This window comes from Gadus chalcogrammus, chromosome 2 (genome assembly GCF_026213295.1).
Source record: "Gadus chalcogrammus isolate NIFS_2021 chromosome 2, NIFS_Gcha_1.0, whole genome shotgun sequence".
Lineage (NCBI taxonomy): Eukaryota > Metazoa > Chordata > Actinopteri > Gadiformes > Gadidae > Gadus > Gadus chalcogrammus.
This window is the reverse complement of record NC_079413.1, coordinates 16,208,092-16,280,180: the sequence shown is the minus strand read 5'-3', so window position 1 is coordinate 16,280,180 and position 72,089 is coordinate 16,208,092. Positions and strand designations below refer to the sequence as shown.

General features: G+C 46.2%; 2 protein-coding genes and 1 long non-coding RNA gene across 7 annotated transcripts in view; 2 read left to right on the top strand and 1 right to left on the bottom strand.

Moving 5' to 3' along the window:
- Positions 1 to 12,803, bottom strand: part of luc7l3 (LUC7-like 3 pre-mRNA splicing factor) — a 20,684-nt gene extending 7,881 nt beyond the window's left edge. The window contains exons 1-8 of one of the 4 annotated variants that reach the window (XM_056583152.1): positions 12,458 to 12,803; positions 11,600 to 11,666; positions 11,472 to 11,511; positions 11,115 to 11,259; positions 10,599 to 10,673; positions 9,929 to 10,033; positions 9,643 to 9,804; positions 7,018 to 7,373 (exon numbers count right to left, since the gene is read on the bottom strand). In XM_056583152.1, coding sequence (XP_056439127.1) covers positions 7,018 to 7,373; positions 9,643 to 9,804; positions 9,929 to 10,033; positions 10,599 to 10,673; positions 11,115 to 11,259; positions 11,472 to 11,511; positions 11,600 to 11,666; positions 12,458 to 12,556 — 1,049 coding nt within the window. In that variant the 5' untranslated portion in view covers positions 12,557 to 12,803. The remainder of the gene's footprint in view (positions 1 to 7,017; positions 7,374 to 9,642; positions 9,805 to 9,928; positions 10,034 to 10,598; positions 10,674 to 11,114; positions 11,260 to 11,471; positions 11,512 to 11,599; positions 11,667 to 12,457) is intronic. The other 3 variants (XM_056583161.1, XM_056583146.1, XM_056583169.1) reach the window with 3 other exon arrangements.
- A 21,930-nt stretch (positions 12,804 to 34,733) lies between these two features.
- ankrd40 (ankyrin repeat domain 40) lies at positions 34,734 to 49,544 on the top strand. 2 transcript variants are annotated; one of them, XM_056583089.1, is made up of 5 exons: positions 34,734 to 36,111; positions 38,435 to 38,583; positions 38,667 to 39,305; positions 40,098 to 40,279; positions 48,208 to 49,544. In XM_056583089.1, the coding sequence occupies exons 1-5, from the start codon at positions 35,969 to 35,971 to the stop codon at positions 48,349 to 48,351; spliced, it is 1,257 nt and encodes a 418-aa protein (XP_056439064.1). In that variant the 5' UTR covers positions 34,734 to 35,968; the 3' UTR covers positions 48,352 to 49,544. The 2 variants fall into 2 exon arrangements, with proteins under 2 accessions (XP_056439064.1, XP_056439072.1); XM_056583097.1 differs by having other exon boundaries at positions 40,098 to 40,322; positions 48,208 to 48,266.
- Positions 49,545 to 68,975: 19,431 nt separating this feature from the next.
- LOC130375945 (uncharacterized) lies at positions 68,976 to 70,125 on the top strand. Its single transcript, XR_008893924.1, has 3 exons — positions 68,976 to 69,076; positions 69,759 to 69,816; positions 70,087 to 70,125. It is a non-coding gene; the product is annotated as an uncharacterized LOC130375945 (long non-coding RNA).
- The last annotated feature ends 1,964 nt before the right edge of the window (positions 70,126 to 72,089 follow it).

The window sequence follows — 72,089 nt, the reverse complement described above, 5'->3', positions numbered from 1 at the left end:
TTCCAGTCAAATTGTCTGTTGTGAAAAATGCATTAAACTGTCATCAGAAAACGCGGTTATATGCTATAGACCCTATAGTATCTTTGGTATAAAGGCTGGGACGAATTTCCAATTATAAATATGTACTGAAACGAACAACGCTCTCTGGCTCATAGCTGAGCGGACTAGAATACCTTCCGTTGCTAAGGTCGTCCCAGCCTTTATACCAAAGATACTCTAGGGTCTATAGCATATAACCACGTTGTCTGATTACCGTTTAATTCATTTTTCACAATTTACCAGCTCTCATTTCGAAGAATAATCACCGCGCCATTCGTTTCAATGGGAATCGCGACGGTCTATACTTTCAAAATGGAAGTGTTCATATTTATAATATGAAATTTGTCCCAGCCCTCATACCACAGATACTAGGGTCTATAGCAGGGTTCCCCAATTAGTTTTTCCAGAGGGCCAAATTTGGTCAAACATGCCATGCCAAGGGCCGAAATGTCGTTTCATTTTTCTAATTCGCCATTTTTATGTGCAAATTTAGCTTTAATTATAATTACTGTTTTAGCGATAATGCAGGAGGGCTCGATCAATTAGGTTTAAATAGCATCCAGCTTCGACTGGAGGGCTTCAATCGCTTCGTACATGTCAGCAACAGTGTGGTTCTTGCCTTGTAGCTGCAGGTTAAGGTGATTCAGATGAGACATGATGTCACAAAAAATTAACATCTGCCAACACCTTGGCGTCAGCCCGCCAGAAATTCACGGGCTTTTGGGCTCTGCAGGCTGGATAAAAATGACACACGTTCATCACGCAGGTCGCACACCCTCTCCAACACACGGCCTTTACTCAGCCAGCGAACATCGTTGTGCAGCAACAGATCTTTGTGTTCAGCTGACATTTCCTCGGCACCTGCTTTCATAGCTCCACAACCTTTGTTTAGATTTTTTCCTCTTGATTTAAGATTTCACCAGCCATGTGAATTGCACATTGTTTAATGAACTCTGCATCAGCAAAGGGCTTCTTAGCTTTATCAAGCGTCCAGGAAACATGCAATGAAGCAGCTGTTGCGCTCTCTTGTGCCGATGCCGTTTTGCATATGGTTAAAACTGACCGCTTGTATGATGTCAACATGCTTGCAATCTTTGGTTTGCGTTGCTCAGATTTTTCTGGGAAACTTCCATTAAAGCTGGCAGCATGCAAACAGTTTGTGTCAGGTTGTCCGATTTAATGACAGCCACCCTCTGCTTGCATATTAAGCATGTCGGCTTTGCGTTGGCATGGTCCGGTAAAGAAAAGCAATACTCATCGGTCCATTCAGTTTTAAACTGGCGGTTCTCCTGGTTGACCTTCCTTTTCATGGCAAATGACATGTTTCTTTCATCAATTTTCAATCCGTTGATTTTTGACAAAGTTGTAATTCCCTGGGATGACAGACGGATAGCGGGAAAGTGACGCACGAAGCACGTTATTACGTCAGCACGCAGTAACGTCAACGGTCAAGTGGATGGTGTGGGCTGAGGGGAAAATATAGCAGGCCGCGCAAATAAAAAAGAAAAAACATTTTTTTTTTTGTTTTGGAGGTGACATGTGGGTCTGCGCGGGCCGGACATTTTGCTCTTGCGGGCCGGATCTGGCCCGCGGGCCGCTAATTGGGGTTCACTGGTCTATAGCATATAACCGCGTTTTCTGATTACAGTTCAGTGTTACCCATACATAGAGCAATGTGTGGCGCAGCGCCACAGAATCAACACCGAGCGCCATAATTCATTTTTTTTTTGTAAGCGATTTTGAAATATAAATACAATTATGTTCATTCATCTCCGCATAGCACTCTTTCTCCCTGTCATTCTCAGTCACACACGCACAGAGACAAGCACGCATACATGCCAATGGTGCGCGGGTACACTACCACTTATTGGATAAACCCGCGTATCATACATGCACACTTACTGACCGCTCCTCCTCAACGCGCCTACAAAGGCAAACCCGAAGCAGTGGGATATGTAAGGGATAATGTATAGAACACCGGTCATTATAGGGAAAATAAGCCCCGACAGTGCGAACAGGACACCGACGCACAGCGGAGACGTCTTGCTTCGCCCTAAAGGGGCTTATTTTCGATAATGACCGGCGATGTTTTATACATTATCTTGCTTATTATGCTACTTGCCAAAAAGAAAAAATAACTTCATATGGTGTTTCTTTTTAAAAATGTATTTGTTCAGCATTCAGTGTTGATCAGCAGAGAAATAGACTGCCAAAGACGTTGAAGTCGCTTGTCAACCGAAGACGCTGGGGTTGACAAGTTACTGGTACTTGCGTAGTGACACCAAAGGCGTCATTAGATAAAAAAAAAAAATACCGTAATTTTCGGACTATGAGCCGCACCTTTTGCCCCATTTTTCGAGTCTCCGGCTTATATAACGGTGCGGCTAATCTATGGATTTTTACAGCTAACGGCATCTAGGGGACCTCCTAAATCTATGGATTTTACAGGTTACAGTCCACCGACTTTAACTCTATGGGCTCTATGACCGGTCCGCACCCCCCCACCTGTAAGTGGCGGGCTACAGCAGGAAACGCTGGAGGCCGGAAAAGCCTCAGGTAGGGCGCAAAAGTAAAAGTGGAACCGATAGTGGTAAGCTAAGAAAGACAGAACGAGAACGAGAGCAAGACAAATATTACGAAAGCTTTCATGCACAAACCCTCATTATGGAAAACAAATGTAGAAATGCATTAGGGGTGTAACGATACATCGATGTAGATCGATACATCGATTGATTGGAACGATCCAACTGCATCGATGCAACGGCCAAACATCGATGCATATCGCAGTATTACACCCTTTTATTATTATATATCTCCTTTCGCGGGTGTTTGTGAAACTATTTCTGCGCAAAGCGCCAAGCCGCTCGTATCCATTCACCGGTTAAACGAGGCAACAGCGAGCACATGTGTGAGCGCGAGGATGTCTAGTTTCGGTTTGTGTTGCCAGATTGGGCATATGTCCAGTTTTTCCAGCCTAACGTGATTAAAAGTAGCCAAATCGGGCTGAAAAGGTGCCCAATCTGGCAACACGGACGGCTTATCTTAACAGCCAAGATGATTCCGAGGGATGTTTTGTTTTTAGAAGAAAACTATCCACAGATAGGTTGGGAATGGTCTACGTTCAAAATGAAAGATCATTACAGGCCCTTTAATTTAAGCCATAAAAAACCTTTGGCACTTAAATGCAATTATGTGGCACTTTACTATTTGTATTAAAAATGGATTTTTTTGTTTTAAATATCCAGAAGAGCAAAGAAATAAAATGATGAAATTATAATTAAGTTGATGTGAGTTGATGTGATTGTAAGAGGTTGTGTTAAATGGGCATATTATATCGTCTCATATCGATCGCATGCCCCTGAATCGAAATCGTATCGCGGCAGACTTTTGATATCGGCAAATATCGTATCGTTGTCCAATGAATCGATATAATATCGTATCGTGATGAAACGATGCATATGATGCAGCTTTTAAGTTAAAGGCAGTCAATCTGTCTGTAAAAGAAGGAAATAGAGCTGCTGCACGTGGCCTTGGCATCAATGAGTCAATGATGAGACGAAACGCCAGCGGGAAGAACTGTCTCAATGCAAGAAGTCAAAAAAAGCTTTCAGAGGTAATAAAAGCAGATGGCCTGAACTTGAAGACTTTCTTGGAAGATTGGGTGAACACACAGAGAGCAGACGGCCGAGGTGTTTCCACCGTGCAGATCGCCACCGAAATGAGGTGGACCATCCTGGTGTTTCAGATTTATGAGACGAAAGGGACTGTCCATCAGGGCGCGGACGACTGTGTTGTAGTCGGGAGCAACTCCCTCCCGACTACAAGGAAAAAATAACAAACTTTGGCGAATTCACACAAAGAAAGATAGAGGAATATTCCATCAGACCGGACCAGATCATAAATATGGATGAAGTGCCTTTGACGTTTGATCTCCCTCTCACTAGGACTGTTAACAAGAAAGGTGAATCATCCATCACGTTGAGAACCACTGGCCACGAGAGAACGAATTTCACTTGTGTTCTTGTCTGGAGTAAAGCTTCCGCCAATGGTGATTTTTAAGCGGATTACAATGCCAAAAGAAAAGATCCCGAACGGCATCTCCTTTAAATTCAACAAGAAAGGGTGGATGATGGAAAGCGTGATGAAGGAGTGGCTGAATGAGTGCTACGTCAAGCGCCCTGGAGGATTCTTTCGCCAAAAAAAAAGCTTTGCTCGTTTTGGAAAGCATGAGGGCCCATATAACGGATAATGTGAAGGCAGCCATCAAGAGCACAAACTAGATTCCAGCTGTGATTCGGTGGGGCACAACGAAGGATCTGCAGCCACTCGACATCGGTGTCAATCGTGCGTTCAAAGTGGCACTACGCGTTCAGTGGGAGGCGTGTATGACTAGTGGCGACAAATCATTCACCAAAATTGGTCGCATTCGAAAAGCAACTTTCGCTCAAGTTTGCGAGTGGGTCCTGATGGCGTGGAGAAGTGTCAAAACATCCACGATCATTAACGGGTTCCGAAAGGCTGGACTACTGCGTGATGAAGAAGAGGACGCCGCCACAGCTGAGGCCCCTCAGAGGCTGTTCGATTCCGACAGTTACGAAGAGGAGTTCGTTGGTTTTGACAGCGACAACGAAGGAGATAGGAGAGTGGCAGACGAAGCCACCCTGAGCCTGTTAGTTTCCGACACTGAAGATGAGGACTGTGGTGGTTTTTAGGGCTGTCACTTTTTCCAAAAATGAAATTCGAACGAATTTCGAATGTCCATAATTAATTCGAATACATTCGAATACATTCGACCCCCCCCCCCCATAGAACACGACAACAGTCTTGATCTTTGACGTATACCTACTGAATTCATAACAGCACAGGATAAAAACACATCTTTGATAACACATTTGTAAACACAACAAGAGGAAGCTCCGACACACAAGTGCGGCTGTCTTTTACACATTAACAATAACTGCTCGGAGCGCGATATGCGGAGCGCATGTCGTCCATGCGGACACAGCCTATATAAACGAACAATCTGTGAGGCCGAACTCCAACACGGCATGCTGCTCTTTTTATTCCTTACGGAAAGAAAATTACAAGTAGTCTCGCAGCTCTCCGTTACCGTTGCAGCTGCTTCTGTCAGCCGTGCTGTATAAGTCGGGCGCCCATCGCGCCCAGCGCAGCAGCGGACTTTTCTCCCCGTCGTGTGCGATCAGTGTCGGTCTCCGTTTCAGTGCGCTCGTGTGAGAGGCTTTCAGTCACGAGATGTTTCTGTGCAGGGGAAAGGTGGACTAACCGGGAGAAGCGGGGATCCAGGAGGGCCGCTTTATTGAGGAGATGCCACTCGCCGCTGTCTTCTTCATAGCGCATTTTTACAGTTCGAATGGAGAATTACACTTCGAATTCGAACTTTTCACCCCACCTTCGAACGAATATTCGAACTTCGAATAAAAAGTGACAGCCCTAGTGGTTTTAGTACGCAGGAAGAAGACGGAGATGAGGATTAATGACTTGACTTTTCTAGTTACAGCCGTGTACTGCACCTTAGCCTAAAAGATGAAGACGAGGATTAATGACCTTTCTGGTAGGCTGATTACCGTATATTTTAAGCAGCCTCGTTGCTGCAACTTTAGGCTTACGCACTTACTGTCATGTTACAGGCACTTTATTTAGCACTGTTAAAAAAACACATTTAATTTAGCCAGATATTGCCTCGTCAAGCACTGTAAGCTTTGTTTTTTGTTATGGTACTACTGTAGGCTATAATGTAGATAAATGTTCAAAGACACTTTTTCAAGGTTTTTCCAAAATGGCCAAAGTTAAGTGGTTAAATGTTTGTGACGCTATTACGGTAACTAATTTTGCTGGGGAACCCCCATGCAGTCCCTCAAGGACCACTGATTGAAAACCACTGCTGTGTAGATCACTGCCGGTATGTGCGCTGGGAGCGCACCGTTTAAGTTTGAAAGTTGAAAAGTTTGTGTGTCTGATACGCTATGTGATACAGTACCGTTTACACAGCACAGTATAACACTTGAATACGTTATGCAAATATGGAATTCGTTTGTTGAAATGTTAATAAATGGAAGCTTCCTCAAGCAGCCATCTCTTTCCCGACAATCCCCTCTGTGCACGAAACCTTGCATATGGTAATTAAACATTAAAACACCGGCGGCTTATAGTCCACTGCGGCTTATATATGTACACATCATTCAATTTAGCTGCTGTGGCTTATACTCCGGTGTGCCTTAAAGTGCGGAAAATACGGTACTTTGTTTTCCTTGACAGGGTCAATTATACTCGTGATTATACTTAGCAACAGTGAATTATCAAATATTATTCACCACCGGAAGTTGTGAAGGGCCAGTTATAGTTTACATATATGACGGTGTTTGACCCCCAGACCGTTCTGCCGGCGATTTTAATTCGCTCTGCAGCAGAGGCTGGAGATCTGGAAGATCGGGATGTCTTTGTCCAGCCCTACCCCCCACGGTCCAAATGTTAAAAATCGATTTGGACCCTCGGGAACGAATAATCGAATAATCGAATATTCCCTCAAGGACCACTGATTGAAAACCACTGCTGTGTAGATCACTGCCGGTATGTGCGCACAAAGCCAACGTTGAGTTCCAGACGAAAGGCGTCTACACGTTGACATTGTATGGAGTCGCGCCGTCCCGTCGCTTTTGGTGTGAACGCGCTTTCAAATCTTGGTTAGTGTCAGATAACGCGAACGCAAACCAGATTTTCTTTTCTTTTTGCAGACGCGTCGTTACGCCGGAAATCCGTTTGGGCACCTGAAAGCTATCAGGCATGTGAACTGAACTGTTAGAGTATAAACAATGTTGTGTCCAGGTCCCTGAAAGTGTCGCATTTGTGCCACCAATGCCCCCATGATGACCAAGTCAAACCAAGAGCCATCGAGTGGTTCCTTCTGATATGGTGTGTCTGTGGTGTGCGTGTCAGAGCAGTGTGGGGGCGGAGCAGCACCTGCTCCGTCTGCGATCGCGGTCCCTGCTGCGGGACCGCCTCCTCTCCCGGGATCGGCTCCGCTTGCGGTCCGAGGCACGACTGGAGTGGCGGCTGTTGGAGGCGCTGCGCCTCACTCGTCTCTCCCGCTCCCGCTCCCTCTCGCGCTCCCGGTCTCTCTCGCGCTCCTTCTCTTTCTCCTTTTCGCGCTCCCGCTCCTTCTCCCTCTCGCGCTCTTTCTCCTTTTCCTTTTCCTTCTCCTCCTCCTCCTTCCTCCTCTTCTCCCGCTCCTCCCTCTCCCGCTCCCATGCCTCGCGGTCCTTCTTGACGGGCGAGGCGTCTCCGGCAGGCTCCTCCGAGCGGCGCCGGAGCTTCTCCTGCAGATGGAACAGTACTCTATGAACAGGACTCAATGAAGTGTCATGAACCAGGGGTTAATCTAAACCGTGAAAGAGGGGCGCTGCGCCTCCTTGTTTCAACCCAGCGCCTCCTTGTCGAAAGTTTTAAATTACTTAAAATCTCCCGGAATGGAGAGCGAGCGAGCAAGACCGCGCACAGGAGAGACGTGCTCCTAACCGCGTTCGCATCTGTGTAGCGAGCGCGCAGCACAACAGAGAGGGATCTAGAAACTGTGCATGAGGCAGTGTGCACGTGAGCCTCAGGCGCCTCCTGATTGGCCTGGATCGGTAAGTCAACCAATCAGTTTACAGTGTAGGCGGGCTTTTATCTCTTCTCCCGAACCAAATGTATCAGTTCAATGAATCTGAGAGTGTCTGAGAAGAAAGAAAATATAGCGTTTGGTGACTTAGTTTACAGTGTTTTTAAAATGTCGTGCCGCGGGGTGAAGAAAAGCAAGGATTGTCTTGCAAATTTTCAAAAGCTCCACACCGCGGAAGGGGGGGGAACCAGTGGTGTAGTCTACGTGATACGCAGGTATACGCCGTATACCCACTAGGAACGCACCAGGATTTGCATACACCCACTTAAAAATGTGCACGGATACGTATCAATCGTCTTGTGACAGATCTTTCACTTCTGTGTTTATTTTTCGGAAATATCGGTTGGGTATAACTGCAATAAAATACTTTAAGCAGGGGAAGTTATCTCCTACATTCACCATTCATAAAATTCCCGCTGCGCGCTCGCGCTCTGCCCTGTCTCTGTTACGAAGCGCGAAGCTGCCCCTGCATCTCTGCACGTTAGTTGGCGGGCCGAGCCCCTCCTTCTCACGTGTGTGTGCGTGTATGTGTGTCCAGTCCTCCCATATTAATGTATAAACCACATAATAAGTAGTCAATAGAAGACAAATGTTTTAATCCCACTTTATATCTCCTTGTTACTTTTAGATGAGAACCCCTGGCCAGCCTTTCAGACTGGGTGTCAGGCTAGGGAATTTAAAAACAGGCATTCTTGGTTAGAGTGGAGGGAAAAAAAGTTATAGGTAAATGTCAGCCAACATACAGTTGGTATACACAATTGAAATTCATAATGTTAATCACTATGCAAATGAGAGTATAGCTAATTCATGGTCATTTTTAAGGTGCAGTAATTTCACACTTTTACACAATTCAATTACTGGTATGTTAGATAACAACAGTAAGAGCTCAAATTAGAGCAATTGAAAGAGTGAAACATTAGTCTCCTGTCATCTCCTTCTCATGCACTGGTTAGCCATGGATGTAAACAGTTCATTAAATTATTTTGAGTAGATTTTGTCCTTGTTTAGCATGTGCTATTGCTACTATAGATATACAAAGGACAACTTGTAATTTTTGTGTTCTATTTGTTCATACTGTTATTAAAACTGATAAACCTACTCAGCTTTCCATGATTGTTGATAATCGTTATACTCTTAAATCAGCGGGTTGTAGATCCCTGCGTTGGTGAGTGTGGTGCGACACCCCATAAGCGCCACACACGTACACGTACACGTACCGGTCGGACGGGTTTGTACGAGGCTGGGAGGGAATCATCACAGTATACCCACTACAATAAAATAGACTACACCACTGGGAACCCCCCCTTCCCCCCCGCTCGGTCGCTTTGCTCCCTCGCCATTGATGTTTTCCCCCTTGTGAATTTTTTCTAGAAATACCCCTGATGAACCGTAACAGGACTAACGTCAGAATCATCATCCCCACATGACACTAGCGACTCCAACGTCAGAATCATCATCCCCTCATTACTAACGTCAGAATCATCATACCCTCATGACTGCCGTCAGAATCATCATCCACACGTGAATAAAGACACAGGGTGTGGCATTGTACTACAAGGGTCCGAGACGGGCTTCTCCGACATGAGGAGCACACCTAACTGGGCTGCAGGGACTGGTGAAAACATAGTACTTGTTTGATTCCTTTGGTCTAAAAAAACGCATAAACGATATGCAGAAACATGACTCATTCTGCACAATGATTCATTCTGCACATTTATCAAATAATATTTCAGTAAATATAATCATCGACGAGATGTTAACTATTTAGTCATTGCTTGTATTCCAAAGCTACTTGAAGTTCCCTATTATGAATCAGTGAGCAGGTTCGGGGTCAGGCATCTTGCTCTAGCTAGAGGACGTTGGACCTTAGTGGTCTGGAGGTCCCAGCCGTAACGACTCTATGGGATCGGTGCAGTTGTCAAGGTTACCTTGAGTTCTTCCACAGTGGTCTTGATCTTAGCGTAGCCCATGTGCTGCTTTCCCATCAGATGGTCGTCCACCCTGGACTGGGCGTCGCCCACGATGAGGAAGGCACCGCATACCTCGCACACCTCCATCTGCTTCTCCTGAGCAGCGAAGCTCTCGATGGTCTGCTCAAAACAAACGCCCCATTGTTACAATGTTGCCTCTTCCATTCGGGGTCGTAAGTGGTCCTAACATTTAAAATACAAGAAGGTGAATGCTGAACATGCGGTCCACGAGGGGCAGACCCACCGAGGGGTTGGCGCTAATCATCTCTCGCTCCTCCTTCAGCTGCTCCACCAGCTTCATCATGCCCTGCGCCTCCTCCACCCGGCCCTCCGAGCCCAGCTCCTCGATCTGGACACACGGACACATAGTGAGGAAGGGACTACAGCCATGGGGATACAGTAGTGAACGCAGGCCTACCGGGCCCAGGGCTCAACGCGTTTTCTCTGCACTGGATGGAAACAGGTATCCATTGATACGCTCTACGTGTCTATTTTAAGTCTTGGCACGCTGGTAGAGTGAGGCTGCTGAGATCTGCTGAGAATATATTTTTTTCCTGTGACAGACCATTATCCAACTCTGTAGCTGACCCTTTTACTTTTTAAAAATGTAAAAGGTTTCAGTTTCAGCCAGAATTGAATACAGGCTGAAAAAAACGAACTACCTGAAAAGTAACAGACGTTGCGGTAACAACAACGCAACAGATGCCGAATTGAAGTGAGATAAAAACCCACAGCCTCTGGTGAGGCCATCTGAAAGCACGCCAGGGCCAATAGGGCTACCTCCAGTCGCTACCACGCACTGCCCGGAGCCACTTTTTTCAGCCCAGACACGGGGAACTTCTGGGTTGTTTTATACAAATCGGTTAACCACACATTGAGACAGAGGAAGATGTGTAAACTGCAGAGCAACAGACCTGAAGAACAAGGTCCTCGATTTTCTCCGTCAGGACCGTCGACTTCTCGTCGTTCTTCCCAGCAGGACCAGGACCCTTAAAAGAGACCAACGCTGGGTTAGGATGAGGAGGGGATTGTCCCAGGAGGGACAAACGCTACAGAGGGAACGCCATCCGGCGTGGTAGGATGAGGTTGTGTTATCTCTAGGGCTATGACCTAATTATATCTATCTATATGTGTATGGGTCGTACAAGACATTCATTGTCTTACTTAAGTCATCGTAAATAGGGAGTGGCTTTAAATCAACAACAACAAAAGAAAAAGTGCGTGAATGATGTTCTATAAATAAATGTGTATATCTTCTCACTAACTGTAGGGAATGGGATTGTGTGCAGATGTTCAGCCAGCCCCTATTTTAGATGCCTGGACACCGCCATAAACCATTTAGCTGATGCAGGTCTAACATCAACAGTGTTCTTTTGTTCTCATAGGTATTTTAGAAGTGTGAAGCTCCGACCCCTGATGCTACCACCCACCCCTGCGTTCTGCTGGGCCTGGGACAGGGCCAGCCGCGCGTGGCCCCTCCGGATCCGCCGCTCCACCTCCGCCAGCAGGGACTGCAGGTAGCGCAGGAAGTCTCGCTCGTACCCCTCCTTCATGAAGCGGGAGCTCTTCTCGTACCTGGAGCCGCACAGGGTAGGAGATTTAACATGGGGACTGTGGTGATGGAGTGGGTTTGTCTGCCGGAGAACTTGGTTATTTAACTCCAGGCTGCAAAACGTCAAACTACACTTATGAAAAGTATCTTAATCCCTGCAAGACGCTTTGGATAAAAAACATCTGAATTATTAAAATCTAATTAAACAGTGAATATTAAACATATCAAAGCTTACGTTTTCCGTAAATTTTCATCGTGGATTTTCTCACAAGGTCCTGAAAGAGAAGAGAAAATCAATGAGAAACAGCCCATCCTGTGTTCACCACCCTTCACCCCAAATGTGTTAATGTGTTCAGGTCTTACCCAGGTCTGACCGTGTGTTGGTGAAGAGCTCCGCTGGACAGAAGCCACAGAGGTAGTACCGACACACCTTGGGAGGAGACAGCATGAACACATTAATACTGGTGTTTACATGAAAGTATTCAGATAACATGAGACAAACACGTTAGTACGGGTGTTTACATGAAGGATCATTAGATACCACGACATGGACATGTTAGTATGGTGCTTACATGAATGTTCATTAGATGCCCCCACATGAACACGTTACTACTGGTGTTTACATGAATGCATTCAGATACTATCACATGAACACGTAACTATGGTGTGTTAACATGAATGTATTCAGATACCATCACATGAACACGTAACTGGTGCTTAAATTGAATGCATTCAGATACCACCGCATGAACACGTAACTACTGGTGTTTACATGAAGGTTCATTAGATACCACCACATGAATACGTTACTATTGGTGTTTACATGAACAGAATGGTGTGCTAACGTGTTGTACTCTAGGACCGGTGTTTATGTTCAACATGGATCTGGCTCAGATGGAGGTTCTCTCAGCTGAACAATTATTACAGACTTATCACCACTTCATTATTAAAGACGAATCCACCTCATATCTGATTAACAGGCAAACCGTGCCCTCACGCTGCCGTTACTAGGCGCGCTAGCGTTAGCTGTCACTTAATAGCCTTTGTGCTAGCTCACTAGGCTACATCAGCTAGCCACGACCAGCGCTCCGGGCCGCCGCTGTACTGGCCCGGGATTAGCTCGGCACCAGCCCGGTCTGGGGGAAAGTAGTCCGGGGGTTTACGGTGTAACATTACGCTAAATCAGACCGGGGGGTCCGTGGTGGTGGGAATGGGGCTTACGGTCTCGTGGTCCCAGCGGACGTTGCATCGCTTTTCGTCGGGCGCCAGGTTCCGGTCGCGGCCCATCAACTCGTCGAGCAGCTGCGCAGCGGACAGCATCTTTCCGCTGAAACCGTCCTTCTTCCCGATGAAACCGTCCTCCTTCTCGCTGAATCCGTCCTCCTTCCCGCTTAGAGCGTCCTCTGTTGGGTGTGTGTGTTTGTGTGAGTGGAGCTCCCCTCGGCGCTTCTCTCCCAAACCGTTGAGATCAAAATGGCAGCCCTCCTCCTCGCGCTACACAACAGCGCTCCGCCAGGGTCTGTGTCAACCGGAAATTGAAGTTTAGGCGGTGTAGCAAACGGAAGTGTAACCATACGCCCCCTGAAACATCATAGCTTTATATATATAAAACGTGCCAATTGTGCCCAATAAATACCGTTGATATCATACAAGTATATAAATTAAACCGCATGTCCTTTTTTGTTAATGTTTAATGAGGTTAGGACTCCATGTCAGTTTGACTCCATAAATAAGGCGTATAAAGACTACAAAAATGGACGACCATAAAAGCCGGCTCGACACTGGCCGTTGATGCTGCTATCCATTTGGATGTACGAAGTGGTAAAGTCGCCAATCTCCCAGCTTTCTTGCGGCATTTCACTGAGGCACGCCCCCTTTCGGTCGTAGTATCTCGTCGCTTTCAAAGTAGAGCGAGCAGATCTGTACAACTAGCAAACAAGATGGCTGCGCCCATAGTCAATGGGGATTGAGCTGTATTTTCTTTGTATTTGTACCACGTTGGGGGTTATAATGTCAATTTTAAATCCTCTTACACACTTGATTTCATTGCTGCTTTAATCCGGTCACCAATTTATGGTCTTGCTTTGCGTGAAATTCAATGTAAAGTTGTGTTTTCAAGCTGGTTTGCCAAAGAGGCTATGTTGCTAATGATGACTAGCCCGCTACTACCCCTCGTGGCTCGACAGAAACACGACAGCACTTGTTGAAATAAAAATTGGCGAAAATGGCAAAATATTATTGCAATGTAAAAGGCTTGCAATGTTAATGTTTCTGTAAAGGCTGGCAACCATTAAACACTTGATTATTTATTTTTTCCAAAATAGTTTTCTTCTTAAACTCGTCGGACACAAATAGCAAACTGGAAGGCTGGAGCAAGGGAAATACGTCACGTTCTCGCTGAAGCTGGTCGTTCGTACCAGCCTACCATCAAAATGGATAGCACTTGTGCGTGCTCGTGTGCTCGTGGACTCGTGAAACGTCATCAGTCGTTGCCCGAGCACTGTTCCAATTCGAAGCACGCACAGAGAGCCCGGCTGTTTCCCAAAGTGAAGGCTGCAGCCTTGCTAGGACGCGTCCTTGCTAGTCGCGTCCTATGGAGATGAGACTAGAGTGCTAGCTCGAGTGCTTCCTAGCGTTTGTAACGTCTGACTTTGGGAACGACTTGGTAGTGTGGAAGCGCTTCCGCTTTTTAATACTGCGTGTCCGCTTGTAAACACATGTGCGCTTATGAATAAATATCGATCAGCAATCAAGCTGATCGATATTTATTTGACTTTTGTCTGTTATGAATGCGGTCATGTCTCCTTCGCATGGAGCCTCTTTGGGGAAGTCACAAAAGCTTTGTTGTGGTTGATCGAATTGTCTTTATCAAAAGGAAAATCCATTCAATTTTTATAAAACTAAGTGAAATTGTCTGAGAACTTAATTCATGCATCACATTTACAGTACGGTTGATTACTATTATGCAGGGGGAAAAAGACAAAGAAAGAGATGATAAACGTGTATTTATTTGGATATATGATAATAATAATAATAATAATACATTTCAAGCGCCTTTCATGACACCCAAGGTCGCTTCACAAACAATCATCTCATTACAATTACAATAATCTCATAGAAATAAATAGAAATAAGAAAAATAAAAGTCAGTCAGTCAGTCCATAAGCTATCTTGAAGAAATTAGTTTTAAGTCTGCTTTTAAAGTCAGTAATTGAGTCACAGTGTCTGATGTAGTCTGGCAGTGAATTCCACAACTTGGGGGCGATGTAGCTGAAAGCCCTCTCTCCCAGGGTGCTGAGGTTCGCCTTAGGGACATGCAGTAGGCCTGCTGTGGAGGATCTCAGTGAGCGGGCAGGAGTGTAGGATTCCAGGAGGTCAGAGAGGTAGGTGGGGGTATTGTTGTGTAGGGACTTGTAGGTCAGGAGCAGGACTTTAAATTGAATTCGGTAGGCTACTGGAAGCCAGTGCAGTTGGATAAGCAATGGTGTTACATGGCTGGTGGATTTAGAGCGTGTTACAATCCTTGCTGCAGAATTCTGGATGAGTTGGAGCCGGTGGAGTAGCTTATTTGGGATTCCAGACAAGATGGAATTACAGTAGTCGAGGCGGGATGTCACATATGCATTCACAAGGACTTCTGCATTCTGCTGGGTGAGCGCTGGGCGAAGCCGTGCAATGTTCCTTAGATGGTAAAAGGCACTTCTTGACATACTGTTTATGTGTGCACTGAATGATAGTGTATTGTCCAGTATGACACCAAGGCTCTTGACCTGGTTGGAGCAAGGGATGGTGCTGCCATCTACACATATGGTGAAAGGTTCCATCTTAGCAAGAGCTGATTTGGAGCCAACCACTAGCAGCTCAGTCTTACTGCTATTAAGTTGGAGGTAATTTTGTGTCATCCATAAATTGATGTCATGGAGGCAGGCAGTAAGTACAGCCGGCGGTAGTGTAGCAGTGGGCTTTGTTGAAAGGTAGAGCTGGGTGTCGTCAGCATAGCAGTGGAATTGAACACCATGTTGCCTGAGGATAGTGCCAAGTGGGAGGAGGTAGATGATGAACAACAGAGGGCCTAACACAGACCCCTGGGGCACCCCTCTTGTCACAGCAGTACTCTCAGACTTGCAATTCAGCATTTGTACGTACTGTGTCCTTCCAGAGAGATAGGAGGTGAACCACTGGTGAGCACTGCCACACACTCCGATATTAGCTAGACGTTCCAGCAGAAGATGGTGAGAGATAGTGTCGAAGGCTGCACTGAGATCAAGGAGAATCAGAATGGAGATAAGTCCATCATCAGCTGCACAGAGGAGATCATTAGTAATCTTGATCATGGCCGTTTCAGTACTATGCATAGGACGGAATCCAGATTGGAATGGCTCAAAGAGATCATTGGCCTTCAGGTGATCCTGGAGTTGAGTTGCCACTATCTTCTCAAGAACTTTGGAGAGAAAAGGCAAGTTGGAAATAGGCCTGTAGTTGTTGAAGTTGTCAGAGTCCAGTCCAGGTTTTTTCAGCATTGGTCTGACAATAGCAGTTTTAAATGATGATGGTACAGTGCCAGAGAGGAGAGAGGTGGTGAGTATTGATGTAATCAACGGAGCAATGGATGGCAGGCAGCTCTTAACCAGGCTTGTTGGAAGAGGGTCCAGATGACAGGTGGAGGAGTTGCACTTTTTTATGAGGCCACAGATGGTACTTTGAGCAGGGAGACTGAATTCACAGAGTTCATTGTTGTGAGATCCCAGAGTGTTCATCAAGCATGGTTGTTTCAGCTGAGTAATTGAACATTCCAATTGCTGGTGGATAGCCTCAATTTTTCTATGGAAAAAGTTCAGGAAGGCTGAGCAGCGTTCAACAGAGACACTCTGATGGATGGTACAATCAGGTGGTTTGAGGAGGCCATTCACAGTGGAAAAGAGAGCCCTGGTGTTTCCGTTTCCCTCATTAATGACCCTTGCATAGTGTGAGCTCTTTGCAGAAGAGAGTGCTTTTTTGTATTGAAGTATATGCTCCGAGTACATCCCTTGGTGGACAGCAAGACCAGTCTTTTTTGAAAGCCGTTCCAGACGTCGACCCATGGACTTCATTTGGCGTAGCTCAGGAGTGAACCAAGGTGCAGAGTGCACAAATGAAACAGTCCGTGTCTTTAAGGGGGCAAGACTGTCAAGAGCTGTAGACAGGCAGTTGTTGTAGTGGTCAACCAGATCCGCTGCTGAAGCATTGGAAGAAGGGCAAGGATAGGAGGCAACTAGTGAAGTAAATGCCTCTGGCTCTACCTTTTTGATGTTGCGGTAAGACATGGCACGCTGAACTTTTGCTTTTCTAATGGACAGACAGGTGTCAAATAGCACAGCTTTGTGGTCTGAGATGGGTAGTTCAGCAGTACTGAAATTGGCAGGTGTTATACCAGAACAACAGACCAGATCTAAAATATGACCTTTGTTGTGCGTTGGAAAATCAACATATTGGGTGATGTCAAAACAATCAAGCATGTCCATAAGGTCTTTAGTGCATGTTTTAGAAGACTTATCCATGTGTATATTAAAATCACCCACCAAAATAATGTTGGGAGACATTGCATTCAGTTCAGTGAGGACAGTTGACAGTTCAGCAATAAACACACTTGATGGTTTTGGAGGTCTGTATAATACCGCAATAATGGTGGGTGTAGCTCCTTGAAGTTCGACAGCCAGCATTTCAAACGAGGATTGATCAGGCAGAGTGAGCGGTGTTAGCTTGATGTTCTCGCGATAGAGCAGGGCGAGACCACCCCCTCTCCCGGAGGTGCGAGGCTTGCAGATGTAAACAAATCCAGACGGGACAGCCTGATTAAGATGGAAGAAGTCATTGCTTTGCTGCCACGTCTCAGTGAGACACAAAAAGTCAATTTCATGGTCTGTAATAAACTCGTTGATCAAAGGGGCTTTGTTGGAGATGGATCTGATGTTGTAAAGTCCAACCTTTCGTCGGTTGAAGTGAGTGTGCACATTTGACCTGGGCAAGGAGGCTAGTACACGGTGATCAACTCCTCGATCAGGCTTCACTTCAAAGCGGTTAGCAGACCAGAGAGAGGGAATCGCCTTGTTGGTAATCTTGTTACAACGGGATCCGCGGTGAATATACTTCCGACGTCGGAGAATGTCACGTTGGAAAAGGAGCTCTGCAGGAGGCTCAACGTTTCCCCATAAACTGTAAAGTTCACTCGGTGTGTATTGCTGCCTCATCCAGGCTAATCCAGTCAATGTTGCAGTTGGCAATGGTCTATTTCGGTCAAACTTCTCTGGCGTCCACCAATTTCAGAAGCGCAGGTCAGCGCAGCACCATGACGACTCCAGCCGAAACGCAAAACACGTAAAAAATGTAAACTAAAAAATAACTAATAGGGAAAAGTGACTATATATATAACTGTTACACTTAGCTTAACTACTAAACTAAAAATCTAACAAAATATCAAATGCATTCGTAAAAAATATTAAAAATACTGAATATAAACAACCCAGACGGAGCGGCGTTTGACTCGCCAGCGTCCCCGTTACTAGGCAAATGATCTGATTCATTCATTCATATATGCCTACAATCTACCAGTGCTTTGAACACATAAGTATATCATATAAAATACAATTATATACGTTCATTAAAAATTACAAATGATCGGTTGTGCATTAATTTTACAACATTGGATAGTGGCACTATCCCTTCCACCGGCAAACAAATGTTTGTGCGCCACCCTAAGGCGCACAAAAGCCTTCGTTTGCTGGGCTGACCCTAAAAAAAACGTAAAACATAAATAGGTATACATAAATAATGTAATCTTGTGAGCGAGTAAATTGACATTGGTGACAGTGGTGTTTAACATCAGCTACGTCCATGCAAAATATAGCAACGTATCATTAAGTTGCAAAAACGTTTGAAAAGTGGCACAGGCCTTTAGGCTTGATTATTTGCATTAACATGATGAATCTATAAAAAGCAATACGGCACAAAATATTTCTGAAAACTAATATAACTTCACTTCGTTTGAACGTGTACTTCTCTGCCATTTTCAAGAACCCGCCCAGTGAACGCAGAGGATTGTGGGTAGTTTTGGCTCGTCTAGGATGCAGCGATGCATCCTTGAAAAATCTCGGAATTCTCAAAAACGAAGGACCCGAAAAGGGGGCGTATTTCGAGTGTCCTCAACATTGGAACAGTGCTTGTCGGCGTTCGATGACGTAGCGTCCTTAAAAGGGCGGCCGTTGAGCATGCTTCCTTGACATTGGGAAACAGCCCGTGTGTGCTTGCTCCCGCTATAAATCCCAGGATGCATTTCGCACTCGCAGCAGTACGAGGGCGGACAATATGGAGAAGACGCACAAGTTACAACTGTAGCTTAAGTTACTCTTAACTTATATATATATTTATATAATATATAATATATAATATAATAATAATAATAATATATAAATATATATATGTAAGGTCGTGTGTGTATAGCTTATACACATGACAGGACACTCATATCTTTTCAATTGTTATTCATTCAGAATATTTACATACTATTTGAAAATGAAAGAGGCTGGGATTTTGTTTTGTATCATTTGTTTATATTGTTCAGTAGTATATGCCTAAATGAGGCCGTAGCACAGTTAACGGACGAGCAGAGGTGGTGACGTCATCGAGTCCGCTGCTGTTCCAATTGCAGGTACGTACTCGCGTGCTCGCAAGTATGTGCTTGAAGTACAGACTTGCCAAGTACGTGCTTGCAAGTCATCGAGTCCGTAGTACGCGTGCTACGAATTGAGAAACGGCCAATCAGAAACGTGTTAACTCAATTTTTGAGTAGGCCTACTGTATTTCGATTTTCCTGCAGGTCCTTTTATTTTTTAGATAGTATGTATGGTGAAAGTACATGGCATAAATGGAATTTCTTCCATTTCTTGTGTTCAATGTGTTATATACATGGTAGGTACGGTATGACCACCTTAAATAATACAGTCAATATCCCGCTCAATATCATTTAATCTGTCATTGTCTATTTTTCGAAAATAAAGATAGTTTAAAAAAGAAATGCCTCGTAAATGTGCAATGATAAACTGCACTTACAGTGGAAACGGATTGTCCGTCTTTTCGTTTACCAAGGAAAAAAAAAAAGGTAACCTTCTTGCTTGCTCCTGTATGAATGGTCCTAGGCTACCTGAGGCTTCACCTGTTAAGGAAAGTTGCGCTGGAGCCCGGGTAATATCGCACATGGCTTATTCAAGTTGCGCGCTAGACATTCTCTAAAGTGTCGAGACTCAAGCACTTAACTTACCTTAACCGATTGTTCCATACAAATGGTTATTTAACGATTTAACAACTTCAACATCTGCTATTACAGTCGTTATTTTTTTGTAGGACTTGGGCTAATGATCTTGCAGAGGGAAAACCATCTACACCACTTGTAATTGATTTCTATGCATTCACTGATCTTTACAGATGGGTTTGTTTTAAGCCATTGAATATACCGTAATTGCTCTGCCATGCAACACATTATAAGATACACATGTTTGTTAAATGAGAACTATGGTCTGGGTCACATTGAAACAGTAACAGTTGTATAACAGTAATTATACAAACATTATACCAACATTGCAACAGGCAAGTTTATTCAAACATCACACTAACAAGAACACAATAAGAACAGTAACTAATAAAAAAAAAGTGAAATGATTTAACAACACTGAACATACTGAACAGAGGCAGGGGAAAAGGACAGAGGAAGAAGACTTGTCCGTTGTCACAGCATCAAGGTCCGACTGTAGAGATCAAGAAAGGAAGAGGCATGAGGAGAACAACAGAACACTGCTCTCTAGCAGATTGTTTACTGATGTAAACTAAATTGATGCAGTCTTAAAATTATGATTCTAATCCAGGTTTCTATTTTAGGAGAAAGAAATGGCTCATAATCGTTACTAAAAAAAAAAGCTTTATCATCGGCACTAGTGAGGATTAGAAAAAACACTCTGTAAGTAACATACATAATGTAAAACATTTGCGCATTTCTTTTTTTTACATTAGCTCACTAAAACTCTGTAACTAGGGCAAAAAAAAAAGCCTTACCTCCAACAGCTGGTGTTATCGTTGCGGGACAAGGGAAGTGCTTTAGAAACTGCCGTAAAGCAGTAGGCTACCTCTGACAGTATTACAGTGTGTGACGTCATCGCATGTTTTTAACGCCTTTTTAGAACAGATACGTGACCTTAAAAAATGCAATATTCAGCTGAGTTTATTATCTTAGCCCCACCCTTTGATAGCAACTTTAAAATTACTTGACAAAAAATTACATCGTGAGAAAAGTGGATTCTGAGGATAAAACCCCGTTGGCTCCCATTCATTCTGGACTCGCCTACGAGCGCCCCGCGTGGTCAAAGATTATTACTGCAACCAGTCCAGAAAACGTAAGTTACGGATGTAACTATGGATCTGTGAGACCGAGGGATGACCGTCACTACGGTCTAAAAAGGAATGAGTACATCGTTCTGCCTATCACCGAAACCATATGTCAAAAAACGTCATGCCCATGACCTCCGGAAGCAGAACCTCCTGCGCTTGTAAATAGCATGGATTGCTACCGGTTCGTCCTCCTACCTTGATCGCCTCAGGCTGTTCTGAGCGACAGAAGATAGTGACGGTCATCCCTCGGTCTCACAGATCCATAGTTACATCCGTAACTTACGATCTGTATCGACCTCACTCTGACCGTCACTACGGTCTAAAAAGGGATGACTAATACCAAAATGGTCGCGAGGAACGTATTGCTAAAATTGTTAAAAATTAACTTAAAAACCTTGCTCGGTCATGGACATGAGGGCGGCATTGCCGACCGAAGCCGGGCGAGTTACATCCACCCTATAAAATCTTGTGAACGTGCATGGCGTAGACCATAAAGCCGCTGCACAGATGTCATCAGCTGGCACTCCCCTAAGGGCCGCCCAGGATGTTGCCATACTCCTGGTTGAATGAGCCCTTAAACCAGGCGGAACTTGCATCCCGCTCGCTTTGTAGGCATGGGAAATAACGTCTACCAGCCAATGGGACAGCCTCTGCTTTGAAAGAGGTAAACCCCTCTTTGCTACCCCGTAGCAGACGAAAAGTTGGGAGTGTGCTCCCCTTAGCGGCTGTGTATGGGTCAGGTAAGCTCTCAAGGCCCTCACTGGGCACAAAGTGAGCAACCTCTCCTGCTCTGCCTGTGAGGCAGAGGCGGGCTGAAACGCATCCACCTCCAAAACCTGATTAATGGACTGCCTATTAACAACCTTTGGCAGGAAGGCTGGATTTGGCCACAGTGACACACTGGTGCCACCTTCCCTCCACCTAAGGCAATCGTCACTGACAGAGAGGGCACACAGCTCCCCAACCCGTCTTGCAGAGCAGAGGGCTAAAAGGAATGCTGTTTTCAATGACAAAGAGCGTAGATCGGCATCCGCAATGGGCTCGTACGGAGCTCCAGTGAGTGATGCTAAAACCATCGGGAGGTCCCAGCCTGGTGCCCGTAGGGTACGGGCTGGGCGCAAACGGCGTGCTCCCTTCAAGAACTGGCCCACCAAGGGATGCCTCCCGAGAGGCCCGTTGTTCGTGCCCTGGTGGAAAGCAGAAATGGCAGAAGCGTAGACTTTCACCGTACTGACCGCCTTGCCTTGGTCCAACTGGGACTGCAAGAAACGCAGCACGTGAGGCACAGGGCAAGCCGCTGCTGGCTCAATATCCATACTCTGGCACCAGTCTGAGAAAATTCTCCACCTGAGCGCATAGCTGGCTCTAGTTGATGGAGCCCTAGCGTTGTTGAGTGTCTCCTGAACAGACGCATCTAAACGCTCAGTGACGGGCTCTGTACTGGCCAAACCCAAAGGCGCAGGGCGACCGGGTTTGGATGCCATATCTGCCCACCTGCTTGTGCCAGCAGGTCTGCCCTGCTCGGCAATTGCCATGGCTGACCCTGCAGTAGCTGGAGCAGATCTGCAAACCAGGGTCTCGCTGGCCAACGTGGGGCAACCAACAGGACTATGTGTTGGCCCTCCTTGATCCTCTGCAGAACCTGAGGGATGAGAGGGATCGGAGGAAAAGCGTACAACAAGCCTGTCGGCCACTCTTGTGATAGAGCATCCAGGCCCAAACTGCCCCCCTGCCCCCTGAGAGAGTACCACTCTGGGCAGTGGGTTGTTTCCGCTGACGCAAACAGATCCACTTGCGCAACCTCGTAACGCATCCAGATCTGTTCTACAACGTCTGTGTGCAGTCTCCACTCTCCCGGGAGTGGTCCCGTCCTGGAGAGCATGTCGGCCGCACTGTTTGCTACGCCCGGAATGTGCACAGCCCTTACTGAGGCAAGTCGAGGCCATGCCCATGTTAGTAGTTCCTCCGCCACCTGGAGGCATCTCCGGGACTTTGTCCCCCCCTGGTGATTGACGTGATACACCGCTGAGGTGTTGTCCGATCTCACCAGAACGTGGTTGCGCTGTATCGCTGGCAGGAATCGCTGAAGGGCGAGGTGAATGGCCTTCAATTCGAGGACATTTATATGCTCCGATGTCCACGGAGGTTGCCAAATGCCCCTTGCCGAACGTCCTTCCCAGACAGCCCCCCACCCTGTTAGGGATGCATCTGTCGAGATGACCTGTCTCCTGTGTGGAAGACCCCCCAGGGGGACACCTCTGAGCAGGAACTCCCTGTTCCTCCAAGGACGCAGGGCCCAAATGCAAGCTCGAGAAACACGCAGCTTGACCTGCCTGTCGTCTCTTGGGTGGAGTTGGAAAGCATTGAACCAGCACTGGAAGGGCCGAGACCTCAGCAGACCTAGTGGAACCACTACAGCTGCTGCAGCCATCAAGCCCAGCAGTCTCTGGACTCTGTTGGCGGTAACCAGCTTGCCCAGCCGAAAATGCCTCAGGGTCTCGATCAAGCTGTCCGCTCTCCGACCAGTGAGAGACGCTTTCATACTGGCTGAATCTAAGTGAATCCCCAGGAACACTGCCTGTTGACGGGGCTGCACATTGCTCTTCTTCCAGTTGACTGTAAAGCCCAAGAACTGGATGTGGGCCAGCAATGTATTGGTGTCGCGCACTACCTGCTCTCGAGAGGGGGCGCAAATAAGCCAGTCGTCCAGGTACGGGAGTATCTTCAACCCCCGTGCCTGTAGTGGGGCTAGTGCGGCGGAGACCACTCGGCTGAAAACTCTTGGGGCCAGTGAGAGGCCGAAGGGGAGGACCTGGAACTGGAACGCCCTGCCCTGGAAAGCAAACCGGAGGTATGGCCTGTGTTCCGGGCAGATTGGGACATGGAAATAGGCGTCCTTTAAGTCCAGAGACGTAAACCACTCTCCCTGCTGAATTGACCTTATCACCACTGCGGTGTGGACCATTTTGAATGGCAACACCTTGAGGTACTGATTCAGGGGCCTTAGATCGAGGACAGGCCGCTGACCGCCGTCCTTTTTGGGCACAATAAAGTATTTGGAATAAAACCCAACTTGCTGTGCGCTGAGTGGTACCTCTGCTATGGCACCTTTTAAAAGTAGCTCCTGGACCTCCTTGTCGAGCACTGACTTTAAAATTGGGTCTTTTACAGGCGTTACCTTGACCCCTAAAAAAGCCGGGGGCCACCGTCGAAATTGTAGCCGGTACCCACGGGCTACTGTTGCCACAACCCAAGGGTCTGGCACAATCCCCTCCCAGGAGATCCGAGACAACTGGGAAGGGCATCCGACAGGCAGCCCCTGACCGCTATGCAGCACCGCCGCGGCGGCCTGCGTACTTGCCCCTACTTGGTCTCTGTCCCCGTCTCCCTCTAGATTGAGGATCTCGGGCTGGACCTTGGTTTGCCGCCTGAACAGGCCGGTCCCGAAAGTTACCAGCTGTCCGTGAAGGCCAGCTGGGCCGCTGTTGCCTGGGCCTACCCCTTGGTGCTTGGTTAGCGGCTAGCCCTGTTCTAATACATACGCGCTGGACCGCCTCCCTAGACGCTACAGCACGTTCAGTGCGGTCCAACACCGTCTGGGTCTCCGGATGAAAAACATGCCCAGGTGTCACAGGGAGGTTGAGCAGCTCCGTCCTGATGGCCTCTGGCAGAGAGGTCTGCGCAAGCCACACCTGCCGACGGCACAACACTGCAGCCGCCATCGAATCTCCCACGTCACGTGTAAGCTGGGCGTGAGCCGATAGGGCAGCTTCCACCAGGCCCATGGCATCTCCGTCCGCCGGGTCTAGCGTCCTACGCAGAGCCGCCAGTGTCATAGCTAGAGCGTTGCCTGTGCGGGCTGCTCGTGCCGATGCATTAAAGGAGCGAGTGACCAGACGATCCGTCTTTGCACACTCCTTACGTGGGCAACTTGGGTTGGAGGACACCCGGGCAGGGCCCAGCGGTGTCAAGGAGGCAATTAACGCCTCCACTGGTGGCATGTCCCCAAGCCCTGTTTCAGCTGGGTAAACAGTCATTGCCAGCTGACGACAGCCTGCATTAAACTGGGGCCGCTTCGAGGCCCTGCCCCAACTGGACGTGAGCATCCTGGTGTAGTCCCCTGCCACAGGAATAGAAGGTGGGGGGCTAGTGTGCGAGACGCCATCCCAAACACCCCCCTGAGGGACTGGATCCGGTGTGGGGGGCTGGAGGCCCAGGATGTTAGCGGCGCTCAGCACCCTGGACATCAGAGAGCTAACAGGCGTCTCCCCCACCCCTGTGGACTCATCTCTAGAGTCCGTACGTGGTTCACCACCGCGGCCAGCTCCACCTGTTGTGTCCTCCGTGGCCTGTGATGCCAGGAGAGATAACACATCATTGGCCTCGTCCTCTTGCTCATCCTGACTGTCAGGCCTGCGTAAGGGTAAACCCTGCTGGCCTGATGGTAGGGATGGCGGGCCTCTCTGCTCCTCCAGCCTGCCTAGCCTTTCTGTTAGTGCTTGGAGGGCTGCGAGGATTTGACGCGACTCGGCGCTACCGCCCCCTGCTGCCTCAGCCGGGGCGGGGCGCTTCGCCGGCCTGGGGGTCTCTTCTTTGTCAGACCTACGGGGAGACTCATACTGCTGATCTTCTGAATGTCTGCGTGTGTGCTTATGCCCACGCTTACGGGATCGGGGCGACGGAAGGGGTGAGCGTCGCCTCTCCGCCCTGCCCCCCTGCGCGTGACCACGCACCTGGTTGGCACGGCGAAGTCGCTCCCCCCTGGACAGGTCAACTGCTGCACTGCAGGGGTTGCCTACGTCCTCCAGCACGTGGACGGCCCCCAGGCAATCAGGGCACTCCCTGTGCCCATCGTCAGCGCTCATCGCCGCGCTGCAGATTCTGCAGTGGTGTGGGGCCATTCTGGCAAACTGCACTTCCCCCAACACCGAATAACCAGAGGGCTCTGGTAGCCGGCACGGGCGCGCGAACACACCTGACCCAGCTCACACTTGCCCCAGCGGCTGCGGACAGCGGCTATAGGGCGCTGTTGGATTAAGCACTTCTACCGACGCAAAGTCAGGAGTACACCTTGGTGGTCGGCAAGGGCGCGCGGACGCACCTGACCCGGCTCACACTCCCCCCAGCGGCTGCGGACGGCGGCTATAGGGTGCTGTTTGATTAAGCACTTCTACTGACGCAAAGTCAGGAGTGACCACCCAGGTGAAGACAGTAATTGGCTGAATAATGACAATGCACACTAATTGGTAATTCAGAAAGCATACACTAATTCAGTACACCAAAATCATAAATAATTATTTATTTTAAATAAGAATCTCCACTCTACCTGGCTATTTAATAAATGGCAGTAGAGGAGCTAACCACGAATCAAAAGTATATGACACGATATTGTGCCTGCAATAATACAAATTATAGTGGCTCACGCCAGCGCACGGATGCACCAGCTGGCTTAATGCAAAGATTTAAATAAGGGAGACTTCACTCTGGGAATTTAACTCAAACAATATACTACCGGCAACAAACAATCTGCCCGTAGTGCAAGGTGGCCGGCAGGCACGCACGAATGCGTCGCAAAGGCTCGCCTTGTGTCTGGTCACAAACAGCAACTAAAAAGCGCAGCGGTGGCCCGCACCAGTGCGCGGACGCAACCTAGCGGGCTCACACAAACCGCACAGCTGCGGACAGCTGGCTAGGGTGCGCTAGTGCTCTACCAAACGAACGAAAAAGACAATTTATAGTCCAACGTTAAGTGATCTGTACGTTTAACGCAAGAGAGTTAACTACACAGTCCACACACTGATCAACAGGGACCCAAAGGCGCCTGTACCCGTGGGTTACGATCTTGTGGCTGCGTGCTATGGCTCTGAAAAATAGATCAACGTCTTACCTGGTCCAGTGAGGCGATCAATGTAAAGAGGACGAACCGGTAGCAATCCATGCTATTTACAAGCGCAGGAGGTTCTGCTTCCGGAGGTCATGGGCATGACGTTTTTTGACATATGGTTTCGGTGATAGGCAGAACGATGTACTCATTCCTTTTTAGACCGTAGTGACGGTCAGAGTGAGGTCGATACAGATCCGGAACTAAAGGCCTCCACACACCGGCGCCGCAGCGCAGCGTCGCGTATTTTACGCGCGTCAAAAGCACGCCCCTAGCACCAACAGGAGACGGCGCGACGGCCGCGCTGCAGTATAAAATCAGGAAGTCACCTGTCAATCAACCGCAGCAAAGACACGAAACGCAATGGGTGAGTAGCCTATTGTAGCCTAGTTTATTTATTTTCCATCTTTTTGGCTGAATAATTGGAAAAATGTAGGCTAATCTGCGCAGTGAAAGTATGTTTTCAAGCATCAGATCAACTTAGTTTGTAGGGCACTTTATCGTTTTATTTACTGTCATTTCTTATTTATTTTATATTTTGCAATTATTCATCTACTGCATCAACAATCTCAATAACTGCAGGACCTTCTATTAAGCCTTTTTAGTATATAGTGCAGTCACCTTTTAAGGCCAATTGTTATTGTGTGTATTTATTGTATTGAGCTCCTGGATGGCTTTATTGATCCCCATTGGGACCAATACAGTATCTATCTATCTATCCATCTATCCTTAACATAGCCACACATTTACATGTATGCAGCCAGTAGTTATCCATTTTAATTGAGCAAGCTCTTTTACATTTTATTGAGTTTTTTTTATTTCAACAGAACAAATAACTGTTGCCAGACAGAGGGGGGCTGCCCTTCTTCTCCTGCAAGGAGCAAGGAGAAGACGAAGGGTTTGGGTGCACCCCATCAATGAACAGAGACAAGAACAGGGGGTATGCCACAATCTGGTCCAGGAGCTCCGTGCAGATCCTGAGAGGCACGCCAATATTTCAATTCGCCACTAAGTGTGCAATGGCAGAACCATATGGTGCAGCCTATATGATGACCTATAATCTAGTTATTATCCCTCTCTGGTATACTCTTTTGCATATATACTTTTTTTTTATCCCTCGGGATAAATACAGTGATGTTATTGCTGTGCTGGATTCAGTAGCCAGTGTATTTTATTTGAGTGCTCGAGACACTTAATGTTATTTTTCCCTAAATCCAGAGAGACAGTTAATACATGATCTGATACCAGAGAGACAGTTAATACATGACAATGCATTTTTGAGCTTGCCTGTGTTTCCTTTTACTTATCTATTTTATTGTATGAGAATGTTTCTATGTGAAGCACTTTGAGTCTGCTTCATGTATTAAAAAGTGCTATATGAATGAAGTTGCCTTGCCTTAAATAAAAATATATATATTACAAGTAATCTGGTTTCTACCTACATGGTGTGATTATATGTGACTTGATTTCGTCTATTTCCCATTATGGTTAATGGTTTGGGTACTTAGTCCACCATTGTTGATTTCTCACCTGAAGATCCAATCTCCAGAGCTATGGCTCGCCAGGCAATGACCTTTTTGGAGTTGTCTTTGTAATGACGGGAACTTTGGTCATACAATTCGACATATTTTTCCACCTCGACGACCAGTCTCTCATCGTCCATTCTCGTAATTGTTTCTCACAAACGAAAGAGGGTGACATCCAGTGGTGAGGAGTAGATATAGAGGTGCCTACGGGACCCGGGATGTACAAACCAGCTTTTACAAAGCGCTTTTTCAGGGGCGGCGACGCTCGGGAATAGAACATTATTCAGCCAAAAAGATGGAAAATAAATAAACTAGGCTACAATAGGCTACTCACCCATTGCGTTTCGTGTCTTTGCTGCGGTTGATTGACAGGTGACTTCCTGATTTTATACTGCAGCGCGGCCGTCGCGCCGCCTCCTGTTGGTGCTAGGGGCGTGCTTTTGACGCGCGTAAAATACGCGACGCTGCGCTGCGGCGCCGGTGTGTATGGAAAGCCAAGAAGGCCACAATCCGGACCTAGATTGGCGCGGTAAAAGTGCAAAACCGTACGGAATCCGTACGGAATCCGTACGGTTTCCGTACGGTTTGGCAAGAATTCCGTACGGTTTTGAATGACTAATAGCCGCGGCTATTAGTCATTCACTCCGGCTATTAGTTATTCACTCCGGCTATTAGGTATGCAGAACGAGCCCCTCCCCTTCTTTGCTTGACCACTAAGTTTGAAGGCTGTCTAACCAATCAGTGAAGAGAAAGACCAGACTAAAGTAACGCATTGTCGAAACTATAGAGCTGCAGTGCCTCCATGTTTCGCCGTAACATAAGGCTGTGTTGTCTTTACTAGTTTCACTACAATGTAATGACCACCACTAGCTAGTGGAAAATATATTTGTGTCTAGTACAGTGATATATTTGTATATGTTAGGCTATATATTGAGATGGCAGTGTGCGAAATACCCATCATTATTCGGGGATGCCCTCATCCCCAGATTGTTCGCGATATGCAGTAGCCAGCTCGGCCATAACATAACAATATTTCATGGATGCAAGCAAGCCAAGACAATCGATCTATATCTATAGCCTACATGACAACACGCAGACACACGCACACACACACACACACACACACACACACACACACACACACACACACACACACACACACACACACACACACACACACACACACACACACACACACACACACACACACACACATTAAGCACACTGGTAAAGCAATAGGAGCCTGCATTGGCTAAAGTTGTTGGGATGCACCTTATTTTATAACAGGGAGGGGCAAAGTTGTGCATTACAATGCAAACACGACAATAATTGGCACCGTTCTTGCGCACTCAGAAGAACATGCAGTAGGACCGATCTTGTGACATTATTTAACCATCCATCTACAGCTAATACGATCAGACAGATACATCATCGATCACATAAAAGCCCACAACAAGCCCAACATCACCACGGCAGGTGCGCTCTCTCTCGCACATTCACACAATCACTCCAACTTCTCCAACTCCAAGGCAAGGCTGTTTCACTAAGACCACAAACAACCACAACTAACCAGCCTACATATCCACAATAATGATGGTGGAAAAGCGGCATGTTATTTTTCCCTAAATCCAGAGAGACAGTTAATACATGTTCTGATAACAGAGAGACAGTTAATACATGACAATGCATTTTTGAGTTTTGCCTGTGTTTCCTTTTACTTATCTATTTTATTGTATGAGAATGTTTCTATGTGAAGCACTTTGAGTCTGCTTCATGTATTAAAAGTGCTATATGAATGAAGTTGCTTTGCCTTAAATAAAAAAATATATATTAGAAGTAATCTGGTGTATACCTACATGGTGTGATTATATGTGACTTGATTTCGTCTATTTCCCATTATGGTTAATGGTTTGGGTACTTAGTCCACCATTGTTGATTTCTCACCTGAAGATCCAATCTCCAGAGCTATGGCTCGCCAGGCAATGACCTTTTTGGAGTTGTCTTTGTAATGACGGGAACTTTGGTCATACAATTCGACATATTTTTCCACCTCGACGACCAGTCTCTCATCGTCCATTCTCGTAATTGTTTATCACAAACGAAAGAGGGCGACATCCAGTGGTGAGGGGTAGATATGGAAGTGCCTACGGGACCCGGGATGTACAAACCAGCTTTTACAAAGCGCTTTTTCAGGGGCGGCGACGCTCGGGAATAGAACATTGTCTCGAAGAGTAGTTGGGCGGCGCGGCGCGGAACGCTGGACGCTGCGGCGCCGGTGTGTGGAGGCCTTTAGACATTCTCGGCACGCATCAAGCGAGTACTGTCGTAAAACCCGGAAGTGTTCTTGATGCGTGCTCGATCTCGCCGTTTCACCAAGCATGCATCGGAGGTGGCTCGTGTGTGCTTGCAATCGCTATAAATCCCAGGATGCATTTCGCACTAGCAGCAGTACGATGGCGGACAATATGGAGAAGACGCACAACTGTAGCTTAAGTTACTCTTAACTTATCTATATATTTATATAATATAATAACAATAATATAAGATAATAAATATATATAAAGTCGTGTGTGTATACACATGACAGGACACGCATATCTTTTCAATTTTTATTCATTCAGAATATTTACATACTATTTGAAAATGAAAGAGGCTGGGATTTTGTTTTATATCATTTGTTTATATTGTTCAGTAGTATGCTAAATGAGGCCGTAGCACAGTTAACGGACGAGCAGAGGTGGTGACGTCATCGAGTCCACTGCTGTTCCAATCGCAGGTACGTACTCGCGTGCTCGCAAGTATGTGCTTGAAGTACAGACTTGCCAAGTACGTGCTTGCAAGTCATCGAGTCCGTAGTACGCGTGCTAGGAATTGAGAAACGGCCACTGTTTAGATCAGGCCCCCAGGATCGGCGCATACTTCCGCAATCCACCAGTGCTCAGAGGCCAAGCCTGGCAGCTGTTTAAGCTGGCTGTGGACGGGGGTCCGTCATTTCATGTGGCGCAGAAGTAGATATCGCCGTCCACTCCAATACAAGTGGGGAACAGGATTGTGTCTCCGCAAAAAATGTCTGGATATCAATCAAAGGCTCATAATTATATTTCTACCCTGTTCTAAAAAAATGTAAGTTTTTTCTTTTCAAAACGCCTCCTCAAGCGTTTTAGCAGTTTATGTTGGGTGGGCAGCTGAAAGGAGTCGTACTGAAACAAACGGCTCCTTGCTATGGACCTATTTTGAAGTGCACGGCTCCATTAAAGGCCCACTATGCAACTTTTTTAGCCAAAATTACATTAAGTATGCAGATTGAGAGTTATGCTGATGGTTCTGCATCCATTTCTGGGTCGATTGGTGGGTGTGTCATTTTCCCATGTCGCCTCTACAGTGAAAAAGCGCATACGCAACTTGATGTGTTCGGACCGAGCGCACCCGGATGTGACGCGGCGGAAGTATCCTCGAAAATGTAGTCAGATTGTAGTTTCGAAAATGCTTTACGGCACAGACACACACCCACACATGGCACCGGCTAGATATAAACAGCCATTTGCGAGGCAATTGTTGCATTCATCATGGATCAATCGACTGATAAGGGACCCAAGAGGCGACCGTCGGTGGAACAAAAGAAGAATGGACCAGAAAAGAGATCAGACACGAGTGAAAGGGGAACTATGCAACTTTTTTGGCTTGATTTACCTTAATATAACAGGCTAAGAGTCATTGCGATGGTTCTATTATACATTTTTGTTAGATTGTTCGTTGTTTCGACTCACCCTTGCGCATCTTGGCGGAGAAAAGGAATATGTTTCTGCCGGCGACCCGCCGCCCACTCTCGCGGGAGTCTCGGGTCTCGCGAAGTAACAAATTGCTTTACGGCACAGACCCCCAAACACGGAACCGGCTCGATATAAATCACTAAGGGATTGTTATTCATCATAGATCAGCCGACTAAAAAGAGACAGAGAAACCCAATGTCGGAGGAACAGAAGAAGAGAAAAGGGAGACTGACCGGCAGAGAGGCCAGACACGAGTAAACGTTGGGCAAGCTTTTCAGGAATAGTGTGAACTGAAAGAAAAAGAAGACTGCAAATCAGACGCAGACTCTGCCGGGTTGCTTTTGAAATTGAAAGTACCCTTGGGTGGCCTTTGTCTTCGTGGTATTCTTGATGTTGATAGTCTCTGTACAAATGTGTTTGCTCAACCATTTTGTTGCGAGCCCTGTAAAAATTGTTTTCTCGACCGTTTTGTTGTGAGACCTGTATGTTTCTAGCTTGCTTGGTTGCAACCATATAAACACCTTTGTTTTGTTTTGCTGTTCGTCTGTCTCGTCCCCCAGATACAGACTGAATCCCCGAATCCAGGTTCTTGTTTATTTAGATTATTATGTTGGCCAAACCTCTTACACTGATTGTTCTGTTCAACCTAAAATAAAACAATTATAATCTAGGATATAAATTCTCCCCGTCAACTATAAAAAAGGATGGATTTATGTTTATTGCAATACAAATACACCCTTTTAAAAATGTATAACCTTGCCTACACTTTATGAACATCTACTTCAGACATGGCTCCACGCATTCGCCGGCTTCTTTGAAAACAAATGCACATGGCTCGCGTAGAAGTACATGGGGAAGGGTCGTCAACGAGTTGTTACGACAGTGTTGTGAAATATCTACTACGAAGCTGTAGGGGGCGCTGTGTAGAGAAATGTGCGTGCCAAAACCAAGCAAACAGCGAAGAAATGCCCGAAGTTGCATAGCGGGCCTTTATCTTCCGAATTAACTTCCATTAACTCCATTAACTTCCAAAGTCTGAGATTTGTCCTTTTACTTGACATGAATGGCGTTGAACACGGATATATAACACACATATCATTGAAATAGCTGTTACACGGACGTATTGATTACCTGAATGATTATGGGAGACCTACGTAATTTTCATAATATTGTTAATTGTCTAATATTAACATTTCAGTTGCGTTGGTAGGTATTTCATTTTCATTTGCTTGTTTAGCTATGTATGACAGGGTTATGGTTAGCTATGTATGACAGTTGACAATGTTGGTGTATTACAATTCATTATTTGGGTAGGCTACTCCAACTTCGTTGCTGGTCGATATGTAAACATTTACTTTTATATAAATTATTGATTGCATTTTTCGTAAATAGTTAGTTGGAAGGAATCTGTTTCTTAAGCAATAACATGAACTGAATTTTTTAGGCCTACATACGTTTACTATGGTATTATATGGAGCAATCTTACATATTTATGAAGTTTTCAGATCAATAAAGTTCTATCTCTTTTTATTTGAACTGCCTGTATGTCCTCTTGATTATAGTATTACAGTGTGTACCTTGGATAGCTTGGTTATCAGCTATCAAAGAATGGTGTCCAAATGGCTGCATGTGTAAGAAATAAGAAATAGGATTTGAACCAAGTGTTACAATAAAAAAAGCTTTTATTACAAGACCCCCCACCCCAAATTTTAACAAAACACTTTTTTGGCTGTTTGGCTGGGGCAGAAGAGTGGAAGGGGAAACAAAGACAGGTAGCCTAAAGAAGAAGTAAGGAAAGGAATGAGAGGAAGAACAGTGAAATGAATGAACAGTGTGATAAACGCAAATGATTACCAAAAAGGTTATAATTACTGATTTATCAAATACGCAGAGAAGAGCATCATCGAATAAAGATTAAGGACCTGGATTATATCTTACTGTATTGAAAACTGTTGAAATTACAATTCAGAGTGGATATGATGTCTATGCACATAACCGCACATAACGCGGAAGCAAATCGCTCCTGTATGTTACCATGCGCCACTGAGCAGTTTGCATAGGAATGAATGGGCGGCCATTTTCCAGTCCGTGGTCCATCCTTTATTATGTCCATGGTCATACGACGTCTTCTCTGGTGATGCGTTAAATGACTACCGTAATAACTGGTGTTTGAGTCTGCGCGCATTTTCCCCCCAAAATCGGGGACATTTCCGGGGACAGCTTTGACCGGGGACAGATCACCGAAAACGGGGACTGTCCCCGGAAATCGGGGACGTCTGGTCACCTTAGTATAATGTGCATCAACGACAGCTGGCTAGCGCGATAAACTAGGCATGGTTGCAGACAGTGGCGATCCTAGGTCCAATTGCGCCCCGGGCAACATTGTTGACGGGGGGGGGGGGGGGGGGGGGGGGGGGGGGGGGGGGGGGGGGGGGGGGGGGGGGGTTTGTATCGTGAGCCTACGTACTTCAATGGGGGTTTCATTCCGTCTATACACGGCACCTTCTCAACGAGCACATGAGATCGGTCGCCCAATGACAGACTCTCTCTGCAGTCAGCTCGCGCAAGAAGGTGGAACGTAAGGGAGATACCATTTCCAGAACTTGGAAGGCCGTAATAACCATAGACATATACAATGGTAATAACTAGTAGGTTATGTGAAAGACCCAGAAACACAAATATGCGACGAGGCAAAAAAAAATAAAAAGATAATAATAACAATAATATATATATTTTTTTTTTTTTGCGACGAGGCAAAATACCGGACGTTTTTGGAATCCCTGCCGGACGCATTTTTTAGGTCTCGAAAAGAGGACATGTCCGGGAAAAAGAGGACACAGACCGGAACCGGCCGAGCTGTATTATTTGAAACAGGAAGTACGTCACTCAGCTTAGTGCATACACCCTAAACACATTACTTAACGCCCGTTTATTTATGTAAACACATTGCTTAACGCCCGATTTTTATTTTACGATTTTTATTTTCCAATTTCCAGTGTGCTGGTGGATGTTTCTGTGCGTGGATGTCTGCAGCGGAAGTGCATGTGGGTGGATGTCTGGAGCGTGTGGGTGGATGTCTGCATTCAGACCTGTCCATGATTCAGACTCTTGAAACCTCCTACTACAAGTTACGCCTCCGTCTTGCAGGACGCAGACAGACCCACCTCGACAGACCCACCTCGAATTTTCCGCCTTGCTGATCCACGCGCAACTTTCAGATTTCCGTACTTGTAGAATTGTTTTTTGTACTTGAAGGATTTTTTTTTGTACTTGAAAGATTTTAGTTTGTACTTGAAAGATTTTAGTTTGTACTTGAAAGATTTTAGTTTGTAGGCTACTTGGAGGATCTTTTTTTGTAATTGAAGAAATATGTTTCTTTGTATGTGTAAAACATACTGTATTTGTTTCTGAAGCAAAATGCATTAGTTTGTGAATGATGTTTTGTATTTGCAAACCACACTGAGTGTGTGTGTGAATCGTTATGCGTGAGTTAAACATGTTTTGTGTGTGTGTGAATCGTTGTGCGTGAGTAAAACACGTTTTGTGTGTGTGTGTGTGGGGGGTTTTGGCATGATTCTAACTCCATAGCTCTGGTTTAGGCCTAGTTGGCACAGGGTCAATCAAACTAGAGTTCAGCGTTAACCTCCGTTCGTGGAATACCAAACAGAATGTGGAGTAAACAGTTGTGTTTCCTGCCTTTATGTCTAGATATGTATAGTGAATGTCTTCCGCGGTGACGGCCCCTAGCGGGCACCCGTGACATCGCAGGCTTAGGAGGGCTTTAGAATGGAACCTGAACGATGGTTCCTATGTGTCACATCGAGAAATGTCCCCCGATAGGAAGTGGCTTCGTGAGGGCCAGAGACGAAGGATTAACATTGTTAACTGAACCAATGTTACTCAGTGTCGGGACTGCTCCACATGTCCCGCTTATGACCGCTCTATTATCAGAATAAAACCATAAGTTAGAGCGGAAGGACCGACGCTCCGGTCCCAGAGGAGCACTTCGGGACTCGAGGAGCTCCCCGAGGCTAACCGTCACACCACCGGGTCAACACCTCACTCCACCGTGTTCTGGGTGAACTATGTCCAGTGATTGGTATTGAACAGTTAAGCTTCAGTCAGTCCCCCACACCCCACCATGTCCACCATGTCCACCACGTCGCTGGACCAGGAGCTCCAGGAGCGGCTGCGCGAGGCGGCGGCCATCGGGGACTTGGACGAGGTGCGCTCCCTGGTCGAGGGGGGGGTCAACGTCAACTCTCAGAACGAGATCAACGGCTGGTGAGTGGACTTAAGTATATCATACAGGGGCGTAGCCATCAATTCAGAAGTGAGGGGGACAAATTGTTCAGAGGTCTATTGAGTGATTTATCATCCTCTCGCATTCAGTTGCACTCCTAAGTGGCTACATAACCACAAACAGCACAGCACCAGGGGACCGACTTTAGTTCTTTAAAATGATGTACTATCAAAATCTAAAGTTAAAATCTAAAGATGCCAAACTCTGGTTGAGTTGACACAGAATGACCCTCGAGCATCTACAGCGTAACTAACCAGATAATTAAGTGCCAAATGACAACACTGAACACGAAAAGTTCTGTAAAACACCATTCCTGTTTCAAATTATCAGCCCCAAAATGGAATGGAAGTGACGGGGTAATAAGCCACATAATCTAATTTAATGGCAAGAAGTGACAAGTGAAAGTGACAACAATAAACATATCGACAAGGAGATGTAGCTATTTTACATTTGCCGTTGTCAACTATGACAGCACAGATGTGCAAAATTAATCAAGACTAAGACAAATGGTATGACCTATACCTGCTTCCTTTAAAACACAAATAGTGCTCAGTCAAATAGTATCAGCAAATAAATGAACAAAAGGTCTCTTTGAATATAAACTAAACTAATCTTAGAGTCACTCTAATCCTATAGACATTTCCTTAGCCAGTTATAATTACTCCTGCAATGATATAAATAATATATATGCAAAGCAAAAACGTATAAATAGTATTGTGGCGAGCAGCGCGGGAAGGACGAGACGGGAGCCCAGGTTCAAATGGCGGCGCAACTCTCGTGCCTCAATACACCGCACGACCCCGAGAGCTGCCTTTATTCAAACACACAACAGAAAACACGGCACACCTGACCAACACACACAACACTCTCACTAATGGTCCCGATCACACTACACATCACAATTAACACACAAACAATAAAGAACCCCAAACCCGTTAACCCCACTTAACCTAATAACATAAACAAGTTATCTAAAGACAATAAAACCCCTTTTCCCCAAACAACATTATGAATACCCCATTACCCAGACTCCCCGGGGGGTAGGAGTCGCCACAGTATTAAGAATAGTAGTGGTGACGTAGCTGTGGAAATTAATCGCAAAGTCACTTTTATCCTATCGATAATTTCTCCTCAACTGCTGTGAATACCCCCCCTGTTCATTCCTACTGCTGCTGGACTCTGGTCCACTGTCTCCTCCCTGACCCTGCTCTTTCTATTGTATGAAGATTAAAAAATATGTGAAAAACAACCGTGAACACAAGTTCTGTGCAGAAATGCGGGGAGAGTGGGTTTATTCCTAGGTGGTAGAGTAGCCAAAACTTGTAGTCAAGTAGGAGTATTGTTACTGTAGAATAAGTAAAGTATTTTGCAGTAAAACTACTCTTAAGAGTACAATTTTTCCAAAAAGTTACTCAAGTAAATGTAACAGTAAATGTAACTAGTTACTATCATCTCTGCACCTAGCAAGCGATTTAACATAGGTAACAGTTAACAATTGTTAACTAGCTTAACTTGATTTATTGACATCTATTAGTCAGTCATCATTTAACTAAATAACATGCAACAGCATTACTCAACTTAACAGTTTGTTTGGAAAAAACAATGTACAGTTTTTGGCCTCTTGGCAGCTGCTGGTTTGCTGAACATGCTCGAAACAGATCTGAATCAACGTCTGTGTGATTGAAATCACAACATGACAGCGGTGGTTGCCAACTGGTTCCGCCTGCTCATGGTGCGTTCAAAGGCGGCTCGGAAAAACGTGTTTCCACGTGTTAGAAATGAATTTAATGGTTGTAATGGCTTTAAAAAGTGCAGGGGACAGAGGGCACAGATACGGGAAGTGGGGGGGACATGTCCCCCGCTTACCCCGCGTCTTCTACGCACATAATATCATACGTAACATAATAGATTTGTTTCAGAACTAGTTGTAGACCCCAGTAGTATAACTTTATGAGGACCATCTCAGAACTATCTGGGGACAATCCAAGGACTATCTGAGGAATTCTCTGCGGGAGAAAAGGAATTGAAGGGTTTGAAATGCTTTCTGTGATCCAATTTCTCGCCACCCAGATTGTCAGAGAATGTGTCTCTTACCTGTATAGGAGAACTTAATGTATGTTTGGGTTTACGAAAAGGAACGTCCACCATCAGAAAGCAAAAGCAGTCAAAATGTATGTCCACTTTGACATTGCGACGCTGATTCGGGTTGCTTTACCCGACAGTTAGATTACAGTGTCTTACAGAGTCTTTTTATTCATAATTCCATTTTTAAAAGTTCCCCTGATCTTCTGGATCCTCCAACAGGACATGCCTTCACTGGGCCTGCAAGCGGAACCACAGGCACATTGTGTCGTACCTGCTGGACTCTGGAGCCGACATGGAGATACTGACGGCCAAGGATGAGCTCGCCTCTCAGCTAACCTCCAAACCAGAAATCAAGAGGCTGCTGGGAGGTAAAGAGTCTGGTTAAACATGATTCTGTTTGAGCTCTATTCTATTCATCCTTAACGTCCTTCTCTGTGGATCCCATTGGAAGTGGAAGACCTGCCGGAGGTGAAGGAGGCGGAGCTGCCCATCATCCCCAACTACCTGTCCAACCCGCCCTTCATGTACAGCAAGCTGGACAGCAAGGTGGAGGAGCTGGTGGCTCAGCTCCAGCAGCAGAGCGGCTCCGGGGACCTCGAGCCGGAGGACCCCTCCGTCTCCCCCACCCACCAGCCCCCGCCACCGGTGCTGAGCCCCGTGGGCGACGCCCCCAACGCCCGCTTTGTCCCCGTCTGCTCCCTGACCACACCCGCCCCCCTGGCGCCCCTCGGCCAGCCGGGCCACCCCTCAGGGGCCTTCGTCCCCCTGGTGGAGCAGAACGGGATGCAACACCCCCACCCGTACTCTGCGGTCAACGGGGTGCTGCCCATGGACCTGTCGTCGGAGCCCCCCCCGGACTACCCCCCCCACGCAGCACAGAACGGCGCGGGCTGCACGCCGCCGCGGGCCTCCCCCAGCTCCAGCAGCGGCAGCCAGGTGCAGGCTCCGGGGCCCGGAGTGCACCCCGCCATGACCCGGCAGCCGTCCGTCCCCCAGCAGCTCAGCAGTGGTCCGGGCGGGGCCGGGGGCGGAGCTATGCCCGCCTTCCAGCCCTTCTTCTTCACCAGCACCTTCCCGGTCAACGTCCAAGGTACCGCCGCTGGGCAGAGGCCTCACTGGCCACCGTGCCGTCCAGAGCTGACGCATGTAGTGAAGGATGACCCCCCTCCCCTCCCGGGTCACATGGTCCAGGGGAGGTTGCTTCCAGGGTCATCCTATCGGTGGTCAGACCTATCCTGTCCTCCAATCTTTACTAGGGATGCACCGAAATGAAAATTCTTGGCCGAAACCGAATATACTGAAACAGTTTGCCGAAAGCCGAAACCGAATACCGAATGTGGCTTTTGCTTTTTTTCATTAATTTTGCTTTAATTTTTCACCATTGCATAAATCAAACAATTAAATTTCCTTTATAAACTTTTTTGTCTTGCTTTTCAATAAAGAAAATCAATTACAAATTTGATACAAAATATTTATTTAATACTGAACGTTTTCTAACATTCCAGCAGACCTTATAGCAAGAATTTAAGAACAATGTACATTTAAATAAATGAGTAAACAATTATTATTTTATTTTTTTATCAAAAATAAAAATGTTTTTACTCCTTCGGCCGAAACCGAAAATTATGTTTTGGGCCATTTCGGCCGAACATTTTCGGTGGCCGAATATAAGGTGCATCCCTAATCTTTACCCATGAAGAGTATATGTGTATGTAGACCTCAGACAGTATGAACCAAGGGAGCTGGTCACGCTACACAATGTGCACACTTCAGCAGAGCATTCTACCCATTGGGGTTAGGATGGCTGTTGTAGGACGCCTTCACCCTACTAACCCTCCTTTCTCTCTCTACCCCCCCGCCCCCCTCTCTCTCCACCCCCCAGAGCTGGTGCTGAAGGTCCGCATCCAGAACCCTAACACACGGGACAACGACTTTATCGAGGTTGAGCTGGACCGCCAGGAGCTGACCTTCCGCTCGTTGCTCCGGGTCTGCTGCCGCGAGCTGGACATCAGCGCCGAGCACGTGGAGAAGATCCGCAAGCTGCCCAACACCCTGCTTAGAAAGGTACCCACACCCTGCTGAAAGGTACCCACACCCTGAGAGAAAGGTACCCACACCCTGAGAGAAAGGTACCCACAACCTGAGAGAAAGGAAATAAATAATTATATTAGTGGTGTCAGTTATTAACGGCGTTAACGCAAACAACGTTTTATCGCGTGACTTGTCAAACGTAATTTTTTCACCTGCTGTCTAGCAACAACTAGTCTCGTTAGAAAAACTACAACACCATACTGGATCTAGCTTTACCGGATCAAAACAACAAGCAAGCTGCATTAACTTGTTGGGGCAAGCAAGGATATGGAGCGCAGGGCTCCAGACTGCGACCAAATGGTCGCATTTTGCAACCAAAATGTGCGACCGAATTTTCCATCTGGTCGCCAGGTGCGACCATTAAATTTGCCCTTTTTCTTTTTTGCACCTTAAACGTGGAAGGGGTTCGTCAATGAATCCGGAATCTTTAGCAGGCCAATGAGTGTTAGAAGGATAGGGAAAGGGGCTAATATGTCGAGGGGGAGGATCCTAGAGATTATCGAGCCTAATACGTGCGTTTACAATGAGCAAGCAAACTATTGACTCGTTCTTCCGATCTTCGGCTAGTGTGCCAGTGCATGTCAGTCCTGCACGGGTCTTATTTTACAAACCCTGCACCCGCCCGTACCCGCAATACTTCAAACCGCATCCGACCGGTGTTCCGACAGTAGCCGGACCAGACCCGCTATAAATTGATATCGACACCCGACCCGCATCCGATCGAAAACTAGAAACATTAGATGGGAATTAAACTATCTGGGGTCTCATTTGTAAAACTGTGCTTGGGATTGTTACTAAAAGTGTACGTACGCCCAAAAGCCAAGTTTTGCGTGCGCCAAAATATATTCAGATTTATAAAACCCTGCGTACGCACACCGTACGCAATCTTTGCTTTATAAATCACAGAGGGCCTACAAGTGTGCGCAGCTGAATCAACTTCACGCTCCGCCCTGTAAACGGCCCTTTTTAACCATAAATGGTCAATGCAAATGACCTCATGAATGCGATCTGCATATAAAACGGACTCGGATGCAAGTATTATGTCTGTCGGAAACAATGGCAGAAGGACTGAGAAAAGCAAAAAAACGAAATTTCACGGAGTTGAAGTGGAGACACTTGTGGGTGTTATGGAGGCCGAAAAGTAATTTTCTTTGGCGGTCACGGGATTGGGATCGCCAACAACAAAAAGCAGAGTGAGTGGCAACATGTTGCTGCCACAGTGAACTCTGTCAGTAGCACGGAGCGCACAGTCCCAGAATTAAAAAAGAAGTGGTCTGACATAAAGGTCCATATTTTTATGTAGCCTACCAATAAATCGTTATGGTCCCTAAAGACCCTCTCCCTCCGAATCCTGCCATTTACATGGTCCGCCAGAAGTGCCATATGGTGCAGCATTTCCACGGCGCTCACCTCTGTATTTATAGGGTTACGGTAATGAGACTAACCGAGAACACCTTGGATAATCAGTTTGTAATCACCCACGTAAAATGTTCTTGAACCTAACCCCTTTTTAATGCCTGATTTGTTTGACAACGATTGTGATGAGGAGTGTGGCTTGGTTTTCCAAACTTGGGATTTAATTTACATTTGATTATGTGTTTCAGTGTCACATAAAAATATTATGTTATTGACACATGTTGGACAGATGCTTTATTCCATGCCGTCGCGCCGTCAGTGGACAGTATAGAGTGACGGGATTAAATATAGAGAATTTTTTTATTTCTATTCTAAGGAGATGTTTCTGGAGTTATAACTGAGAAATAACGCAGTTTACTTAAATTATTCTGATTACATAGATTTAACGCATGATACGGGTTGAAATTAAATTTATGAGGGCGATGATAAAACATAATCGTTCTTCTCACTCTACAATTCTTCTGTCTGACTTCAGTTCACCACCACACCATCTGTGTCGCCAATTCTCCTTTTCCTCCAAACCATGCATCCGCATGGGTCAGAGTTTGCTTAGGGCTGCGCACATTCTCCCGTCAAGTAGTTTTTTTATAGATCACAACCTTGGCGTGGAAAGTCACGTACGCCAATTTCAGCCCTGTTTTGTGCGTACGCAACGGTTATAAATGAGACCCCTGGTGTTTGGCTTGGTGCTTTAGATTGTTGTGCAAAAAAAGCACATCAACTGTTGTCGGTTTTAGTTGACTCCTCCGCTGTGTGTGTGTGTGTGTGTGTGTGTGTGTGTGTGTGGGCGTTATTCGATAGCCTGGTGATGTGTATTGGCCTACGTACGGTAGGAATATTCATACTGGTTTAAATAATAAATGTTATAGTATTTCCCTTCTTTGCTGAGCAAGAGATTTGTTCGAAAGTTCAGTGATTGAAAGAAATAAAAGCCTGGGCTATTGACATTTTACGGTAGGCCTACCACTGTCATGCACCTACCCAATGTCAGGTGGACCGGGTTGAATTCACTGCGGGTCTCTCTTCTTACTGTCCTTCTCAACACTCTGATCTCACTAAAAGGCTAGCAGCACAAAATCAAGGGATATATAAAGTGTGATTAATCGTGATCAAATATTTTAATCGCTTCACAGCACTATATAATATACTAAAATGATTAGAGCACTATAGAACTGTATTAGTAATACAGAAACATGAGTAATCCAGTATTACTGATGTTTCTCAACATGAGTAATACAGTATTACTCATGTTTCTCACCAAAAAATCAATTTACCGTTTCTTTACGTTACATTTTAACTAGGGATCGACCGATACCGATTTTTTAGGACCGATACCGATATTTTTTCATCAGCCTTAGCCGATACGCTGATACCGATTTTCTTGAGCCGATTTTTTTTTTCTTTTTTTTTTTTAAAGAAACATTTATTAAACTTCAATATAAAAAACAATATTTAACAAATAGTAAAAACAGGTGAAGTAGAACAAGTAAGAACAAGTAGATGAACAATATTTAACAAATAGTAAAAACAGGTGAGGTAGAACAAGTAAGAACAAGTAGATGAACAATATTTAACAAATAGTAAAAACAGGTGAGGTAGAACAAGTAAGAACAAGTAGATGAACAATATTTAACAAATATTAAAAACAGGTGAGGTAGAACAAGTAAAAAAAAAAAAAATTTTTTTTTTAAAAAATCAGCGAAAATCAGCCGCGTATCGGCCGATACCGATACACGTCAAAAACGCGAATATCGGCCGATAATATCGGCCGACCGATATATCGGTCGATCCCTAATTTTAACGCATCTAACCTAACAGTCGTTTTACTGAGCCAACCTCAACACATCCTCACACAATTCACAATTGGATTACTATTTTCAACTGACGGGACTAGCGACAATGAGTGGATGATTAAGACTGGCCCGTCTGTGGTGTGACAGGAGAAGGAGGAGGCAGTCTATTCAACTCGGAGACAGTCGAAGGTACTGCATTTGGCCTTTATTTGATGTACAATGCTAATGTGCTTGGCCATTGACAAAACCCTTTCCAATAAATGATTTTCGCCCATTCAGCCATGTCCCCTCCGTGACTTCTACGACGAGATGGATGCCCTCCTCAGCTGCTTTCCTCGGCGACTTCAACATCCTGCCTAACCCTGTCCTTATGATCTATCTCACTATCTTTTCCTTTCTGATTTCACCTCCACTGTGTCAACAACCAAATCTGCCTTCTACCGGACCAAAATCAACTCCTCCGCCTCAAACCCCATGAAACTGTTTTCCCTGTTCCTGTCCCCCCTCAACCCTCCCTCACCCCCACCTCCTTCCTGCCTCATTGCTGATGATTTTGTTATCTGCTTTACCCAGAAAGTAAAGGACATTAGCGCCTCTTTTATCCCTGCCTCCATCCTCCCTCCTCCCATCCCCTCCTCTGTCTTTATCCAATTTATCCCTCTCACCTCTGACGAGGTCAACAGAATAATAACATCTACCCATGCCACCACCTGCGCCCTTGACCCTATCCCCTCCTCTCTCCTCCAGGATGTCTCAAGCGACATCCTGCCCTTTCTCACCTCACTTATCAACTCCTCCCTCACCTCAGGCATTGTTCCAGCATCTTTCAAGACTGCCAGAATGAAGCCTCTCCTCAAAAAACCAACTCTTAATACCACTGACATCTAGAACTACAGACCGGTATCTCTTCTTTCATTCCTCTCTAAAACACTGGAACGTGCCATTGCTAACCAACTGTCGTCCTATCTCTCATCTAACAACCTGCTTGACCCTCACCAGTCAGGCTTCAAGAAGGCACACTCCACTGAGACGGCTCTCCTCGCGGTGATTGAGTCCCTCCGTGCTGCCAGAGCCTCGTCCCTCTCATCGGTTCTCATTCTCCTCGACCTGTCCGCAGCATTTGACACGGTGAACCACCAGATCCTCCTTGCCGAACTTGGGGTTGCTGAATCTGCTCTTTCCTGGTTCACATCCTACCTGACGAACCGCACCTATCAAGTAACATGGAATGGCTCCTTGTCCAAACCTTGCACGCTTGAAACTGGTGTCCCTCAAGGCTCTGTACTGGGGCCTCTTCTGTTCTCCCTCAATACCAGATCTCTGGGCTCTGTAATTACATCACACGGCTTTTCCTATCACTGCTATGCTGACGACACTCATCTCTCCCCTCATCTGATAAAGCCCTGATTGCAACACGTATATCGGAATGTCTGGCGGATGTCAGCACCTGGACAATTGCCCATCACCTGAGGCTTAACCTCAACAAAACCAAGCTCCTCCTAATCCCAGGGAAAGATTGCCCACACATGGACTTACTGGTCACTGTTGAAAACATCACTGTATCTCCTTCTCCAACTGCCAGAAAACTCGGTGTGGTATTGGACAATCAGTTATGCTGCACCGCAAACATCACTGCGGTGGCCCGATCCTGCAGATTTGCACTTTACAACAATCTGCAGAATCCGGCCCTTCCTCACAAGGGATGCAGCTCAGCTTCTAGTCCAATCACTGGTCATCTCCCGCCTCGACTACTGCAACTCACTCCTGGCTGGACTTCCTGCCTCTGCGATTAAACCTTTGCAGCGCATCCAGAATGCGGCAGCGCACCTCCTGTTCAACCTACCGAAGTTCTCCCATTTGACCCCCCCTCTCAGGGCTCCAGACTTTTTCTTTTTTCAGTAGGAGCACTGTGGCCCCTAACTGAAAATTGTAGGCGTGCAACCATACATTTTAGGGGCACACACTGTTAATCAACATGCCAACCAAATATTCACATTTCTACTAATTCTCACTGTATTACTCATAACTATTTTGATAATAGATGCAGAAATTACGATGTGCTGTTTCAAATTCAGTGTCACATTTAATTGTGTTTCTCATCTATCCCAACGGTTTCCAGGTTTGAGCATGCATGCGTTCGACAAGTACGGAAGCGTCAGTTTCAAGGGAGTGCGCCCGCTTGTCGTGCCGCTTGACAGGACGCTGAGCCTCCTCTCTGCCCGCTCGCCTCTCCATTGAGAATGCATTATCAGGCCCGACAAACACCTCCCGTGTGAAAAGCCGTTTATGGCAGCTGAAGCAGAGTCCTGCACTGGTTCGGGGTGACCACACAATTTGGATGGGTCGGGTCGGACGCCTGAACAGCGCGGGTCGGGCGCGGGTTTTGCGATTGCGAGCGAGACTTCACCGGTGCTGGATATGTTAATCAGGCTGGAGGAGTCAACTAAAACCGTCAACAGTTGATTATGTGCTTTTTTTGCACAACAATCTAAAGCACCAAGCCAAACACCAGATAGTGTAATTCCCATCTAATGTTTCTAATCTTCCATCGGGTGTGGGTCAGGTGTCAAGATTCATGATTCAAGATTCTTTATTTATCCCGAGGGAAATTACTGTGCAACAGTTACAATACAAAGGTGGGAAAGTAATACAGTGTTAGAGTCAAAATAGATAAAATAGATGAGATAAGTACAAACTAAATAAGTGAAAAGGAGCGATTGGATAAAAGTGGTAAAAGTGGTAAAGTGATGAATATTATAGCAGCATTATTTGGCAGCATAAATTAACTAAAGTGATTAATTGAAAATTGGGTAAAAAAATAAATATATATATATATATATATATATATATATATATATATATATATATATAAATAAATAAATTGGGTAAAAATAAATAAAGTGACATTGGTCTCAGGGCATAGTGTCTCCACGGTCCCTTCTGCAGCCGGAGGTAGATGCATTAAACAGTCTGATGGCCACAGGAAGAAAAGACTTCCTCTGGCGTTCTGTGTTACACCGGGGGAAGATGAGTCTGTTGCTGAAGGTGCTTCTGCTCGAGGTCAGCACCTGGTGGAGAGGGTGAGCATTGTTGTCCAGGATATTGTGCAGTATACACAGCATCCTCCTCCTTATAGCGGGTCTGGTCGGGCTACTGTCGGAACACGGGTCGGATGCGGTTTGAAGTATTTCGGGTCCGGCGGGTGCGGGGTTTGTAAAATAAGACCCGTGCAGGAATGACTTGCACTGGCACACTAGCCGAAGGTCGGAAGAACAAGGCAATAGTTTGCTTGCTCATTGTAAACGCACTTAGCATTTTGTGTGAAATCTTTCTCCTTTCGCACAGTCGTTTATGCGCTCTCGATAATCTCTAGGACCCTCCCCCTAGACACATTAACCACTAACAGTGGCCATTCCCTATCCTTCTCACATCATTGGCCTGCTAAAGATTCCGGATTCATTGACGCGCACCTTCCACGTTTAACGTGTAAAAAAAAAAAAAAGGGGTAAATTTACTTGTCGCACATGCGTGACCAGATGGAAAATTTGGTCGCACACTCTCAAATTTTGGCCGCAAAATCCGACCATTTGGTCGCAGTCCGGAGCCCTGCCTCTTCCGGGACCTCCACTGGCTCCCTGTAGTAGCTCGCATCAAATTTAAGACGATGGTACTGGCATACAAGGCCGTCGATGGAACTGCCCCTGCCTACTTCCAAGCATTGGTAAAGCCACACACCCCTGCTCGATCCCTCCGCTCAACTACCTCAGCTGGACGTCTGGTACCGCCATCGCTAAGAGCTAGCAAAGGTCGATCAGCAAAGTCACAACTTTTCTCGGTTTTTGGACCTCAGTGGTGGAACAAGCTCCCTGCCATTCTCAGGACCGCAGAGTCGCTCACTATCTCCCGAAAAAGACTCAAGACTCACCTGTTCAGAGTTCCACCTCGATTCTGCATAGCCACCCTCCCCCTTCTGGCCACCATTGTACATTGTATTGTGTTGTATTGTATTATAGTACTTAACTGTGTAGCAACTGCAGCAGCTGCTATCATTGCTGTAACACGGGGATTTGGTTAGCCTAGCGATTGTTGTACTTGCACTTGGTTCTATGAACATCCCTACTGTACCGACAGATATATATTGTTTCACTTCTTATGACAAATGTACTTATTGTAAGTCGCTTTGGATAAAAGCGTCTGCTAAATGCCCTAAATGTAAGGAAGGGGCATGTCATCACCATGGTTACGAACCATGCAAACGTTGCGATCTGTTTTGATTATGCCCTGTGTTTGACCATAGGATGTTGTGTATGGACTGTTCTACGCACTGTGGCATCAACCCTCCCCCTGACTGTCTGTCCCCCTCGTCCCTCCCCCTGACTGTCTGTCCCCCTCGTCCTTCCCCCCCGACTGTCTGTCCCCCTCAGACCCTCCCTCTGACTTTCTGTCCTCCTCAGCCCTCCCCCTGACTGTCTGTCCCCCTCGTCCCTCCCCCTGACTGTCTGTCCCCCTCGGCCCTCCCCCTGACTGTCTGTCCCCCTCGGCCCTCCCCCTGACTGTCTGTCCCCCTCGGCCCTCCACCTAGCTGTCTGTCCACCTCTGCCCTCCCCTTAACTGTGTGTCCCCCTCGGCCCTCCCCCTTGCTGTCTGTCGCCCTCTGCCCTCCCCCTAACAGTCTGTCCCCTCGCCCCCCAGGACAAGGACGTTGCCCGGCTGCAGGACTTCCAGGAGCTGGAGGTGGTGCTGGAGAAGGGGGAGGGTCTGTCCCTGTTCTCCGGGACCGGGACCCTCACTGACCGGCCCTGCTACAACATGAAGGCCTCCCGGCTCACCTACTAGAGCCTCCAGGGCCCTGACCCCAAGACAGGAACCCCCCTTGTCCCTGTTCCCTGTTCTGGTCCCTGACTCCAGCCCTAGTCCCTGACCTCAGCCCTGTTCCCTGTTCTGGTCCCTGACTCCAGCCCTAGTCCCTGACCTCAGCCCTGTTCCCTGTCCTGGTCCCTGACTCCAGCTTCTCTCTAGCCCACCATGAAGGAGTCCCGCCCAGCCAACGGTTTAAGGGTTTGGTTGCGGTATTTTACCAGATAGTGGTGTTTTTTATTTAATTTCTGCTAACCAAAATCGCTATCCTCCACTTTTCTTTATTCACTTGAGACACAGAGGTGTACCTGCCCTGCGCTTAGTGTTTTTTTATTTTTTTATTTGACTAATGCATGGTGTCCTTTGTTATCGCTTTATGTACTCGTGGATCAAAAATGGGTTGGGGTTCCAGTGGTCTGTCGTAGACCTGGACCCGTGCTCAGAGAAAGGCCTTAATCAGAACCAATCCTGACTAACTGCGGAGCTATGGACTACAAACATGGACCCCAGCGGAGTGGGAGTGGAAGGTGACCGGCGTACTGCTTCAGACTGGTTTAACACCCCCCCCCTCCCCCTAGCTACCCTCACCAGGGTACGGTTGCAGCACAGCATCCCTGCACACAGCAACCTGTACGAAATTCAGCCCTCTGAAGCTCCTCAATCCGACGCCGTCGAAGACACACGCACACACCACCGATACTAACACACATGCACACAGACCCGATACTAACACACACACACCCCGATATAAACACACACGAACAAACCCAGATATAAACACACGCGCACACCCCAATACGAACACACGCACACACACCCCCCGATATAAACACACAAACACACCCCCTGATATAAATGGGGATGAAGGACTGTGCAGACGACTGCACTGTCGGAAGTTTCCAGAATATTGAAGATGTATAACATTAAGGGTAACTGCAGATCCTCCCTATGGTGGTTAGATGGGTGGACTGAATTTGATGACCTCTACAGTTATTGATAGGATCTTGTGTGGAAGGAGAAAGCGAGTGACATTGTGTTTGTTGGGTTGCGTTCTGGACAGAGAACACGATGGAAAGTTTGACTTAACCTATGCATTCAGAGTTTGATATTTTTATAATGGTTCTGTGTATTTTGCAGATAACCTTACACACTGTTGAAGCTGTGATTTACGTTGTTGGGGGTGGGGGGGGGGGTGGGGGGTCTTTGATAAAGCATGGAAAAGATGATGCGATCCGATCTCACTTACTGCCTCAAACCGCTCCTCTAGAAGACTACCTGTAGGGGGCGTTTTCTTCAAGATTCATTTTGTACCCACAACAAAACCCGATTTGAATTATTATGGATTATTTTGGACAATGAATGAGGTATTAATACCAATACTCTTGGTATTGGTATTAATACCAATACCAAGACGTTGTCAACATTGGGTATATGGAGCAGAACATAGTGGGTCATATGTCAACGTTTTTTGTATGCATTTTATTCATTAGTAAGCTACATGGATATGCCATCTTTCAGAACCTTCCATTACCTGCACTAAAGAGAATAAAAGAGCGCATCCTCATTGTTTGATTGTGGTCGTAGGCATAGGCGCCGGAACCTATATGGCCACGGGGCCAATGGCCACCCCACTTTTTCTGAAAAAAATAAAAAAATAAAAATCTTTTTTGGCCAAAACATTACTAAGAAACGAAATAGTTCATCAATACAGGCAAAGAAAAAAAAACTTTCGTTTCTTAGTAATGTTTTGGCCAAATATTGTTAATATACAAACAAACGTTCTCAACAATTCAGCCAATCAGAGTACTGCAGCAGGTAGCAATCGGGTTGCCCCCTGGCCCATGGGTAAACAAATGAGCACCGCCATACAAGTTAACTAACGATCGCTGTAGGCTTCAATATCATGCAAGCACTTTATGTTTTCTTTTTCTTTTTTTAATAATAATAATACATTTAATTTAGAGGCGCCTTTCAAGACACCCAAGGTCACCTTACAGAGCATATAGTCATCATAAATCGTTTAAAAAACAAGACATTGTAGAAAAAAATAAATAAAAAATAAATAAGTAAATATAATAAATAAAAAAAAACAAGACAAAACAAACAAACAATCAAAACAGTTTTTTCTACATCACAATTGCATGCTTTAATAAAGCATTGTTTTACCTACCATTACGAGTCTCGTTTGGTTTAGTAGGGAATTCGCACAATGGCGCTGCTGCTGCTTGCTTATGGCTGGTTCAGACTACACGATTTCAGCCCGATTTTGCCCCGATTTGTCGCAGACAAATTTGCGAGTGGTACACGATTTTGAAAAGTTGGCGACGAGACGAGGTCTTGTAATGTGAGATGCTTGCGATCTACACTTTTTTCGTCTCCATTGTTGACATGGAGGGAATCCCGCGAACTGCTGGAGAACACGGGCCGTGTTTACTAACTAGTAAAGAACGAACTAGTAAAGTAAAGACTAGTAGAGATGCCCGGTTGGCGGTCATATCCGCGGACCTCGTGGATAATCCACGGGTTGAGTGGATGGCTTGGAAAAAGTAATACTTGGAGGAATTGCGGGTCGCAGTTGAAATAAATAAATGAATAAGTATGGTTAACATATTGACCAGTCAAACGGCAAACTGACAAATTATATTTTTCTATAATCTCCCTGCTTCTGAAATCTCCACCAGGCGCTCGTCCGCTGGTTTTCCATAAGCATTCCACTGTGCGATCATCCCTGCTGCATATGCCCTCACACATTGTTGAAATCATATGCTGGATGCTTTATTCTTTCCATGTGGCTTTTAGTTAATGATCGGGCTATAATAAGACCATGTTGGCTATGTTCGCTGACAACAGGGGACATTTCATGTGGTTGGACATTTTAGCGAGCCAACAGGCTCGCTAAAATGTCGGGACGCGGAACACGCAACTAAAAATCGGGATGACATTACAGCTCAACCGCGGATCTAGACTTCACTGCACTACGCAGAGAACCGCCATCATAATGCCTAATATAGAAACTCGGGATCCATTGTTATTAACACTTTGTTGCTGCGTTCGCGCTGCGTGAAGCACTGCATTAAACACAACCAAAGTTTCTACAGTCAAATCCAAAAGCCATCTATAATAAGGATTGCGATGATGATGAGGATTATGATGACGATGATGACAATGAAGAAAGTTATTATGATGATTCAGTGTTTACTATGCGGTGACAACGCATTATTTGGATCACAACGGTGCTGCACCGCGCCGTTTCCTATTGGTGATAGGGGCGGCAATTTATGGCAAGCCATCCCCACCAGAAAACGCCATCATTTAGTCGCGTATCACCTTCATTACGCCGTAAAAAACGCCGTAAAATGTAGAAAAACAGCGTATTTTACGCCGTCATGCAAAAAAATACGCCGCTTTTTACGCCGCAATTAAAAAAAGCGCTGTTTTGAACATCAAACTGCGCGTAAAATACGCAGAGTTTGTGCAAATCACAACGGCGTAAAATACGGCGTGGCCCAACCGATAGACGCTTGCTCTGTAGACAAGAGGTTGTCGAATCCATTTATTGTCAGATTTGTGCTTTTGTCAGATGGTCACGCTTTTATGATCGCAATGCTTTTTAGTCCGCAAGCCAGGCCTCCTGTGTTATAAGTTCCAAATTCAGTGCCTTTTTAGTCAGCCAGCCAGATCATCTCGGTGTCTTGTTACACACTTTATAAGTTAATTATATTTAAATTATTATAGCCACAGAGCCTTTATTTTCGTGGCGTTATCGTTACATCCTCTCTTGTTCAATCGATATAAATACACAGTGGAAAGGAGTGAGAGGGAGCCATAGAGAGAGACACTGATGAACTGGGGAGCCAAGTAGCCTAACAGATAGGCTTAAGAGGCCCATCAGCCAATCATTCTTTCGAACCTTCGTAAAAAATGTCATTTTTTCCCAAAACTCCTCTTAACATGAACGCGCGTGCACTGCTCTAACAACGTTCAGAGGCTTGTAACAGTCTACTGACACGGTGCTTAAATTGGCTCCGTGGGAGGGGGAGACGCAGGAATGTTGTTGGATTCAACTATTTGTGCATGGCAGAAAAAAAATATCTCCCCATCAAGGCCAACAGCAGAGTAGCCTACGAAAAGAATAGACTAATATGAATGCTTCAAATATTAAAACACGATTGATTAGGCCTAGGCCGACATATGCTATATCACTCCTAATCCTGAACGCACCGTGCGTAAATTTTTCACGGCATTTTCCCCCAGACAAACAGACAGACACTTTATTTACCCCAAACTAACTTTCATAATCCAGCAGGTTACACAATACAAATAACTCTTACACAAATACAGACAGCCTATACAGTAGGCTAATACAGCGACCACCTCAGCAAAAGGTAAAATGTAAAAAGAAGATATAAGCTCAATTTAAAATACAGATGCTGTAGCCTACATAAAAATACAGATGCTGCATGAAATAGGAAAATAGGATACTGTGGAGTAATGTAAATGATGAGACAAGAGACGGAGATGGGTCGAGTCAGCTTTACTTTCCACTTCAAAACAAACCAGTGTTACTCAAACCCGAGTTCAAACGAAACTGCCGAGAATCGGAACTGTCGTAAAACACAACAGTAGTAAACCGGAACTGTTTACCTTAAAGGTACAGTCCCTTGGTGAATGTCTTACACAGCAGTTGTGGGTCACCACACAGGCCCCCCCAGAATTCACCCAAACCAACGGGTCCAGACCGAACAGGTAACCCACAGAGAACATCGGACACCCACTAGCGTTAAACAGAATATACTAGCACAGTCCCTGGAAAAATCAACGCCTAGGGGGGCGGACCAGGCGGCCAGAACGGCTGTGCTTAACAGGAGAAGGGCAAGAGGTAGGAGCAGGTGTCGAGGCCGCCGCAGGGTCAGGGCGCCCCCGCCGCGGGGGCTGAGCCAGCTGGAGCGGTTCGCCAACATCCACATGAGCAGGCTTGAGCCGGTCTATAGCCACCCGCTCAGGCCTGCCCCCCATATCCACAACAAAGTTCTTAGGCCCACCCTCCAAGACGCGGAAGGGCCAATCGTAGGGGGGCCGCAGCGGGGTACGGTGGCCATCGTGGCGGATGAAAACGTACTTGACCGACGGTAAATCCCTGGGAACGTAGGACCGGGGGAGGCCATGGCGAGACGTCGGAACGGGAATGAAAGCGTCCGCAATGTCCCGGGACGCAGCACGATGGAAGGCAGCCAACCAAGGGGCCGTGGCGTCAGGAAGAAACTCCCCAGGGACACGCAGGGGCTGGCCGTACACCAGCTCTGCCGACGAGGCCTGAAGATCGTCCTTGGGGGCGGAGCGAAGGCCCAGCATAACCCACACGAGGCGGTCAGCCCAGTCGCTGCCCGTGAGGCTGGCCCTGAGCGCGGCCTTCATGTCCCGATGAAACCGCTCGCAAAGCCCGTTGCTCTGTGGGTTATATGCTGTGGTACGGTGGACCTTCACCCCCAGGACCCCGGCGACCGCAGTCCAAAGCTCCGATGTGAACTGCGGCCCCCGGTCTGAGGAAATGTCTGACGGTGTGCCGAAACGGGCCACCCAAGCCATAACGATCGCCCGGGGCACCTCAGCTGCTGTAGTGGAGGACAGGGGAACCACTTCTGGCCACCTGGTGGTCCGGTCCACCATGGTGAGGAGGTAGGTGTAACCACGGGAGGGTGAAAGCGGGCCCACCAGGTCCACATTCATGTGGTTGAAACGCCTCTCCGGCACTTTGAAGAGTGCCAAGGGGGCTTTGGTATGCCGAGTCACCTTCGCACGCTGGCACGGCACACAGACAGCAGCCCAGGCCCTGACGTCCTTCCGCAGGCCCGGCCAGACGAACTTGGCCCCCACCAGCTTGGCAGAGGCCTTCACCCCTGGGTGGGAAAGGCTGTGGATCGTGTCGAAAACCTTATGTAACCCCTCTTTGCCTTATGAGGTTACAGGTATTTTTGGGTTTCGGTTTCAATTCGAAGTTGGACCAGTTACCAGGATTCTAGGTTAACGCTCATGGAGCCCAGGATGGAACATCAACACTGACCACACTCACACAAAACATAGTTTCAGAACTGTATTGTTAACAACAATTTTCAACATGGAAAATAATAAAATGCGCGCAAAATAAAATAGAAATAGAAAGAAATGTCTTTATGGTCTTCTCTTCCTTGATATGAGCTCAGTTTATATCGTTGGGGCCCTTTGATCTTTGTGTTTCCTACCACACCGCAGGTTTGGGAGGTAGTTCAGTTGACTCTGTTCCTTAGTTCCGGCTCGCCATCTGGTTATCTCCAGCGGATGTCTGGAAGCTGCCTGGTGGCTATCCAGTGCTGGTCTCCTATCTATCGTTGACTACCGGTGTCGCTGATGTCCCCTCGACATCGAGCGTCACCAATTCAAATCCTTCACAAAAACCTGACCTGTAGAACAGGCCACATTCATACATCTCAGTAAATTACAACAGGCCATTGTTTCAGTTAAAATAAATAATAACATAAATATGACCTATATATTAATTTAAATCAATTAACAAAAATATATTATCCACATAGGTCTCACTTTACCAGTGAATGAAATAAAAACTCAAATAACTCAAAATAGCTTTTTAGCATCAATTGTCCGAATTAAATAATAATTGTCCGAATTAAATAATGAATCCCCCTTTTTTTCTCCTTCCATACAATGCACACAATAGCTTAACATTTAGAATTACCCCACGGTGTTAGCAGTTAACTCGTGCGTTAGCTCGAGTTCAATGCTAATTCGCCTTGGTCGCTATACTAGCGGCTAACGCACAAGGTTTCAATTTAGCAGTTAGCGACAAGTTCGCACTGACGCACACACACCTCCACTCGACGCTCCCCACATTCAAAAGACACATTAAACTCACCGCCGAGCGGGCAACATCAACTGTGGACTGTTGAGTCAGCTCGCGGTGTTTTCCAACTACTTCTAGATACTTTTAACTACTTCTAGATGTTTTTCAATCGTGCAACTGAACGGTGCGTTCTCTCCTCTCCCACTAATTATCACGCAGTTATGCGCACCTGCAACGCCGCTTCACCGTGACGTCATGACGCACGTCTCTCTGCTCTGTCCGACACAGTTAACCCCATAAATGCCAGCTATCGCTCTCTCACACATTCATACAAAGTAATAGCAGACTTTTACTCTTTCTTCTTTTAACTTTTTCACAGCTTATGAAGCCTGGGCTACACCTGTTGCTCTTACTCCGCGCCCCATGGTGCCAGCAGGCACCATGGGGCGCGGAGTAAGAGCAACAGGGGCGGTCGGAGAGGGGTGCGCCAGCAGAGCAGCGTTGGCCAACGTGGTTTTGGCAGCATCGAAGGCAGCCGTCATCTCTGTGGACCAATCCAACACGTCTGCAGGCTTCCTGCCCCTAAGGCGTTGTACAAGGGTCGCATGAGCTGGGCCGCATGGGGGAGGAAACGGTTATAGAAGTTCACCATGCCCAGGAACTCCTGCAGGGACTTCACAGTGCGCGGGCGTGGGTAACTGGCGATGGTGTCCACCTTTGCCGGGAGGGGATCCGCCCCCTGCGGGGAGACGTGGTGGCCGAGGAAGGTGATGGATGACCGCCCAAACTCGCACTTGGCCGGGTTGACAATGAGACCATGCTCACTGAGCCGACCGAACAGCTGCCGTAGATGCGTCAGGTGGTCGTCCGCGGACGCACTGGCAACGAGGATGTCGTCCAGGTAGACGTACAGGAACGGCATGTCCCGCAGCACAGAATCCATGAGGCGCTGGAACGTCTGTGCTGCACCCTTGAGGCCGAAAGGCATCCTCAGGAATTCAAAAAGTCCAAAGGGCTTGGTGACCGCCGTCTTGGGGACATCCTGCGGGCGGACGGGCACCTGATGGTAACCGCGGCGCCAGCCAGGTGGGCGGAGAAATCCTGAATGTGCGGTACCGGGTAACGGTCGGGGGTGGTGGCGTTATTCAAGCGATGGAAATCACCACAGGGACGCCAACCGCCATCAGCCTTGGTCACCATGTGCAGGGTGGAGGCCCACGGACTGTTGGAACGGCGTACGATGCCGAGGCGCTCCATGCTGGCGAACTCCTCCCTGGCGATCGCGAGCTTGGCAGAGTCGAGGCGGCGGGCCCGTGCATAGACCGGGGGGCCAACCCTGGTGATGTAGTGCTCCACACCATGCTTAGCCACAGCCGATGAAAACGTGGGCGTGGTGATGTCAGGAAACTTAGCCAGCAGGCGTTGATACAGGTCCCCGGTGGCAAACGTGTTCGCAAGACAAAGCCCCCCCACCCCCCCCAGCGTGCAGGGGAACGAAGCAAAAGAGAGGGCGTCGATCAGGCGGCAGTTGGTAACATCCACCAGCAGCCTGTATGCGCAGAGGAAATCTGCCCCCAGGAGTGGCGTAGACACGGCAGTCATGACGAAATCCCAGCCAAAACGCCGGCCGCCGAAACACATATCCACATACCTCGTGCCGTAGGTACGAATGGGTGTGCCGTTGGCGGCGTCCATCGGGGGGCCATGGCCGCCAGCCATAGTGTCCACAGGCGTTGCCGGCAGGATGCTGCGCTGAGCCCCAGAATCGACCACCAGCCGCCGGCCGGACAAGGTGTCAGTGACGAACAACAGCCTGCAGTCCCGACCAGCGCTCACAGCTGTTAATGAGCGCTGGCCCAGGCTTTTCCCGGGGCCCCGAAACTGCAAGGCTGGCGACACTGCTTGGCCTTGGCCCCAAACCTGGCGTGGTAGTAACAACACCCGTCGTCACGCTGTCGGCGGGCGGTCACAGCGGCTGCGGTGTCCGGGTCGTACCCCGGGGGCGGAAACGGGGCCGACGTGTGCTGGGGGGGCAACAGCGCATGGACAAACTGCTGCCTGTTGGCGAGGAAAATCCTGTCGACCTCCCCAGCCACCGCCCGGTAGTCCTTGGAGGCAAAGAGGGGTGAGCTGGCCAGTGCCGTGCGCACGGGTGCTGGAAGCTGCCGCAGGAAGATGTGGGCGAAAAAGGAAGGAGGGATCCGCCGAGCCCAGCACAGCCAGCATCCTCTCCATCAACTCGGACGGCTTGCTGTCGCCCAGGCCGTTCAGGGAAAGCAGGCGGTCGGCCTTCTCCAGCTCCGACAGTTCAAAAAGGTCCACGAGGAATGCCTTGAGCGCGTCGTACTTGCCGACAGCAGGAGGAGGCTCCAATCGCGCCATACACCTGGCCGTCGTCGAGGCATCTAAGGCTGCCACCACGTGGAAATACTTTGTCACGTCCTGCGTTATGCCTCTCAGCTGGAACTGGGCTTCGATATGTTGGAACCACGACCGTGGTTTGTTCTGCCAGAAGTCCGGTAACTTGACGGTGGCAGCATAGATAGCGCTGACGTTAGCCGCGTCGGTAGCCGCACCACCAGTGGCGGTGCCGAAAATCGGAACGGAACTGTCGTAAAACATAACAGTAGTAAACCGGAACTGCCGTAAACCGGAACTGTTTACCTTAAAGGTACAGTCCCTTGGTGAATGTCTTACACAGCAGTTGTGGGTCACCACAATACAATGTATAATATGCAAAACTAGGCTATAATGAGAATACTTGGTTACAGCTGTGCAATGACTATCCTAAATTAAATTATTTATATGGAAAGATTTTTGTAAATGGAATGATCCTGTCACTTTACTGCAGGGGCGGCCAACCAGTCAGAGACTAAGACCCACATTTTTTACTGTGTTACTGCAAAGAGCCACATCATACACACGGGTACACATGAACATTAGGGATGGGCCGATAGTCGATTCTATCGACTATCGGCGATAGATGGATTCCATCGTCGATCGTCTCAAGTAGCCGATAAAAAGGCGATAATTATCTTTTAATAATTCATTTTTATTTTATTCTTTTTTATTATTTTATTATTTTAAAAGCGCTGTGGTAGCTATTTTTTCAACTTAAAAAGCCCCGCAAATTGTAATTGAAATTAACTGGAAAACATACTATGTAGCGCTGACCTGCCGTATTCACTCACTGCTGCGAGAGGAGAGGGGAGGGGCTCGAAACCTACCGGTCTGCTCGCACGGCGAAATGACATCACACCCCGCTGCACCATTTCCGGGTCACAGCTGTGGTACATGAGCTCTGTTCGAAATCGTTCCCTATTCACTCACTCACTATTCACACTTTCGCAAATGCAGCCATCATCGCTTCTTTTACATCTATTCCACGGGTTCGTTCCTTCAATGGCACAATGTCAAGGAGTTCTTCTCTGATATGCCACTCACTTGATACCGAACGTGCACATATTGCCAACTGTGGCTTGTCCTGAATGTCGCAAGACTCGTCCAATGCGACACTAAAATATTTGCATTCTTGAAGATCGGAGTGCAACTGCGATTCAATAGCCGTGTTAATGTCCGATATTCTGCGTTCAACAGTGTGGCGGGACAGTTGGACATCTGACACCATTAGTTTTAGTTTGTCGTTTTCAGGAGACAAGATTTTAACAACGTTGATAAGATGACAGCGTTAGGATCTCTGAGTGTGTCGTAGATTTTTGGAACATCTGTGTCTGCTTTTCTGCCTGCCTTTTCAAAGCGATTAACTTGTGCTTGCGAAGTTCAGTCCATTTCCGAAATTCCTGGTCGAAGTTAGCATGGAGTGAGCTGAAGTGGCGCTGAAGATTTGAAGCCTTGAATTGCGCTAATGACACCTGGCATATAAGGCAGAATGGCTTCCCATTACGTTCAACAAAAAAATATAAACTCTCCCACTCTGTCAAAAACGTCCTGTGTTCCTCTTCATATTTTCTTTTTCCTGTGCATTTTTTACCTGCCATTTTTGGAGCGTAGCCTACTTGACGCAAATTGTTTACTCATGGGAAGGAGCTCTGTCACGTTAAAATTGTACCGGGGGCGAATTTAGTTAGTAAACTGAGTGTTTAAAGCACGTTTCAAAAACCATTCGTGCTTATGTTGCCGAACACCAAATAACATAATACAGATAACGGATCGCTAGATAACACTTGTTTTTACTTTATATTTGTATTGTATTGAATTGTTTAATCGAATTTAGCTAGTAAACTGAGTGTTTAAAGCAGGTTTCAAAAACCTGTCTTGTCACGCTCAATGAAGGAGTGCAATGAACGAGCATGAAAGTTTGCGAATGTTCAAGAACCTTTCTACGTCATTCGACGCGATCGCCCGTTGCCAGGCAACAAACGATTGCGTCGTCTGTTGCCAGGCAGGTTTGGAATTTGTCAACAACTGATGACGTAGGCCGGTACAATTTTCGCCCCCGGTACAATTTTAACGTGACAGCTCCTCCAAGCTGAGCAGGCCATTTTATGTTGCATCAACACCAAACGTTTGTGAACGTTATTTTGCGTCATCAATTAAAACGTTTGCGAACATGCACACACATACAAAAAAAAAAAAATTATAAAAAAAAAAAAAAAAAAAAATTTAACACAAAATTTGATGTGACCTGAAGAGCCGCACGAAACGAGGCAAAGAGCCGCATGCGGCTCGCGAGCCGCAGGTTGGCCACCTCTGCTTTACTGCCACAAATTGTGTGTGTCAGTAAAGTGATAGAATATAGGAGGTAGGAGAATCTGTGTATGGTTCGTTCTTTGAATATTCCGATTTAAAGACAAAATCAGAAAAAACTATTAACAGGATTGTTTTTTGTATTTTTTGATTTGGTTTTGAAACAGAAAAAGGAAAAAAAAGGAATAAACAAATAAACGGCATTTGATTTGTGTTTTGTGTTGGTATTTTAAACCCGAAACAGAAAAACAAAAACAAAAATAAATACATGTATAGTTATAGGCTACACCAGAAGGCAGAACGCAGCGAAGAAAAAAGAGCCAACCACCTAAACCAGCAATAGACTGTCTAATTATATTTAGCCTTAGTTATGGCCGCACTTGAACCTTATGGTGATTTTATTCGTGAACTATTTGACACTGTAAAGACACACGACGCGATCAGTACCGCTCTAAAGCAATCTGGTGCTCCGTTATGACGGTGAGGAGGTTCTGTGTGGAGCACAACCTTCAAAGAAGAAATCTAGTTTCCGATTTAGTTTCAGATCGTCCACTCGCAGACTATTATTATTATTTTTTTTTTAAACAACCTCTTGCCTACAGAGCAAGCGTCTCTATCGATTGGGCCACGGCCACGGTGACCACACTGTTGGAACTGGATTTACTAATATCTATCTATATGACGCTACAACTAACAACAAATGAGAGGAGAACTCCTCAAAGCAGATCTGTGCTAAACTGATTTGGTCTGCTTGTCTTGTTCAGCGATTGGGCGCAAACACTTCAAATGCATTGGCTGAGAGAAAAGAAGGGCAGAGATTATTAGCATACTAGAGAGACGCCGTATTTTACGCCGTTGAGATGTGCACAAACGCGGCGTATTTTACGCGCGGTTTGATGTTCAAAACTGCGTTGTTTTTTTTGGGAGGAGAGTTGCAACCTGGAGGAGGCCAGGGAGGTGTTCGAGAACAACGAGAAGACCCTAGCTCGCTAGCCGATACACATCGCTCCGGTACAGTTCAATTCTCGGCTAAACCACGGATGAACCCATCATCACCATCATGCCAAAAGACACAGACAAAGAAACCCAACGCAACATCGCACTAGGTGCGTTACTAGATTCCGCTGACCCTGACAGCAAACGACTGCTCAGTGCCTACAAGCCAGGAGAAACCCACAAGAAGAATATGACTGTTATGACGCATAGCTTATACACGGTCCCAGTGATCGAGAAATGTGCTAACTACCTCGGGATCAATACAAGAACGTCATCTGGCGACAAAGTATACAGAAACAAGAAGTTAATGGTCGACGAGTCATTCTGAAGATCCAAGCCTGCTTCCCAACCATCTGTGACGAATGCACCCTCCAGTACCGGAACACGCTGAACGATACACCCATGTTCACCTGTTTCATCTGCTGGCAAGGTTCGCACAACTGCCCTGCAATACAACAGCAGGACACGAAGTTCGAGGGACAACCACCAGCAGGACTAGTGTGGTTGTGCCACGACTGCAAAGAACGGAACCAGCTGGTACCTACCAATAATACCAATAACAGTAACTCCCATTCAGCTGAAGAGGAGGCGGACGAGACTGCTGACACCGGCGCTGAAGAGAATGCGGAGGAAAGACAAAGCCCACGACGGAACATGCCAGGGCAAGTTAACGCCGCGAAGGAAGACGTCCCTGCAAATACCGATACCGTAAATCCGCCACCCTTTGACGGCCAACAGTCCGCCCCAAAGATTGCACAGAGGAGAGATACCAAAGCTTCCGACAACCGACAAAACCTAGAAAATCGCCCAGTATGTGAGCTCTACAAAAAGCACTGCTGTCCACACGGGGTTTCTGGGAAAGTCAGAGTGGATAGAGCTCCCTGCCCAAACCCACACCCAAGACTCTGCAACAAGTTTATACAAAACGGCAACCGACGTGGTGGTTGCATAACGGGAAACAAGTGTTACTACTTCCACCCTAAACTTTGCAGAGACAGTGTGAGTAAAAAGGTCTGTACCAACACCGAATGCAATCTCACACACCTTAAAGGGACCCGAAGACGAGAGGCAGACGACCAGTCGAATATCCCTAGACCAGGGATACTAAAACCAGAGCAGTCTCAACGAACGCGGAGAGATAGCTGTGGTTCAAACATCCCGTGGAAGAACAAGGATACCCGGCAGAAAGACAATAAGGGTCAAAAAAAGGACAACGTTGGTGAACAGATGTCTTTTTTAGTGACCATGATGGAGGACCTGAAAGGGACCCAAAACCAAATGCAGAAGAACATGCTTGCTTTACATCAGTGCATGATGTCAAACTTAGCGGGACAAAACCTGGGAATGTCGATGTTCCCAACAACAACAGCAGCAGTCACAAACCAGCTGCACAATCCAGTACCCCAGCCACAAATACCAAACCCGTGGTGGATAAACCAAGCCCAATATGTTTGAAAAATAAGAGAATAAATAACAAAAGAATTATCATGGAAAATAAATATCGCATTAGGCCTGATTATCATGAATTAGGAGTGAAGTTCAAAATACAATAAAAAGTATTCAGGGCAAATGCAGACGGACCAATGTAGTGTATGCAAGGCAATGTGGATGTAAAAAATATCAATATCTGTGGGATTAAAATCCTGAAAAAGGACTGTTTTGCATAGCTTCTTTCTCGTGCTTCCTTTCTGAAGTTCAAGAGAGGCGAGTTTGGCAATGTGGTGCAGCCTTATCTTATGAAACACAGACGCAACCAATGATAACAAGTCCGAATGGTGGGGAGGAGCTCCAGGCCAAGAGGGGGAGGAGGTGCTCCAGGGGGTCGGGACTCGGGAGGGGGAGGAGACTAGGGGGTCAGGAGGGGGAGGAGACTAGGGGGGAAGGAGGAGCTCCAGGAGGCCCCTGTGTGCAGAGTTATGACCTTCAGGCCAGTGAGCTGAACACCCTGACCTCTGTCTGCTGGACTCCCTCGGTCTGTATAAACGCATCATGAATGGGACGAACCATGAGGATAAATCCACTCATTACACAAACACTTTAAATCTATTGTAAGAGTCAGTGCTGACGGATATCCGAAACTCTGATACACTCTGTTCATTCAAAAGTCAACTTAAAACCTATCTCTTCAGGACCACCTACAACATTTGACAAATCATCCTCCGCCATCTTCCACTCTCTCCCGCTCTCTGAATGTGTTGCCTTTGATTGTGGTGTTGTTTATTTTTTTCCCTTTTGTTTGATTGTCTGTACTGTCTGTATGTATTCCTTTCTTATTTGTAAAGCTTCTTTGAGTACTTAGAAAAGCGCTATAAAAAACGGATAAATTATTATTATTATATATATATATAAAGGGAAAGTTGAATGCATCACAAATGTGACGTCTCTAGAGCCACCTGGCCCAGATGAAGAGGACCAGTGGGTTATTCCACGAACGGAGGTTTAACAAACACTGAGTTAACCTTGAACTCTAGGTTGATTGACCCTGTGCCGACTAACCAAGACTTTTCAGTTCCACAGCAGCGGTTATGCATTAGTTCAATCAACTCTGGGTTGGTTAACACAGGGTTGTGCGTGTCCACGCCAAACCTAAAAAGACATGATGTATGGATCATGGAAACCCTGATCGTAATGGCGAAACGGGCCGCTTATTTCAATTAAATGGAACTCCAGGTTCTCCTGGAGAGCTATGACGATGAGAAGGACATTATCACAAGAAAAGGGAACGCTAAAGCCTCTGCAACCCGGAGAACCAAAGCCTGGCAGCGGATCGCTGACCGCGTAAATGCGTTAGTTACACGTCAAAAGCATGATCCTTAATATTTGAGCCATGAATCTATCAATATCCCAGTTAAGCATTCTTAACGTTCCTACCACATATCCCTTTTCTTCTAAAAAAATATGTACTCCGATGGCTCCCAAGCGGTCAGCGGATCAAATAAAAATGAAGTATAAAAAAATACAAACTGGTATGCTTTTCCCACGATCATATCGGTCTAAATTTAAATAAGCCATTTTTTTTTAAGCCAATCCTGAAAAGGCAGACAGTCGGCAGACTGGATCTGGCCCTCAAATTTTCTTGACCCCGGTGGAGGAGCTGATAATAAACATAAATTCAGGGCGCCCTGGCATGGAGTGGTTACCTGGAGGTACTACCTCCGCAGAGAGTCAGGGGCCATGTGAGGGTACCCCACTGGTTGAATGTAGGTTTTTGTGTTTTCTTGTATTTTAGATTTTGTTTGCCTTCGAAGTAACACATGCAAACCGTGTGCGTGCCACAGCGCATACGTTCCAAATGTTTCTTTTTTTGGTAACTGGGTAGAAAACCTAAAAGTGACAATCATCAACTTCACAGATCAAGATGGATTAGTGCTTGTAATGAACCCGCCTGAGGAGCCGTCTGTTAGGACTATTTTATACTTTATGTTGTAAGTGCCCCTCGGCATAGTAGCCTACTCAGACAATATTGCTCTTTGTATGATAGGAGGCCGATAAAAATCTTGGATGGGACATCTGAAAGGACTGAGATGTGCTCAGCATCTCCAACATTATAGATAAAACTACCATTTGCAAAAAACGGAGGGCTACGCAAATAGTCGGGAGTGAAATGAGGCCAGGTCCTCGATTGCTAGTGTTGGCTAGGCTGGAGAAGGCTATTTAAATATATTAAAGATTTGCGGGAGAATCTATAGCCTATCTCTCCAGCAAAAAGTAATCCGATATGCCAAGATGTCGAGCCATGGTCTTATCAATCGCTCCCGGTGGATTGCACGCATAATTTGCGCTCCGATATCAGCAGTACTCTCATCAAAAGGGCATGCCATTGTGAACACATGAAATCTGCGGTGAACGCGGGTTTAAATACCCAAAACCGGGTTATGTTTCATACTTAACCTGCGCAAAACCTGCTCCGACCAGGTTTGATTCAGGGCATATGTTTCTATAGTAACTAACAAACCTTGTTCATTTTGGAACGGAAAACCTAGGGTTACCGCAAACCATGGGTTAACTTACCCGGTTATGTGATAAAACCGGCTTTGTGGAATACCCCACTGCTCTCTTATTTCCATGCGAACACTAATTAAACATACCTCTGAGCAGGGGCATAGCAATCAATTCAGAAGTGAGGGGAACAAATTGTTCAGAGGTCTATTGAGTGATTTATCATCCTCTCGCATTCAGTTGCACCTCTCCTTATTGGCTACATAACCACAAACAGCACAGCACCAGGGGACCGACTTTACTTCTTTAAAATTATGTACTATCAAAATCTAAAGTTAAAATTCCAAAGATGCCAAACTCTGGTTGAGTTGACACAGAATGACCCTCGAGCATCTACAGGGTAAGTAACCAGATAATTAAGTGCCAAATGACAACACTGAACACGAAAAGTGCTGTAAAACACCATTCCTGTTTCAAATTATCAGCCCCAAAATGGAATGGAAGTGACAGGGTAATAAGCCACATAATCTAATTTAATGGCAAGAAGTGACAAGTGAAAGTGACAACAATAAACATATCGACAAGGAGATGTAGCTATTTTACATTTGCCGTCGTCAACTATGACAGCACAGATGTGCAAAATTAATCAAGACTAAGACAAATGGTATGACCTATACCTGCTTCCTTTAAAACACAAATAGTGCAGTAGTCAAATAGTATCAGCAAATAAATTATTAACAAAAGGTCTCTTTGAATATAAACTAAACTAATCTTAGAGTCACTCTTATCCTATAGACATTTCCTTAGCCAGTTATAATTTCTCCTGCAATGATATAAATAATATATATGCAAAGCAAAACTTATAAATAGTATTAAGAATAGTAGTGGTGACGTAGCTGTGGAAAACAATCACAAAGTCACTTTTATCCTATCGATAATTTCTCCTCAACTGCTGTGAATACCCTCCCTGTTCCTTCCTGCTGCTGCTGGACTCTGGTCCAATGTCTCCTCCCTGACCCTGCTATTTCTATTGTATGAAGATTAAAAAATATGTGAAAAACAACCGTGAACACAAGTTCTGTGCAGAAATGCGAGGAGTGGGTTTATTCCTAGGTTGTAGAGTAGCCAAAACTTGTAGTCAAGTAGGTGTATTGTAACTGTAGAATAAGTAAAGTATTTTGCAGTAAAACAACTCTTAAGAGTACAATTTTTCCAAAAGGTTACTCAAGTAAATGTAACAGAGTAAATGTAACTAGTTACTATCATCTCTGCACCTAGCAAGCGATTTAACATAGGTAACAGTTAACAATTGTTAACTAGCTTAACTTGATTTATTGACATCTATTAGTCAGTCATCATTTAACTATACAACATGCAACAGCATTACTCAACTTAACACAGTTTGTTTGGAAAAAACAATGTAAAGTTTTTGGCCTCTTGGCAGCTGCTGGTTTGCTGAACATGCTCGAAACAGATCTGTATGGAAGCATATATGTAGCAAAATTCAAATGGCAATGCAATTTGCAATTTGCAATTCAATAAGTAATTACGTTATGCAATTGACAATGCATTATGCAATTTCATAATGTAATTTGTAAATACGTTATTCAAAGTGTATTTTAAAATGCAAAGTGACAATGCAATCCTCAATTAAATTTGCAAAAGTTATAACAATAAAAATACAATAACATTTTGTCAAATTCTTTGAGTTCCTTTATTCAAATTGAAAAGCTATAGCGTCCCCGTGATTGCAATCCACTTCGCCACGCTCCGTGTGTTGCGATATTCAAATGACATTTCAATCCGCAAAACGGAATCCAAAACGGAATCCAAAGAGGAAATCCAAAGAGGAATCCAAAGAGGAATCCAAATAGTCAATATGCAAAGTGGCAAACGTATCAGCCACCAGCGGGAACTACGTCACTTTCTATTGTGTCAGACTGTTTTATGTGTGGGGGGAGGGAGTTCCAGAGCCTGGGTGCTGAACAGCTGAATGACCGGGCACCCATTCGTAATGAGTCGTGATGTGGGGATACATAGTAGTCCAGCAGAGGTTGAGCGGAGGGAGCGGGAGGGAGTGTATTCTTGGAGGAGGTCCCAGAGGTAACTGGGGGCTAGGTTGTGGAGAGCTTTGTAGGTGAGGAGTGGGTGGAGACGGTGGGTCTCCCGACCCTATGTTTCGCACCCAGTGCCTGTAGCACTTTGGAAATCTTTGTGTTTACCACACTGGCGTCAAAACGTACCCGTGAGGATAAGTCGTCTATCCTATCTCCCAGAACACGCACTCTATCTACTGCATCTGTGTCTTCAACACGATTGTTCTCCACATCATCGGCCAAACTTCGGAGCGTATCAATAATCACCATTGGTGACCATGGACCTGACACATACGAACTAGAAGTGAACAAGGAAATTACAAGCAAGTGACGTAGTTCCCGCCCAGACGCTGATTGGCTGATACGTTTGCCACTTTGCATATTGACTTTTTGGATTCCTCTTTGGATTCCTCTTTGGATTCCCTCTTTGGATTCCGTTTTGGATTCCGTTTTGCGGATTGAAATGTCATTTGAATATCGCAACACACGGAGCGTGGCGAAGTGGATTGCAATCACGGGGACGCTATAGCTTTTCAATTTGTATAAAGGAACTCAAAGAATTTGACAAAATGTTATTCTATTTGTATTGTTAGAACTTTTGCAAATTTAATTGAGGATTGCATTGTCACTTTGCATTTTAAAATACACTTTGAATAACGTATTTACAAATTACATTATAAAATTGCATAATGCATTGTCAAATGCATAATGGAATTCCAAATTGCATTGCCATTTGAATTTTGCTACATATATGCTTCCATAGATCTGAATCAACGTCTGTGTGATTGAAATCACAACATGACAGCGGTGGTTGCCAACTGGTTCCGCCTGCTCATGGTGCGTTCAAAGGCGGCTCGGAAAAACGCGTTTCCACGTGTTAGAAATTAATTGAATGGTTGTAATGGCTGTAAAAAGTGCAGGGGACAGAGGGCACAGATACGGGAAGTGGGGGGGACATGTCCCCCGCTTACCCCGCGTCCGCTACGCCCATGCCTCTGAGCATTAAAAGTTAATTCCGGTGTAAAATGGATGTGGGATATGTTTTGTATGATAAAGAGTTGAAACGTTTGTTTTGGAGCACAAAAAACGCATATAGACGCTTTCTTCAGTTGGCTGTTTTTAGCCGATTCTATCAAAACACTATAAACTTGGAACGATGGGGGCACTGGCTATGGTAAAAACTTAAAAGGCTAAATGTAGCCCGACACTACTTTGGTGGTATAATAAGGGTCTTAACATATAAAACGAGGCATTGAGAACTTTGTAAGTGTACAGATTGTTTATTATAAAGGACATTTTATACACACAATACCTCAGGCCCGGGAGCCGGGTGGCTTCCGGGCCTGATGCCACCCGGTCTCTGGGCCTGAGGCCACCTGGCCACCCCGGCCACCTGGCCCCCAGGCCTGTGTCCACCCGGCCTCCAGGCCTGAGACCACCCGGCCTCTGGGCCTCCAGGCCTGAGGCCACCCAGCCTCCGGACCAGCCAGCCTCCGGGCCTGAGGCCATCTCGGCCTCCGGGTCTGAGGCCACCCGGCCTCTGGGCCTCCAGGCCTGAGGCCACCCGGCCTCTGATTCTGAGGCCACCCGGCCTCCAGGCCTCCTGGCCACGCGGCCTCTGGGCCTTCAGGCCACCCGGCCTCCTGGCCTGATTATATTATACTGTTTTTATTCACTGAAGGAACTGAAACTAACCTAAACAAAAAAAACATGTGCGCACGCACGCACAACCACCACCATCACCTCCTCCTCCACCTCCTCCATCTCCTCCTCCGCCTCGTGGTCAGCAGATGTACCTTCTAGAACAGATCAAAACAAATGTTGCCTAATGACAGCAGGAGGACCCCAGCTCTAAAGGGGGGGCTGTAACCACTAGACACTCCTGTTGAAATGAGAAGGGTCCAGCTGCAGGCTTGGGCGTTCCCGTCATGACACAAAAACGCCCATCGGGCGTTCCCGTCATGACACAAAAACGCCCATCAGGCGTTCCTGTAGCGTTTCATCGATCAATCAAGAAGAGGTGAGTGAGTTTCGCAAGGCATGCTGGGTATGCTACCCTTCCTTTTTTGGCGGTTTTACTTCGTAGTAACTTTCCAGAAAAACGAAAGGGTTATGATGAGAGATTATGTCAGTAAGTATGATATTGTTTATTTGACAACATTGGCTGTGAAGTATTCTCATTTAAATCACTGATTTAGCTGTGGTATCGTTGTATCCGAATTCGAATCCGATATAAATAGGCCTACTCGTGACAAGCATGGTTCGTTAGCAGCGAATGCTATGCTATCTCGTCCATAAACGTTGCATATACTATTCAGAAATCAGCAACGTTTAAGACGGTTTGTAGGTAGAGGGTAAAGTTTGCAGCGAAGGCTTTGCCGATTATTTTACTGTGAGGTTAACATTACCAAAGTACATTGTTAAGTTGGATGTTAAGGTGTCAGCTGGCATGGTAAGAGGCATGAAATCGCGGCCACTCTGCTTCGTTGTGGTGACACACGCATCGGATTAAACTGTGCATGTAAACGTACTAGTACGTCTAAACTAACTAGTATGTTTACATGCATGGCATATCAGAGAATTCTGTCAGTTCGGTCGCGGCGCAACGAATGAATAAAGATCGTTAGCACTCTGAAAAACAGATGACAGATGTGCCCGAAGTTACTACTTTATTACCTCGTTGATGACCAACGTTTAGGAAAACATGTACTTTTAATTCACCCTTGGGTGAAATCGAAGCGTAGTGTGTACTGAATGCGCGTTGATGATGATGCATATGAATTGCAACTTACACGTCTTCCAAACCTTTTCAGTACCCTGGCACATGCTTTGTCCAATGGACCATGGAAGGGACTTTACTTGGCTGACGAGGTAAAACGTGGCTGGCGCACGATTCATTGCATCTAGTAGAGTAGCATTCACTGGTAGACAGGCAGGCCTCTAGATTGTTTATTATGATTTAATGAAGTGTTCCTATGTGACGCTGATGGGCCCTGGTTGTCTGCTAAATGCTTTTTGAAAGTGCATTGTGCACTTTTTGTATTTAGCCACAAAATTAGGGTGGATATCACTTTATAGTTTATAGGCATTATATACTAATAAGAATCATTGACAAATCACATTCCCCTTTTACCACCACAGGACGCACCTCACCAGTAACAGAGCAACAGCTGTGGGGTGTTTATGCTGATGGTGAGATGCATTCAGAAATGATGACTGATGACTAGTTTGCAAAACAACTTAATTTCAGTACGCAATGTATTCTACCCTCAAAAGCAATATGATTTCAGTGAGGTGAGTTCTTTCAAATCTCAATCAGATGTGTAGCATGAAATATAAGGCTTTTAATAATTTAGTCATCCTTACTGGAGGCTACAATTAACATGCATCATAGGTCATACACATTACTTTGTCTTCAGGTACTGCACTTACGGGAGGAGATGGTTACATCTTCACAATCATTTACACTGCCATAGTACACTGCTAAACAGTACTGTAACATGGATTTGTATCAGGCTATGAAGTCATTTAAAGCATAACTTTACTTTTCAGGGGGACATGCTCTCTATCAGGAGGTGGTGGTTGGACAGCTGTTGGAGACCTTTATGCTTGAAAGGTTTATATACTGTGTCCATGTTGCTATTTACTTATTTTTGGTGCTCACGAAGATCGTAGCCAATACACTTGTCTCTCTGTCTCTATCCCTGCAGAACTAGCTGGCTCCTTCTCACCCTCTCCATCTCCCCATCTCAGTCACACCTTCCAATCACTAAGCAGTGAAAGGTATTACATACTATGTCCATACTTTTCTATTTACGTATATTCTCTCTTGCTCTTTCTCAGACTTTTGATCGATCAGTGATTGCCTTTTTGTTTAATGGTGTGGGTAGTGTTGGTCTGGGCTTGTGTGATTGAATTGAAGGTTGATTATAATCCCTGTTTCTCTCCCTCTCTCTCGCTCTCCTTCACTCTTTTTCAGCTCTTTCGCTCTCTCTAGCCCTGCAGGACTAGCTGGCACACCAAGCTCACCCTCTCCATCTCCCCATCTCAGCCACACGCTCCAATCTGGCACAACAGAGGACAGGCCATTCTTACCACCCGAAGTCCTTCAGCAAATTGTACAAGAGACGCTGAGACTGGACATGGCGATGCTTGGCGTGTTCAACAGGGTTTCAAACACATTCCGAGAACTAATCAAGCCTCTCCATCCTTCCATATATATAAATGACAGTTTGGCAGGGGACATTAAGCTTAATAAAGACAATCTCGTATACATAACGGTTAGAAAGATTTACAACAATGCATGCTGTGGCAGTGGCCTTGCGCTACGCCTCAAAGGCTTCTCAAAAAAGAAGAATTGGCCAAGCGCACCCCTGGTACTGAGGCACGTTGCATATGGCAGGTTTGTCATAAAAGATGTCTGCCTTGCATAATGTTATTTTATTACTCCTTTTTCGTTTTATTTGGGACGTCTTTTTTTGCAATCCCTTTCATTTGTAAATGTACATACTACTGTAGTAAATGTATCTGCCCAGAAATGCTGATATTTTATTACTCCTTTCTTTTTTGTTTTTGTGACAAATGCTATACGATGTATAACATACATTTGTGCCTACGATGTATGTTGTAAGGTTAATTGTTGCAGAGCAATTACTGTATTTTGTCTTTATTGAAAACATTCAGTGGGAAAAGTAAGTGAACACTTGGAGTCAAATGGCCTACTGTTTGAGCCTTCATAGTGTCTGGTAACTGGATTTGAACTGCATAATGTCCCAAGTGTTATTTTAATCTATTCATTATTTAATTTGGGCATATTCTTAAACAACTATATCAAACATCTCACTTATACCTAATACCCTACCTATACTAACCCAGAAGATAATGAGCATGAGATCATGGAGCCTCCCTATAATGATCGTGTTGCATCAAGTTTGATGCAAAGTTTGGGCCGAGATCCGACACATAAATGTAAGCTAACCTTCTGTAGGCCTAGCTGGCTAACGTACCCGTATTACGAGATCGAAGAAGAAGGGGGCGCTAACGTCAGTTCTATGCTGCCCATACTACTAGATCGACGAAGAAGAACGGGGCGTTCCAGCCTGCGTAAACGAGAACGCCCACCACACGAGAACGCCGGGGGGGGG

Bases quoted from the DNA above. Each gene is read 5' to 3' on its own strand.
- ankrd40 (XM_056583089.1), top strand. From the start codon at position 35,969: ATGTCCACCATGTCCACCACGTCGCTGGACCAGGAGCTCCAGGAGCGG. The intron at 36,112-38,434 runs GTGAGTGGACTT...ATCCTCCAACAG, and splicing joins CAGAACGAGATCAACGGCTG to GACATGCCTTCACTGGGCCT. The intron at 38,584-38,666 runs GTAAAGAGTCTG...TCCCATTGGAAG, and splicing joins AATCAAGAGGCTGCTGGGAG to TGGAAGACCTGCCGGAGGTG.